General features: G+C 42.4%; 1 protein-coding gene across 1 annotated transcript; it reads right to left on the bottom strand.

Moving 5' to 3' along the window:
* Positions 1-16,307: 16,307 nt before the first annotated feature.
* LOC142108040 (kinesin-like protein KIF18B) lies at positions 16,308-53,655 on the bottom strand. Its single transcript, XM_075191731.1, has 16 exons — positions 53,572-53,655; positions 51,761-52,117; positions 50,417-50,574; positions 48,639-48,743; positions 46,497-46,607; positions 44,162-44,359; positions 42,007-42,183; positions 41,064-41,138; positions 40,858-40,967; positions 35,100-35,226; positions 28,565-28,653; positions 27,849-28,081; positions 22,705-23,317; positions 20,050-20,160; positions 18,583-18,686; positions 16,308-18,162 (listed from the first exon to the last, which is right to left on the bottom strand). The coding sequence occupies exons 2-16, from the start codon at positions 52,080-52,082 to the stop codon at positions 18,035-18,037; spliced, it is 2,661 nt and encodes an 886-aa protein (XP_075047832.1). The 5' UTR covers positions 52,083-52,117; positions 53,572-53,655; the 3' UTR covers positions 16,308-18,034.
* Between the last annotated feature and the right edge of the window lie 18,434 nt (positions 53,656-72,089).

Raw genomic sequence — 72,089 nt, 5'->3', positions numbered from 1 at the left:
GCAGCCAAAATCTACTGTGACTTTGAAGTCTGATTATTATTATTATCAAGATTACATATTCTTTTAAGAGTTGCACAACTTACTTGTGTGATCATGCTACATGCTTTCTCCTCACTCAAGAAATATGTATCACTCTGTTGAATGGCATTCAAGATATGTGAAATATCTGTTGGTGTTGAATGTTACTACATCAGTAGGGATCATGTACCACTCCCTATTAAAGGAGGAGAGATACAAAATGCTGCTTAGATGGGAAGTTTTTTGGTTTCTGTTCAACCCTCCTTTTCAAAAGGAGATTTGAATAGAAAATGTGATTACATTGCATATTTGTGACACTGTCGCTGCTACCATAATATGTTTTAGTATTTTGTTTATTGAAAAATTTGTATCAATTTTATAGCAATTATTATTAAATATTTTAATGTTTTCAAAAGTATTCCTAGTTCTCTCCTCATGCATGAAATATGTATCACTGTTTTGAATGGCATTTAGGATATTTGAAATCCATGCTGATTTGTTTAGACATTGTGTTGCAGATGCTGTCCCCTTTGGGCATGTGTTTGAGTAGTGTGGTAAATATAGAGAGCCCCCAAAAGAGAGTTTTTAGATTGCAAGCTTTTCTGTAAAATGAGGGGCACCTTCCTGGGGCTAACTGGGCTTCATTAAAGATGAACAGGTAAGTTAAATATATATACGTCATCTGTATGTTATTTTTATAGGCTTTTTGTGATCACAGCTGTCAAGCAAGAGGTCTTAAAGGCAAAGGTTACATAAATAAAATATATTAATTAACTATTTGACAGAATAAGAACTGAGATCTGCATAGGAACAAAGGATAATAAAAGCTTTGATGTATCTTTAACTGAGTTATTCTCTGGAGTGTTAATAGTTAACTATTTTGGTACGCCTATCCGGTGTCATAGGGGAGGAGTTCAGAGGCTATAAGTTGGATGGGCGGAGTGTTATTCAGCCTTGCAGATCTGGATGTTGCCCACCCACCGTCCCTGCATCGTTTGGTTCCAGGGAACATGAGGAATCGGCTGGATACTGTTCAGGATGGTTATCAGTTTCTGGCGGCTGGCATGGCGGTCTGCGAAGATGGATGGAGCTTTGGCCGGAAAACGCAGTGCAGTCGACGGCCAGTGGTTGTTTGGGCGCACATTTACGGTATTGGCCACGTTGAACCCGCCTCTCTTTGAGTGAATCGGCTATTAGTCTCGGTTCAGGTCCCGCTGTGCCGCTCGGCGCGTCTGGTTGCCTAGCAACCAAACGCATCACTTCCGCCCCGCTTGGCCAACCGGCTACAGATCCAGTAGCGTCCCCGTTGCTATGCAACGGGGCGCTGTATTGTGGAAGCGCTATGGCGCTAAAATTATGACAAGCGCTGCGGCGCTGAGCCTCATTGGCTAATGGATATATTTAAGCCTCTCTTGGGTCCACCTCCAGTGCCAGAGTTTCAGGTCTACCTGTCCTCCAGCGTTTCCAGTGTACCTGTGATTACTTGTCTCCTGACCTATGCCTACCTCCTGATTATCTGCCGTTTGCCTGTGACCCTTGTGACCCGGATTGCCTTGACTACCGTTTTGGATCTCCCTTCTGTACCACGCTGCCAGAACGCTACCGACCCGGCTTGACTCACCTTCCCTTTGGATTCTCCTTGTGTACCTGCATTGCCCGCACCATTGCCGAACCGGCCTGTCTGACATTTCTCTCGTGCTTCGCTATCTGACTCGTGGAAGGAGCTGAGTCCATACCTCCTTGCGGGGGTCCCTGGTGAGCACCAGGGGCCCGTTAGACTCTGCACCTTCCTTCGAGTAGTGTAAACGATAGCAGGTACGCTATACTCAGTCGTGACATCGTTGTTGAAGGGAAGACCATTTATGGTAGTGAAGATTCTGGACTCTAGAATCCACATATATAGACTACATTTATCTGGTTACATGGAAAAGAGACAATGCAAAAGGACATTCTTGGGAGCCAGCAGAAAACATTCATGCTTCCAAATTAACTAGAGAGTTTCACCTTAAAAAAGACAGCACCGGAATCATCCAGAAGACATTCTGGAAGGGGGGAAATACTGTCAGAATTTCAACCCTGTGTTCCTGCCTCTGGTCTGAATACTGAGCTAGTCTAGCTGTTGGACTATATCAGGTTCCGTGGAGAAAGGGTTAAAACTAGAGCATCAATTTTTGTGGCATAGTCTCATATAGATAGTGATACTGATAGTATAGGGTGATTTTTAATGGAAGGTGACCGTTGATGTTTAGGGAGCCAAAGTAGTGTTGCTCAGGGTGGAAATGATGCACCATTACCTTCAATTAGCCAAACTTTCAAATTAACAAATAAGTGCCATTGGACGCATTGGCACAGATGCAGTACTAAGTAATACCTCCTACAGTCTGGTATAATCCTGGGAAGGTGTTACTAGTATGCTCACTCTAATTCTTGGGCACTTTAAAGCCCAAATAGAGCAGGAGGCATAAGGACAGAGAAGTTTAAAAGCTGTGAGTGGAGCTCTAATAGGAAGTGTCTTAAAGAGATTCCAGGTTTCACCAGACTAGTTCAGTCTTTTATATTTTTTCGTTCTCAGGATTTGTGGAAATGTAAGTCTGAGTTTAAGTTTCCTCCGCTGTACATTATAAATAGGCTAAGCTTTGCCAGAGGCCCCCTGATGAAGGCTGTTGCCGGTGATAGTCTTCATCAGCCGGTGGGCTTTAATAAATAGGAGAAAACCTTGGTGAAAACTCCAGTTTTCTCTGGATTAACGCCTTTTTTTCTCTTTAACAAATATACCTCTTAAAAATGCAGTGCGACATTAAGAAAACACCCGTCTCATGTAAATGACTCAACAGAAATCAATTAGGGGGTATGTAACTTGACCCACAACTACAAATGTTTATTTCCAATATTTACAAAGGTGTCTGTAATCTCACTTATATAAGAGCAATTGTTTTATTTATTTTCACCAGAGACGATCATCAGTATCGCCCTTGAGTGTCCAATTGCGTGGAGGTAAATAGAAAACACCACTTATCCAGGATAATCGAACAACATTGACGTTGACGTCAATTATTTTTCCGCAAGGATTGAAAGTCTAACATGATTTCCCCTCTCATGCGGTAACTGCATCTGACTTTCTCTGAAGACCATGTACCTTGGTTTCTCTTCCGTTGCAGTCTTACTCGTGAAAAATGAGAGCTGTTGTGTATGTAAGTATTTAATATGAGGCTCAGAGACAGGCCGACAGGTTAATAGGTTCACCTGCTTGTAATGTTTGTTTTTTTCCACTTCTGCAGCAACTTAGAAGTCACTGAGCAGAGACGTGGCTTGGCCTGAGAAGGCTTGAGTGGCACAGCCGTGATGGATCTGCTGAGGATCACTGACACTTAGGGCTAGATTTACTAAGCTGCGGGTTTGAAAAAGTGGGGATGTTGCCTATAGCAACCAATCAGATTCTATCTTTCATTTATTTAGTGCATTCTACAAAATGACAGCTAGAATCTGATTGGTTGCTATAGGCAACATTCCCACTTTTTCAAACCCGCAGCTTAGTAAATCTAGCCCTTAGACCTTGTTTAGCTGCCGGGTCTGGCTACTCATTGCTGCGCTCTTCAGCCCCCTCCAGCCAGACACTGGTTAATCAGCAGGGCAGAGAATTCATTATTTAAAAAGCTGTTGTATTATTCATGTTACTGAGCTCTCAGGTACGGAGTCTCTGGTTTCCTTGTACGACTTGCCAGAAAAGGAGAAGTTACATACGTACCTTGGCCTAGCATGCCAAGCCCGCTCTATAATTAATGGCATGTTTCATTTTCGCTTCTCGTAAAAAATCTGCTTTTCTTGGTGCACAGGACGCTGGATACTCAGATGTAGAGCGTGGTGGTGAAGTGCATTACTAGAAGCTCACCCACCTCTCTGTGTCTATCTGCAAGAGACACATCACAGACAAACCAGTTTAAAACTGAGGGAAAGTAGTAGAGTAGTCACAGAATCGGTCTAATGATAATTAATTGTGTACAGCGGAGGAACAAGCACTTTGGTTGTACTCCATATCGCTATCATCAAGCTTAATTACTAAAATGAAGCATGATTTTAAATACAGGTTTTTTTCTTTGTTTTTAGATATATATATATTTTTTTAAACAACTTTATTGTTATTATTACAACTTTATTAAACAGCAAGCAACAAGCATCTTGTAACCTTCAAAATAAGCAGAGGACCCTAGGGTCTGTCACATATAGTGATTGGCTGAGGCCTCTTGGCTAAGATCAAGTACAGTGCTGCACTTGGTCCTGTGGCCAAAAGGTGGGCAAGAGAGCCCGAGACGAAGTCCCCCCAGAGTGGCCAACTGGGGAGGGTGACAGATTAAGGAACATGCACCAGTCTCACCTTTTTTGTCTGTACTTGCTACATTTTTGTTGTGGCGTTCTGGGCAGGAAGTTATTTATATGCCCAGCTAAGGGCTGGAGCTGCATCTCATGACACTTATTTTTTCTCTACGTTTTTTCACTTTCACTTGTGTTTTTTCCAAGTGTGGCAGGGTACAGGTGCCCTTGAGATCTATGGATGGGTGGATGGCCATCTGGTTCCCTCCTCCCTGAACCATATGACATTCCCCTCTTCCGGGAAGGGGGCAGAAGTTGTCGCACCCTGGGTGAAAAATTCCAGTAGATCCCAGGGTAAAGAGATCCCCTCTAGATATGCATTGAATGGGAAGAGGAGGACTGAAAACCGTTGCCCCCTAAGGGATAGAGGGGAGGAGGGGGGTTTCTTCTTTTGAGGTGAGCCTGTAGTTCCACGCCACCTTTTTGAACTTTTACGTGTTTTTCACATTTTTTTGTGTGCATTTTTTAGCTCGTCCCAGGCTTTTAAAAAAAGATTGCCTGAGGTCAAACCGCATGAACGGTGCACTTCTGTGTTGACGTTGGAACAAGCCCTGAGCAGTCAAACTGGCCCTCATGCATATCCCATGTTAGTGCTGCTTTCTGAATGGCCCTGACCACCTCTGTCCTGCACTGCATCCACAGCTGACTTCAGGACTAATATCTAACAAGCCTTTAGAGTACATAGCCATTTGTACAACAGCATTTAGTGTTTGTGCAGCACCAAATGTACTTTACGGTGAACACAGTGTAAACAGAACACAGAATAGTGATCAAATTGCTGTGGAAGTAGCAAAAATGCAATGCACCAAGGATGGCTGAACAGCTGGCATGATACACATCCTTAGGTATCATACACACCCAGTAACCACAGGCAAATGCAGAGAGGCTAATATTTGTATTTCATTCATATTACATGACTGACCTGTCACTCCAACTTACAGGATATTTCAGAAACACCTGCAGGTCATTTATTTTATTAATCTCTGCCAATGTCTTTAGTAACTTTGTGCATATTTTTTGTGAATAGCCACTTACATAATTTTACCTTCCAGCAGTCACAATTTTTATGGACAATCTCAATTTTCAGGAGATGAGCAGCACATAGGCGCGTGTGGTATTGTTTGGGTACATCAGGTGTGAATTATTTTTTTTTAACCGTGAATGGTATGAGGTATACTATTTTTCTGGCAAAGCAGTCGTATTCCTGGCTTTTCAATGTTATAATGTATTTTTATTTTATTATTACTGTGTAAGTTTGTCATCCACAGGAAGGGACAAAAGAAATTCAGGAGCGGATTGGCCATAGGTTACACCAGGAGTTTTCCCAGTAGGTTAGTGGCCCCACTACACCACTGGCTCTAGAGTGATAATAGGCCTGTTTATTGAAAGTGAGTGCTGTTAATTTAATGTTGGAGCTGGGTGAGGGGAAGCATGCCTATTTGTTTAATGTGGGTGCTATACATTTAATGGTGGGGTATTATTAATGAAGGGAGGGGGGCCTAAAGTGTTCACTCGTTGCTCAGCTTTTCAGGAGGTGAATAGTAGATATCCCTTTCCTAACAGGGTACCAACATTCCAGGATCCGGCCAACAGCAACTGAGCTTCAGACACCAGCAGTAACGCGTACTAAAAACTGTAAGAACAGGTAGGGGAGAGACTGTCGACTGTCCTGCTCCTTTTGGGATTGTCTTAACTCCACTCTGATCTGCTCACATAGAGGAAGCACATAACTGTGGTGTGTGCAGTATTCTCAGAGTATTTGAATGTTAAAGGCTTTGGAGGGCAGCCTAACAGTGTCTGAGGGGATAGCCATGACCGTTGCTTGCTGCTCACACCCATCCTGGCAGCATTGGGTGATGCCGCCACTATGCCAGCGGCACATGCATTAATCCGCCAACTCATGATTTGACCTTACATTATAACTCTCAAAAGTCCCTGTTTTGGAGGACTGTCTGAAATGTGAACCCTGAAAGAGGCATAACCTCACAATATGTCTCTAGGTGCATTTTGGGAGGGGCTTGTGTCCCAATTATGTTTTTTGAAATTTTGGGAGGTATGATTTCTGACAATTTGGCGCCATCTACAGGATGATTTTTTTTTTTTTAAGCAGTAAAAATGTAATAAACTTATAGTTAGCATAAAAATACATATAGCGCCATAAACAAGCATATACAGCTCCTGGATATCCAGTGCACTGGGTCTCTAGAGTTGCTTGAATACAGTGTATATCAGGGCAGGCAATCATGGACAATGGCACACTTGACTGGGGTCATGTCAAACCGGCACTTCATTGCGAGTGGATTATGAGACATGTAGTCGATCAGTGCAGAGAGGAGTCACCGAGATAACAATCCACAGATGGCGCATAACAGCACAGGATTCTGGTAATGAAGTTCCTGCTTATTGACCGTCGCCCCCTTTATTTTGCAGGCAGATCCTTCTGACACCATCTTGCATTCTGCACAAGCGTGCCCAATTGTTCAACGTTTTCAAGGTGCACATTATCATCCCTCACTTTGGCTCCTGATTTTGTGTGTTGAGGCATACGCCAGAAAATGTGCAATGGTGGAAACAGAAAAAGCATCACATCAAAGTCCAATCTACTTCACTTTACGATCAACCCTTTCATAAATTACATTTCCTTAAAACACTGGTCGGTTTAGCTTCATTTATGACTTAGATCACTCATGAGATTGAAGAAACATCAGGATTGTGTTTATTATGTGTGTCAATTTTGTGTGTTTTTATGCATGTTTTACTACATTTATCAATGGACAACTAGAAATTTGCTATCCCGCGAAAGTAGAACTGGAAGTTTGAAAGTACTTCTCCTTTAAAGTATAGGAACAAGGCCAGCTCCTCTGAGCAGTCCAAAAATGAAAGCACAGGCTCAGAAAGAAACCTTACTCCAATGAACGCATTTCATGTCTGAACACAAATGAGACCACTGCCAACGACTTGCAGGGTGAAACAAGGGAGAATGAACATAGGCAATGTATACTAACGGAGTACCAAGGATGTTCCAACACAAACGCGGCCGATTCAAATCCTGGTTTTCTCATAAGCACGGTTGTTTTAGCCATATAATTTGCACCAGCTACAGGGCAGGTGTAAGTACTGACTGATAGTGATGGCTGTCACGGCATGGTCTTGTATTAAAAACTACACATATGCGCCTGTGACGATTATGTAGTATATCTAATGACTGATTATCATACATGAATTCAACAGAAAATAGAAATGTATATTGTATGTAACCTTGCAATGTAATCTTAACGTGTGCTTTGCTAGATTACATGGGTTTGAACCTATGCAAGTCTTTCGCAACTAGTCAGACCAAGAATAGATAAGGATCTTGGAGGAGTCTGAAGCTCCAAAGTTGGAAACCATCTAGCCACTTAAGCAGAATGAGCAGAGGTGAGAATTCAAGGTCCTGCGAACATTCCCGATCTTAGGACATCATTAGCTCACTTCGAAAGTCCTGTGACATTTGGAAGATCAATCTCTCCATATTGTCAGCTAAACTCCAAAGGTGGGGGGTGAGAGCTATGTGGAATAAAGGTTGAAAATCTTCTGACTTAGACAATAACGTGTGCATTTTCATGAGGGGGGTCTGTCAAGACAGAAATGTCTCATATTTCTCAATTGTGTTCCCTCACACACCAGGTCTTAACTAGTAAGTAGCGACTCTGATTTGATATCCTATGTTATTTTCTGAAACTTATTTGTGCAATATATTGTATGTCTTATTATTCATTTTTGTAACTAAGCCTTGGAACCATTTTTCAGATTAAATAAATGTAATCTAGTGTGTTCTCCGTGATCTTACGAAGCCCAGGGAGGCTCATGCTACATGTGTATATAATTTAATTGTGAAACATTAATAAGTGGTTTTGGTGAATGTAAGGACACCATAATAAATCCTTAGTGGTGGCAGAAAAGGTGTAGGCATTGTTAATTAACTAAGGTAACACCAGTCATGGCCACCTGCTCAGATTGCTGTATCTGGGACAGGTTGGGCGTTCATGACAGCGCCCCAGTAGCTTGCACAGAACATCTGTATGCAAGACAGACTATAAAAACGAATTATATGTACAGTACACATTAAGAAAATCTTGGTTTACGTACATAATTTAAAAAAATCAATTTGTTTTAACAATCCATATTTTCATTAATGATTATGCTGTTTAGAGTTGTTTATTTATTTTAGAATATAATTTTTTTTTTCTATGCGTTGATGGGACCTTATAGTGGCCATATGCTTGTGCATGTACTGCAGTCTGTTCTGCCTACATCTAGCAAGTAATGTTTAGGGAGAGCGTACTTACACTCAGATTCAATTGGAGATGTATCTTGAGATCTGATTGGATTTGAATAGGGTCAGAACTACACTCAAGTTCGGTGTTCTTCTTTTTTCTACATGCAAGTTGAGCACAGGTTGCGTTCAAAGACGAATCAGGACCTAAATACGCATTCTCTACTCCTGCCAGTTCATATAACCAATTCCATCCAAAAATCAATACGCAGAAAAAATAAAGACCTATTCCATTAATGTCACCTGTCAATAATATACTCATTAATGACAAAACATTAAAAAAGAGTTTTGTTTTTTTTATGAAATACATTAGGATGTAATATCTACTATACATAAAATACTTTTTTAAAGTTGCTCCTGATTGCAAACACATGTTCTCACATACACAGCTGTCATGTCTAGTAATCAGCACTTAAACCAGACCTGTAGCTGGTACAAGTGATACGGCAGAAAATCACGTACCTTTAAGATGCCCAAAGCTTGAATCGGACGCGGCTGAATACTGTCGATTACATTACTGTACATTGACTGCATGCATACACCCGGTCCCCTCACCGTTCTGCCCCTGAAACCGTAGGCTGTAGTAAATGTATAAGTACTCAACGACAAATTCAGTGGTGCTGCGTTCCTGTGGCGTGTGGTCCAGTTCTGATTAATTGTACGCATTATACTCAACGTATCGCCAATTACGTTCCTTATGTCATCAGATTGTTACCATTGCATGCTACTTTAGCAGTTAATAGTTTATTTTGCCTGTAATTGCAAAGGAATGGGTACCAGAAGTAATAATGAAAATAGTGTCAACATACTTCTAAACATTACACATTATGTGCAATATAAATTATATTGTAATTTTGCTGTAGACATCATACATACATAAGTGCTACATGTAACACCTTGTCTAAACCATCTAATGCTTGTTTTACAGCTATGGAACATGCTAATCCAAAAAGCCACAAGGACAGTCTATAAAGCAACATACTCTGCTTTTGTTAGGACTACTGTAGGGCTCACACCTAATACCTCCATAAATCACAGCTAATTCCAGACAATCGTACATAATACCAGTCATTCCTTGTAAATGAGGTAAGAATGCGGCATAGATTACAGATACCACAGTCCAATACAATGATCTTTACTGCGGTTTGGGCTTGGATATAAGAGATGATGGAAAATTTGTTGTCGGTGTTCTCTTCTATGGTTTTGTGTGAGCATTTTCATTGTTAACAAACACAATATCAGTTTAAGTTGCACCTTTCATGGCTACCAGAAATTGTGGAATGTAGTTGGAATGTCAACATGTTGGCATTCACAATGTCTACACCATAAGGTCAACAGTCAACATAAAGTAGTAGATTTAAAAAGGCAATGCGATATAGGTTAAAAAAAATAAATAAATCTGTGAATTCAAGCTGTGGGAAATCCCCATGCTACAAATAGGACCAGTGCCTCTAAAAACTCCTTTTGTGGCAGGGCTCTTAGGAGCTAGTTTTGCGGCGTCGAACAGGGTTTTTTATTTTGCGAAGCATCCATTGATGTTATGGCATTACGGCAGGGGTATCCCACGCTGTGCCCCAATCTTCTCTGGATTTAATCGTACAATCACTTGGTGGCCAGGTTTTAAGAATCTGAAGACTGACGCTTTTTTCTACAACAACATTCGGAAACCAATGCTCCCTACTCCAGTAATACCACCTACTAAAATTGTTGCAGTCAGGACGCGTGAGATTTCTACGTAACTGAAGTCAGCTCAAGGGAAGACTCCTGCTAATACTCCATCTAATCTCGTATGTGTCCCCAAATATCTCAGGCAAGCGGTTCTTAGACACTGTCATGAGAGTATGGTTATCCAGGAGTTGATAAAGCTATTCATATTCTGTCTAATTCAGTGTTGTCGGCTACCTGCATTTTTTCCCCTTAAAATGTCCTTAAGAGGCTACTGAGCCAAGTCTTGCCCCCCAGGCGAAAATTTGCCAGCCAGCGTGTAAAGATTGGTGTTCTCATGAAAGCTACATGATGGAAGCAATGTAGCCGTAAAGCAGGTAGATAGTGGCATCTTACTCCTCCCAGAATGTTTAGCCACTGGAAGGATCAGACACGGTGTATGTGGCTAGGTTGGAACCCTTCAGGTGGATGTGCGAGACCAAGTTTGTTATTTGTACACACTGGTAAGTGGTCAAGTGCCTACAAGACTCAGCTGAGTAAATATAAGCTCACCATTGGTAACCAGCTGGGTGCAGGTAGGGTACAGTTGTTAGGTGGACCTAGTGTATTATGGTATATAACCGAGGGCAGGTATGCCTCACTTGGAACAAAGGGTTGAGCAGCTACAACTAGGCACCTCCAAATCTCTGCCTGTTAGAATAACCTAAAATAATAACTGGAATAATTTAACTAATAAACTGTGGTGTACACCTTACAGGGCTCCACTGTGCACATGCTAGCCTCCGTACATGCTCAGAAGAGCAGGGCCCTCTGGAGCGGTAAAGATAACACATCGCTGATCCACTCGCCCCCAAAATAATTTTGCTATGGGGCCCAACAACTGCTAGCAACACCCCTAGGCCTACACTTTAAGATGGCGCATTTCATTTAAATATCCATTCCTCCCATTCAGTTTTATAAATGTTGGGAGGTACAGTATGAATATCCATGGCTCAATTTTTTTTTTTATATGAACCTATACCTACAACTAGCAAACAAACATTAATCTGCACAAATAGTCCAACCAAAAAAGATTACTTTAGTGCCGCAACCCTGGATTATAACAATAGTTGTAGATCCCATTTAAAGGCATACTACCTTGTTATACACATATTTAATGCAAGGCTAGAAGATATTGCATTTCAGATTTTACAATTTTAGTAATGTGCTACATGTTCAACACAAAAAAATACAAGGAATTATGCCTCAGGACTACATTATGACCAGACCATGAGAACATCTCAGCACAATGAATCAGAAGCTAAATTATTGCACAAGTGTCACTACAGCTCACGCACTAATTGGATAAATAATATGACATAACGGGAGGAAACTTGTGAAATGGCTCATCTCTCCAATAAAAGATCACAAAATCGTATAAACAAATGACTAATTAAAGGGCATTTGTTATCTACACACAGCGGAAGCAGCCAATCTGTGGGCTGGAGCAATATTGCCAAATATGCAGCCTACCCACTCACTAGGAACAGAGGTAGCCGTAAAATAAAAGGCACACTAGGGAGAATGTGCCTCTTGTCTCAGCGATGCCAACAGACTGCTTTATAAATATAAATTGCAGCAACCAAGCGGATGCCTCCCAGGTACATTTTTAAATTTAGGAAAAAAGTTCTTCTCCAACATACAGTATGTGATTTTTCTGAACCATCTCTGAGAGGGACGTTCTTACTGCTTAAAGTACTCAGCAATCCTGCTGGTAAAAAATAAATAAAAAAAAATGCAGATTAATTACAGGTTTAGAAGTGAAGATGCCTTATTACTGCCTCTGGATGACAGCCAGACTTGCTCGCAGGCAGCACTCATTCCTCCCTCGTTCTTCTTTGATTATTAACATTCCAGACTGGCGTAAAGCCCAGTGCAGTAGATTTGCTTTATACAGATGTCAGTGGTGGAAATTTAGGTCGTGGTTGGGCATGCTTGCTCTCGCTTCCCCGTATATGTGGCTGGGAGGTGCATGGTCCAAAGAGAGGGATAGAGAAACGTTCATTAACGCTTATAATGTAAACTGACCCCAAGGTGTCTTTCTTCTGTACCACCATGCTCTGAGAGGTGCTTAGTAAAGGCTGCATGCTAGGACTTTGAAGGACTTTTCAATGAAACCCCCCCCCAAAAAAACACTGCACTTACACATCCCTTAGTAAACAATGTTTGAAGAGGGCAGAGATTTTCTTAGATAATCCTTTCAAGCTAAGCTTACATTTTCATCACTAATCTCTTTGCTACTTGGGGCGCTTAGAACACATTGCTCAGCATGTAAGAGCAAATTTGTAATTGAGAGTGTGAGGTCTGCAGTCCTCACATTTAACAAAACCCCACCTCCTGCTCAGCAGTCTTATTAGACCATTTATAATATACATCACAAAAGCACCTAGTCTTTGCTATTTGTTTAGGAATTGTGCACTGTGGCAAGATGAGCCTCCTACGTCACCCTGTCGCGTTGCTGGAGACCGGCTGGGCCTGTCTTGTCCAAAATGCACCCCCTCTAAACGCTATAGGGGGCACTCTGCTGCCACCTTCACCCGGAACCGCTTCCTTCTGGCTACACACTTGCTGCTAGTGCACCCCCTTGCTGGGCCCTTGGGCTGGTACCCCTGATCTCTTCCTACAGATCAGAGTTGCTGTGGATGGTGCCCCCTGGCAGAACAATGTTATTAGATACTGGGTACCAAACCTTAGATAGCAGGATAACAGATTAGATCGGTCTAATCTGTAGGTGACAAGAATTACAGCAGTAAGCAGTAATGTGTGTTGCTCAGAAAGGGTCCTTATAATTACCGGTACACTTTTTAGAGGTACTAGTGAACATTCAGACAGTGTACATAGTACATAGACAACAGAGCAGTTTTTATACAGTTTAAAGCACATAACCTGGCAGGAGGTAATCCAGCCTGCTGCCCCATTAACCAATCCAGGCTGATTCATGCAGCATGCATGTGGCAAGGAGGAATGCAGCCTTCTCTTCACCCCTGATCTCAATAAGCCGGCACCCTCCTAACTTTATTGAGCTTATTGTTTTAATTCACTGGAATACTTTTTTCCTATCTTACTTGCATGTCCTGTGTACAGAAGTGTTTTTGAAAGCCGCTATTATGAGACTATAGGTCCAACAATAAATCTTTCAGTAAAGGATCTAAAGGAAACATTGCCTATTATACATTACAAGCTGCTTATCCTGTCTCATCGATTCAATGTAACCTTAAAAAATAACCTATAAAACATAAGAAACAAACATAGACATAAATCCTATCCAGCACAGAAGGATCTGTATTGTTACTTCAAATTTGTGATAAGTGTTGTTCAGGAAACATTTAAGCCTCAAAACAAGACCAATGTAATTTCTGTGGTAATGCTACATGTGCAAGATTCGGAGATATGAATTCAGGCAGAACGTCCCACAATAAGAAGCGATGTCTGGGAACAAAGGAGCAGGAACATGGCCCAAAGAAAGTCTCAAAATCATGTTTTTTTAAAACTTTTATTGCAAAAATCATCCACATCTGTTCTGTATTAGAGCCAGAGGAAGGGGCGAGAGACTTACGCAAACATGTTTGGGAAATACAGAAACGTGCACCTTCATATAAACATAAAAAAAGGCCCATGTAGAGTCCTTTATAACATGGGTGTTTGATAAAACAGAAATCACACTTTGGTTATGAACGGATGACAGCTGGTAATGAAGGACATAGGCTGGTTAGTTCCCCCATTATCGCACCACTGGGGGGCTGACGGGGAACTGAGGCCATGTGGACATATTTTCCCACAGAACACAGGGAACAGCGTGAGCTTACCTGCAGTATAAAATCAATTTTCCAGCCTGAACATGAAATAAAAGAGCATATAATGAAGGCAAATACATAACATCTTGTTCCATAGCACATCATGGGATTTTTACTGCCATAGCAATTTACTTCCCAGTTCACATGTTTAACATATTAAAGATTTCACATGCGTAGCAGCACTGTAGAAAACAGCACAACAATATAAAATCAGATCATTTGCACGTGCTTCAAACATGCACCGAGATGGTCTGTCACCAAACACGGCTGCTACTATAGTCTGTCCCACCTCCACTCTCTGACATATAGGCTGAATGATGGTAAAGGAGTTCTATACTACCAGAATGTGCTCCCGTCATCCTCGAAACGCATCATCCTTGAAACTCCCGTTATTTCCAGCATAGTGACCACAAAACGTTCCAGGTTCTACTGCCTGGAGAATTCTGCAGTTGGTTAGATCTTTATCACTACACTAATTCACCAAAAAGGAGGAGAAGTATACACAGCTATCGGCTGCAACGCATCCCAAAGTCCATTCAGGCCCACATATATTTGGGGCGGGAGACAGGGCGCATCCCAGGAACTACATGATTCCTTGGTCTACGTATGGAAGTGTATAACTAAATCCCATGTTCTCCCATGAAGAGATGCAGAAATTTCACAAATACTAATTCTGAGGGTTTGTGAGCTAAGAGCAGGATGCCATGTGTTCACTGGTGTCACAATCAACACATAGGATAGACCTGGCCAACCTGTGGCTCTCCAGGTGTTGTGGAACTACAAGTTCCAGCATGCCCTGCCAGCTGTCAGATGGCTATCTACAGGCAAAGCATGCTGGGGCTTGTAGTTTCACAACACCTGGAGAGCCACAGGTTGGCCAAGCCTGACATAGGGGAATGTTGCAAGTAAAGCACAGTAGTCAGATATGGAGTAGACTAATAATGCATTCGTAAGACCCACAAAACGTGAATTATTCCCTATCGCTCGCTGTGGATTATATCTCCTTTTCCTGTGCGCCAGATTTCATAAATGCCCCCTCGTCCCAACAATATAGACCATCTACTAACATGATGGCAAATGCAGCACAAAAGGATGTGACATAGTACAGAATAAGGATCGTTGCTCCCTATAAAGAACCAGCATGTACTAATCTTTACCACTGCAACCAAGTCTGATTTCAAAAGACTAAAAAGACTGATCAAGATTAATATCTAGCTTTCTTTTTTTGCTTTGCTATGGTTTACTCTGCACTGTTGTGCTTTTTGTGCCAAGTTATTAAACAAGCCTTTGTGTCAGCAATAGGCCGTTCAGTTTTCCTCAGGCTATATAGCAAATATACATCTAGATCTTCTGAAAAGTTGGCGATAGATAACGGTCTCTCGAAATACGACAAACTTCAATTCTACATCAACTGAACTGTGCTCAGAACACAGTAATGAACTGGGATATATGTGTTATACATACAAACACACACACACACAGACATATAAATACATGTTAGGAACATGTTCTGTAAACTCTATCTGCCCCATTGTGCTAGCCGTGGGATAAGAATGGCCGAGGAGAGCTTTATATTAATTTTCAAGTATTCCTATACAGTTTAAGTGATCTACCTCTAGCACCTCTTGATGACTGCGGGATGTACAAAAAACACGTATAATACATATCTGCACAATTATAGACACATGCTCAAACATACTTATACATTCAAAACAGTGGTATTTGCAAGATTAAAGCCATGAACGTTCATTAAGTAAATATTTACAGATATTACAGAATTGACATTTTAAAAATGGAAAAGGTTTACAAATAAATATTATAACCTATAGGAATATAGCACCTTTAGCATAGCGTCCTCTTCGTAAAAATGATACTATAAAACAAACAATAATGTGCATCTGATGCAGAACGAACGCGAGAAAGTGAAACAACAGTATACAAACCGCCTTCATGATAGATACATACTAATATAATATATTGCTAGTATTCTCTTTAAATCCCGTAGCAGTGGTATCTGCTATTGTTATCTGTAGCAGGAGACATATATAATATTCTCTGCCAAGGGGCATTTGTCCAGGTTGGACAAATATGCCGGCTCCCATTATCTCCTAAAACTACGACAAGTAAGCTGCACTGAGTGTTCCCACTTCATCACGTGCCATAAGAACAGCTAATAAGCAATATTCTATGTTTATATAGTGGGAACTGTTTGGAATGTTTATAACTTTCTATGAAATTGTATTTGTAGTGTGCCTCTTTAGTATTCTGCATAGTCCGCATTTATATAATCATGTTCCTCTACCTCGGTATGCTGGGAGGTAACAGTAAGTGGCATGAGTTAGTGGTCTATGTAAAGGTAAAAACAGATATCAATAGCAGAAACCACAGCTTCAGGATACGAACAGTTAATAATCAGCATAATAAAAACAAAAGGACTTACTGCAAAAATAATACTTTTTCATCTGATAAGAATAGTCCTGGGAATATTTAAGTGCAATTATAAAATACAATGTAAAGCAATTTAAAAAATATATAAGAAAATAAAATTTGAAAAATAACTGTTTTGTTAATATAAATCTCATCTGCCAATGTTCTCAGCCTATCCAATCAAATTTGGACTGTACAAAAGATCATCTTGGGGACAAATGAGATGCAATGGGTCTATTGGCAATCCAGATTTGTATGTATGTGGCAGGGTTTAGCCCGGATAGCAACTTGATTTATATTTAAAATAAAACAGATGTTCAAACATCAGTGAAACCACAAGTCAAATGCCAATGTATTGACATTCAGTGATTTCACTTGTGTTTGGGGAAATAGTTGGCGGTCACTCAATTGACCTCAATGGGTGGTATTCAATTGTTCGGAAATCCCGCAGCGTAAAAACTACTACCGTTATTACGGTAGTAGTTAGCTGGATTTCAGCTCGCGGCTCAGGGAGCTGCGAGCTGAAATCCAGCAAGAAAATTACCGTAGTAACGGTTTTTCCGGGTACTATTACCGTAATAACGGTAATAGTGCGCGGACCGCGAGATTTTCTGAGTTTCCGCCGACAATTGAATACCCCCCAATGTGTGTTAAATGCGCAGAATGAAGAAGGCAGCGTTTGGGAAAATACAAAACCGCCTTATCGCTTCCGAGAAGGGGTTATTGGAAACCGTGATTTCCACTTTCAGACCGGTTTCTGTGCATTGGGTCTCCCATTAGCTGGTTCCCTGTGAAAACGCGTTGCAATGTCATATGGATTATAGATGACTATTTACGTTGTAAGTGGCTAAATTCACTTGCTTTGCCCAAAGCACGTGTTGCTATACAAAGCAAAGATTGCTATGAGGATACATCGCTTTTCATATTACCAATAAAGCCCTTCCTACACAAACATAGGTATTGTCACACTACAAAGTTACATTAAAATGCTGGCGGAACGCAAAGAATTTCTATGTAAGCAAAAGAAAAATGTCTAAATAGATATAAAATAAAAAATAGGAGCCTTATGTCCACAAAATAATATATATGTGGCATCTTATGTAAAAAATATAAAATGTATACTTCTGTATACCAGGTGAGATCTAAATAAATACAAAACAATTGTACTTTCAAGCTAAAATTAAAGTCCTTTGAGAGGTAAACACATTAACCCGATTATGGGTATGTCAGGCTGGTTACTGCTGCCTATTTAGGAATGTAATAAGGACATATTGGGGGAACATCAGCATCAATAACACCTATAAAACACTTCCAGTGAGTAATTTAACATGAAGCGGCAGAGATCCTGAGGAGGACGTCTTGTAGAACATTTGAAGTGTCAGAGATAAGTCCGGTCACCGCACCGTCTTTAGGACCTGACTGCAGTAAGCTGCATTAATCGAGTCCCTGGGGCGCCACCTAATGACCGACCAAACGCCACAGTCCTTTTTCCTGTCCTCTTGGTACTTTGCACCCGGGGGCTGCAGGAGACGTTTTCTGAGGGGAAACAAGATTAGAATAGCTATAAATGGATCAAAGCCAGATAAGCCCAAGGTCAAGTGCAATGCTGGGGCTCCACCACCTTCAGATTTTGCTCGAACCACAAATAAAATAAAAATAAAAAAAAAGAGAATGTATTACAAATACCCAACTGTGGCTATAAAAAAATAAAAATAAAAATCCTTTTTGTGCCTATGAGGCAACAAGAAAAGTTGACTAAACTTATCCGACCCTTTATTCACAGCAGCATTACTACATCTGAAGGTCTGGTCTATGGTGAAGTACAGAATATCTTGTTCTGATGATACCATAGATGTCTGGTGATCAACATAAATGTTTACAAGACCAGAATAAAGTCTGCATACACCATTATAAAGTACTGACTGGAAGGTTTTAGCTGTAGATAAAGGAACACACCTCTTATGGTTGGTGGCCGTTGCGGCTTTTTCGCTGTGTTCAGTTGTACCTTGGCAATACGACTTTGGCCGACTGTCCCATTTCCTGCACGTGAAGAGGATGAGCTGGTGAGGGAGAGAGGTGTTAGAGTATTTTATTATTATTAATATTTATTTATAAGGCGCCACAAGGCATCCGCAGCGCCGTACAGAGACAAACAAAATCACAATACAATGGGAGACAGCACAGTACAGTAAACACAGCAACTCAGTACGCTCAATGCACAGCTAGAGAGGGCGGGGAAGGGGGAGGGAGGATTCGCAAACGACGGGGCCCAAGAAGGAGGGCGCGGAAGACAGGGAGACCCCCAGGGGGGAGGAGGGAGCGAGAGTGGACGTGGGGTGGAGGACCCTCGAGGAGGAGGGCTAAGTAGCTGGAGAGCAGAGTTAGAAGTGGTGGAAACAGGAGGAGAGATGGGCCTGCTCAGAGGAGCGTACAATCTAAGGAGTAAAGTCGTTTCCATGACAACAGAACTTTTCTTAGACTGTTAAGTAGATCTATACATTCAATTGTGTTACCACTTTGTCTGTTCGTACCCAGCCTTGTTTTATCACTATGTTTTTTTTACCAATTGTAAAGCTTTGCAGAGTATGCTGGTGCTATATAAACATCTCTAAGTACTTTCTCTATAATGGTACTACAAGAGCCCTGCAGTGATTATATATAAAAGCACACCTGTCACCAGGTCCTTAAATACACAAATTAACTATGTAGAAAGCCAGTAACAAAGTAAAACACACTCACCAGGAAGAGAGCACTTTGAGCTGAGAGTGCACAAAGCAAGCTCAATAATAGATAGCAGAGATGTGACGTGTAGAGACAGCCGTCCCGGAAGCGAGCAGAATCCAGTCTGAAGGTCGCTAGGAAGCAATGTCAGACTAGAGTGCTCATCCCAATGTAGGTTTCTTCTACACGTCACAACTATAGTGCTGTGCGAGATGTAGGCAGCCTGTCTGAGAGTGCGCACCTTCATTAATGCCGTCTTATGGACAGATCACAGGACCAGGTAACTTCCATTTAAAGTGCCACTACTGATTGGTACTGTTCTATTGGGATTTATGGAAGACAGGGGAATGTAGCATCTCTCGGGAGAATGAGACAGACACTTTCACTAATTTGCTGTTAATTCAGTTGCTACAGCGTTTCCATTTGTTGCTGGCCCAGCTCAGTTTACCAAAAAACGTATTAGTCATACCGGAGCTCGAAAGATTTATCCCATTTAATTATACTTTATATATTCGGTGCTGCCCAGACAGCATCCTCACCACATTACTACAGTAGAACTGCAAAATAGGTTAGAGCATTTAGCACCTGAGTTTTCAGACACCTGTACCGTGGATTATTACTAAAGACATTTTTATATAAAACAAGTTTAAAGGACCCCCAATCGATCAATAGCAGACAGTGAGCAAACATCCCATGCCTCACCTCATAGATCGCCTTCTTCTCTGAGAGTAGGATTTTACAGAGGAGGTAACTGGAACAGTGTTTGGGTTCCTTACAGAGAGGCCACTCATGATGAACACAGGAACATCAGAACTGGGGGCAAAACAAATCCACTAACATATTAGTACATGTAACAGCGCACAAGCTGGGCTACGTGGGCTCAGTCAGCAAGAATGGCACACAAGCTGGGCTACGTGGGCGCAGTCAGCGAGAACGGCGCACAAGCTGGGCTACGTGGGCGCAGTCAGCGAGAACGGCGCACAAGCTGGGCTACGTGGGCGCAGTCAGCGAGAACGGCGCACAAGCTGGGCTACGTGGGCGCAGTCAGTGAGAACGGCGCACAAGCTGGGCTACGTGGGCGCAGTCAGTAAGAACGACACACAAGCTGGGCTACGTGGGCGCAGTCAGCGAGAACGGCACACAAGCTGGGCTACGTGGGCGCAGTCAGTGAGAACGACGCACAAGCTGGGCTACGTGGGCTCAGTCAGCAAGAACGACACACAAGCTGGGCTACGTGGGCGCAGTCAGCGAGAACGGCGCACAAGCTGGGCTACGTGGGCGCAGTCAGCGAGAACGGCGCACAAGCTGGGCTACGTGGGCGCAGTCAGCGAGAACGGCGCACAAGCTGGGCTACGTGGGCGCAGTCAGTGAGAACGGCGCACAAGCTGGGCTACGTGGGCGCAGTCAGTAAGAACGACACACAAGCTGGGCTACGTGGGCGCAGTCAGCGAGAACGGCACACAAGCTGGGCTACGTGGGCGCAGTCAGTAAGAACGGCACACAAGCTGGGCCCCGTGGACGCAGTCAGTGAGAACGACACACAAGCTGGGCTACGTGGGCGCAGTCAGTAAGAACAGCGCGCAAGCTGGGCTACGTGGGCGCAGTCAGTGAGAACGACGCACAAGCTGGGCTACGTGGGCGCAGTCAGTGAGAACGGCGCACAAGCTGGGCTACGTGGGCACAGTCAGTGAGAACGGCGCACAAGCTGGGCTACGTGGGCGCAGTCAGTGAGAACGACGCACAAGCTGGGCTACGTGGGCGCAGTCAGTGAGAACGGCGCACAAGCTGGGCTACGTGGGCGCAGTCAGCGAGAACGGCGCACAAGCTGGGCTACGTGGGCGCAGTCAGTAAGAACGACACACAAGCTGGGCTACGTGGGTGCAGTCAGCGAGAACGGCACACAAGCTGGGCTACGTGGGCGCAGTCAGTAAGAACGGCACACAAGCTGGGCCCCGTGGACGCAGTCAGTGAGAACGACACACAAGCTGGGCTACGTGGGCGCAGTCAGTAAGAACAGCGCGCAAGCTGGGCTACGTGGGCGCAGTCAGTGAGAACGACGCACAAGCTGGGCTACGTGGGCGCAGTCAGTGAGAACGGCGCACAAGCTGGGCTACGTGGGCGCAGTCAGTGAGAACGGCGCACAAGCTGGGCTACGTGGGCGCAGTCAGTGAGAACGGCACACAAGCTGGGCTACGTGGGCGCAGTCAGCGAGAACGACGCACAAGCTGGGCTACGTGGGCGCAGTCAGCGAGAACGGCGCACAAGCTGGGCTACGTGGGCGCAGTCAGTAAGAACAGCACGCAAGCTGGGCCCCGTGGACGCAGTCAGTAAGAATGGCGCACAAGCTGGGCCACGTGGACGCAGTCAGTAAGAACAGCGCGCAAGCTGGGCCACGTGGACGCAGTCAGTAAGAACGGCACACAAGCTGGGCCACGTGGATGCAGTCAGTAAGAACGGCACACAAGATGGGCCACGTGGATGCAGTCAGTAAGAACGACACACAAGCTGGGCCACGTGGATGCAGTCAGTAAGAACAGTGCACAAGCTGGGCCACGTGGACGCAGTCAGTAAAAACAGCGCACAAGCTGGGCCACGTGGACGCAGTCAGTAAGAACAGCACACAAGCTGGGCCACGTGGACGCAGTCAGTAAGAATGGCGCACAAGCTGGACCACGTGGACGCAGTCAGTAAGAACAGCACACAAGCTGGGCCACGTGGACGCAGTTAATAAGAATGGCGCACAAGCTGGACCACGTGGACGCAGTCAGTAAGAACAGCACACAAGCTGGGCCACGTGGACGCAGTCAGTAAGAACAGCACACAAGCTGGGCCACGTGGACGCAGTTAATAAGAATGGCGCACAAGCTGGACCACGTGGACGCAGTCAGTAAGAATGGCGCACAAGTTGGGCTAAGTGGATACAATCAGTAACTACTTCTTACCCAGGACCTCCACAGCATACGGTTAATGACATACTTAATCACAGAAGAGATATGAGGGGATGCTGTCACAGTCGCACATAACTCTCATTTACAGCAGAGTATCATAGTAGGTCACACACACAAATACAGGGTGCAGATGACACATTCACACAAGACACAATAGACTGTAGAGTCAGTAGATGGTCATAAAATAGAATAGATTCAGAAACAAGCGAGGCACTCACAGCAGTGTCACAGGAGACTACACACTCAGGGGAGACACAGCACAATCACACTAATGCTTTGGAAATCAATTCATTATTGCAGGATGATGATCCCAAATATATAAAGCTGTTACTGCTGAAATAAAACATGCACCAAGATCTGGCAGCAGTTGCCCATCCGTGACGTAAGAGGGAACCGTGGCATTACCAACCTTTTTGTAAATGTGCAGTCAATCGGTGGTACACCAACATTTTCCCAGCCAGGGAATTTAGAGGTTCCAAAAGTCACCGTTTTGTCCATCTCAGACATCATCCAGTCTTCTTCAGACAGGTCAAAGGTGGCGTTCATATCCTTGAGTGCTAGATCTGGTGCCTGGATCGTGGCATTGTTCTGGAGAGTAGATATTCCCAGTGGCACTCTGCTTTTTGGGACAGTCTGAGGAAGCAGCTTTGACGTCGCTAGCGAGACTTGTTTTGGCGTGCAGTGAGACGACCGTTTTGATGAGTGGGCGAGAGTGGGGTCACAGCCTTTGTTAGAAAACAGATTTGCACTAGATCGGAGAGCTGGTCGGCTAGGAATGGATGATTTTCTTAGTCTCTTAACAAGGACCTCCGGGGTGCTGGGAACAACTTCCCTGGATTTAGATGGGGTGTTTGCTTCTGCTTTTCTTCTTCTTTTCACTGGTACAACTGGGCTACAGAGTGTAGGGCTGGTGTCTGGAAGAAGCTCTCGCCGGAGGCGCTTCATCGGTTGCCTTTTCCTGGTGGAGTGCGCTGGTACAATGGGTTTAACAGGTTCCTCCTCTTTAATAACTGGAATAACGTCTAAATAAATAAAGAGAAAAGAAGAAAGTTGTTGGTCAAATTAGAATTCTCCAGACACTACTGAACCACAGGTCCTATGAAAATTACTTGGTTAAATAATGGACTCTCTCATGCATCAGACATGGAGCTTACATCCACAAGTTTCTGCTATTATAAAAAGGGTGGTATAAAGAGAGCACTGTATAACACAACGTCACTTTTGACACACACATCGAGTTAGTTGTCACAGAAACTAGCTTTGTTTTCATAGTCCTAAAAAAAAAAAAGAAAAAAAAAAAAAGAATACTCAGGGGGGGGGGGGGGGGGGGGGACAAACAGAGATTAATTATCAAATTATCAGCAAGAGGTGACCAAACATTTGTATTAGAAAGAATCTGATCTTCTAACTAATGTTGGCAGAAACTCTGGGGTGACAAATACTGCACCGCTACAAATGGCACAAAGTTGTGCCAAAACTTACAGCTCAATGAATTTAATTTACCTGAAAGAAAAAGTGACTATCTAATTTGGAGAGAAACCTGCCCTTTCCTTTAGAACTGCGCTCTCAGTGTACCATTTCCATCTAAGTCCTTCCACAGAACCACTTTTACCTGAGAAATGGGAGCGCAGAGAGCTTTCAGCACTGGAGAAAAGAACTGTGAGTGCAATTCAAATCTCCTGGTATGGAAAGTCTGTTCTTAATAAATCACATAATTGGACAGGAGTGTTGGCCATCCAATCACGTGCCACATTCAGTACACGCCTCCCTGTCTAGTTGATCGAATCAGTAGGATGGCTCCAGTCCTACGTCTCGGAAAACATCTCTGCTGCGCAATTCCATCTCAGGTATTGGGAGTCCCAGGGGAAAGTTTCAGCCTACAAGCTGTATTGGAGGTTGTCTCCCATTTAGGAGACAACTATTAATATCATATGTACAGATTAACTGATGACCCAGTCTTTGGTATTTTCGTCTGTTATAATTGACATGAACAATTACTTCAAGATGACTTACAGCAAATATCTGACTTCATCTAGACCTAATCTTACACGGGCCATAGACTTTGTTTCGTTATTTTCCATAGGGGAACTACATGGACTGTTTTACAGCTCTCCAGTTATCACTGTAAATTGAGCGTTGGAAAAACAAAACAAAAAACTCCAAATAAAAGTTTAATCAGAAGAGCTCATTACTCAGGGAGAAACCTTGGGATTGACATTTATAGAATAGAACTATGCATATTATCTCAATGCTATGGATGCCAAGGGAATGGATACTTTTAATCTCCAACTATATATCCATCATCTCCCCACGTCACTGCATGGATACCCAAACAGATTATTTCCTCATCTATCAGCAGCGGATTATCTCTTGCGCCAAACACCATAGCAGCATTGCTCTTACACCAACATAAAAGATATTATTTTCAAAACATGGTTGTCTCTATTGCTTACAACAAAGGTAATTCCATGTTAGAGATACGGCCATATCAAAGTGACATTGTAAGTCACTGCAGGCATAGTTCCAATCTATTCAATAAAAATGAATTATACCCAAGAACAAAATGCCTCTGCCAACATAAGTGTGCAAAGAAAAGGCAAGCCCAAAAGGTCTAATTAAGGCCCGACGTACAGCCAGCACGAAATCCTCTATATCCCGACTCCTGGAAGGTTCCTCCAGGTCCCCCAACTGAGAGGAGTCAGAATCCTAAAGGAGTTCACCCTCCTCCTCAGACAATACTTCCGAGCCTGCGACTGAAAAGAGGGGATGAGCGGACCTATGACGCTTGCGTGGCACCTGAGGTCTAGACGAGTTTAGGAACCTACTTCCTGCTCTAGGCCTGTAACCAATGACACGGACCAAGAGGGTTCCCCTTGAGGCAGACCCTGGAGAGTGGGAGAAGAGGTGCCATGGACCACAGAAGCAACTGGTATCAGGACCGCAAGAGAAGGGACTATTGGAACGGGAGCAGGAGGGATAGCTGCATCTGGCGCTGGGGGTCTCCGCTGGGCGGGCTAGCAGCTGAACAAGTGCCGATACAGAAGGAGAGGCGATGCCTAAGGGCAGCACCGGTGTTCCTGACTGCGCAGCGGTGATTGACAGCAGCTGAAAACCGCTGTCATTAAGTATCATATGTCAGTATCATGTACAGCTAGGAAGAGCAGATCGGCTCTTATCCAGCAGAATGTGGGGGTCAGTCAGTGTAAAAACAGACAGCAGACCCAGACTAAACGAGTGTGTTGGCAAACAGCACACTTACCTATTAGTAGAGTAAAACAAGTAAAATTATAAAATAAAAAGGAAAATATATGATTAATAAAAAGAAAAAACTGCAGCAGTTTTCAATTAAGACCAACTCCTTGGACACTTAAAACAAATAAACAGTGAGGAGCTATAGAGGGGAGGCGATCGGTCAGCAAGTACATTAAACAATTAACGATTTAAGTGCCAACTCTATCGGTCCTCTCATGCAACCCCATAGTAGCAGTGTCCCCCGGATTGGATGAAACAGAAAAAAAAATGTCAAAGCCATCAATATATCAAGTTCCTAAGCTGTTGGTAACATTTGCATTATTTTAAGTCCCCGTGATCTATTTTTTGCAATACCCACTAGCCTAAAACCTTATGTAACACATAATAGATGTGGTAAAGATTGATATTATCATTGCTAATTCCTTATCTGTGTCGAGTTTGTATGTTCTACTAGTGTTTGCGTGGTTTTCCTCCAGGTGCTCCGGTTTCCTCCCACACTTCACAAATATACTGATAGTGAGTGAGTTCTCTGTACAGCACTACGGAATTCGTTGCGCTATATAAATAGCTGATAATAATAGAAAACCAAGTGTTAACTTGCATCTCCAGCCAGCAATAACCTTCCGTTATCATCAGAGACATGTCCCAAATGTAATGATGACATCAGTCATGGAATTATAATTTCAAATAGGCTTTAGCCCTTGGGCTTGAATCTCCCATTAATGAGGTCTAGAAGTACTGAACAGAAACAACAACACATACAATACTAGCTCTACTACACACAACAAGAAATGTTCATTAGATGAGAACCCTCATATCTAGAGGTGCTATGACTCAAGTCTCTTTTATACATTCCACCACAATTGTTTGCCGGTATTCAATTAGAGGCCTCACCCATGTACAGAAAAACAAAGGCGGATAAGTCGGTACATTTATTGAAGTGTTTGTATATAATTAAATATTTTAAGAACAGTACAAAAATTCTCACCTTATCTATATTTTTAAATGAGTTGGCGGCACACAAAAATGTCACAAGTCTCTCACAGGGCAGCAATTACCTCCAGGGACTTGAAGCACAGGTTCCACAGAAGCCTTTTAATACAGTCACCAGAGGAACAATATTTTTTCCCCTATCCTAAGGCTGCAACATTTCTGTGTAAGTAGAGTAAATGTCACGATTGTTCCTGCACACCTATAACATCAGAATTTACATCATTCTTCCAGGGAGTAGATCAGACGATATAAAACATCAAAGGGTGGCCAGTAAACAGGGTGCTAAAGAACAACTAAAGAAAACACTTCACACCAAATGCACCTGAATTAAAGGGATTGTCGAAACAGGCCGGTTTGCTGTGCAAATGGAATACATGGGAGAAATCCACTGCAGACTAGAGGGGAACTGTACCAAGCTGAGAGTTTCCGGTGGGTTTGCAAAGCGGAGATGTTGCTATAGCAACCAGATTCTAGTTGTCATTTAGTGCATTCTACAAATTAATAGCTAGAATCTGATTGGTTGCTATAGGCAACATCTCCACTTTTCAAACCCGCCAGGTACATTTGGCCCTAGAGATCTATTGTAGACATTGATTTTCTGTGTTCCCTGTGTGCCATGGATGTCAATGATAGTACAGATATCAACAGATCCTAAACTGGCTGTATTTTACAGGTTACATTCTATAAGGAATTCAGTAAAATAACCAGCTTGTGCGGACTATCCCTTGAAGCTATACAAACAGGTAATATACGCTCTGTTCGGAGAAAATTACAATTATTTGCACAATACACAAGTACAACATGATAAAACACTACACATGTCAGCAGAGCTCTGTGATTCTCTTCTCTGTCTCGGAAAACCGCTTTAAAATTTGTTATTTTTTCATTTTATTTTGATTTGGTTTCATCTACCAAGAACCAACAAGTAGACAACATGTGGAGTGGGTTAGGGAAATAATCTCAGATCTGTCAAACCTCCATTGTACTATTAATAACCTATGCCCGAGTTCATGTAGAGCGACTGACACCAAACACTGAGGATTCCACGGGGATACTAGACAAGATGGAAATTGCACACATAGTGAAGGGCTTCAGAAGGGACATGAAACTTAAAATTCCATAAAGCCTTTGTTTGTAGAATTCTAAACCTTTATGTAACTGAATAAATGTGACATTGCAGTGGTCACATGACTCAGTGAGCCAGAGCTATGTGACTGCAGTTGTTTCTGCATCTCCCAGCATGCACTGCTTGCCAACAACTGAGGAGCCACATGTTCCTTTCCCTGGTCAGTTGGGACGCAGACTCACCCTCCATTGCAGGCAGATGAATGTCCTCTTCTTTGAGGGTCTTACTGGTGACTGCTCCAGAAACATAGTTTTTTTCCACATTATCAGCCTGCGTTACATCGGTTAGGGTCTGACCGCCCGCTGCCAAAAGCTCCAGGGCTTGCAGCTCAGCATCCATTTCTGGCGTCTGAAGATTGGCCCGTTTCAGAATCGCGCACTGTTTCCGGACCACATGCAGAAGAGCATTAACCAGCCTGGAACAAAAAATGGCTCATTTGAGATAGTCTGTATGCAGGGTGCCATCATGCACAGGCAAAATCCTTTGTTATATTTGAATCTTCCACTATCCAACTTTAACCAGTTGGACTCTCAAGTGATTATTCTGATTATTTATTATAATAATAACCGTGGCACCTTACAAAATCTACGATAATTATATTTATTAAAAAAATAAAATAAAAATCTCCTGCCTCCTACACCTAGCACAGGCGGCCAGGTTGGCAGCTGCACCAATATTCATGAGCAAGCAGCATAAGAACTCCCTCTGTGTTGTCACCGTGGTGAACGGATTGGCTGCAATCTTATGAATATTGTGTCAGTCGACCTAACGGCTGCCGGGACGGTGTCTAGGTTAGGCGACCGGTTGCTAGTGAATGGGTAGGCCGCTAAAGCAAGGTCTTTTAGTGAAGGAGGAATGTATTTATATGTCTTACACCCAGCCTTAGTAAAACACTTACTTGTCAGTGCTATTGTTTTGTGGGTCCAGCAGGAAACCAAGACTGGACTCTACTCCTGCTCCTCTTTCATAGCGGTCAGAAATACGATTCTAAAACAGAAAGAGAGATAGAGGTATTACAACATTTGTTTATACCATAGTCAGGCATGCCACGGTCACAGATGGTATCTCCGATCATTGCCATAGAAAATTTCAGTTTCTTTTTCATTGTGCAATAATGTCACTTACCTTGTCTCTTTTATACCCCCTGGTGCCTTCCGCTATGTTCACAACCTGCCCCACCCAGCCACCACGTATTGATAAAGACCAAAAGTGCAGCACAGAAACGCATTAAAAAGGACCTGTCACATCGGAACTACTAAATATATAGAACATATCTATAACTATATCTCTCTATAGACATATATAGATCTACATCCATCTCTCTACATCTATATTTATATATATCTATATATATCCGACGGTCCTTCGCACAAGGCATCTCCACTGGATGTTTCAAGTAGAACACATTGCTCATCGAGATGCTAGCAAAGATGAGCGATGTTTCCTGTATCATAATTGCGGTATTTCTGCACAGGAACATATTGTGTTAGCTTCCTACAGGACCTCCAAGCTAAAAGAATCAGCATCTAAAAAGTATTCCTAAATAATAAAACATATACAATACTAAATCAGAATGGGTATTTCATAGTAAACATGTAAATGAAATTTATTATCACGTGGGGGAATGCATGTTAAATAAAAAAAAAAAAAAGGAAAAAAAAAAGAGAAACTCTAGTCTACGCGACGGGTGCTCTTAAAACACATAGAGAGCACATATGGAATCACATTATGAATACATAAAACCACACACCTCTTTACACTTAAATATTCACACTGTTGCTCCCAACCAAGGTTGGTCGAAATCCACTCAACAGTTTTGTTTTTTTAAACAAACAAATCCCGACACCTATTTCAGCTCTGCTAAGCTCTTGGAATGTTTACATATACGTATTTATAAATGTTACTAGCAACTCATTTCATATAAAGCAATTTATGGTTTCATTATTTATTTTTTTTAACCAAAATAACTGTAAATATTTTATGTTACAATTGGGAAACCTAGTGCACATTACATTCCCATCATAAACGTCAAAGGACTTTTCAAAGCTTATGTAATAGAAAACATGCTCAGAACTGTGCTGGTCCATTGGTAAGTGGCACCACAGATTGTTATTCCCCATCTGCATCACAGAAATAACCACTAGAACATTGAAAAATTCAAACATTATTGCCGTTTGTCAAAACAGACTAAATTACATGCAAATTTCCAACCTTCAGGACATTGTGCAATTAAAAGCTTTAGTTGCATTCTCATTAAAAGAAAAAAAAAAAAAAAAAAAAAAAAAAAAAAAAAGAAGACGTTCGAATAAATGTTCGGGAAAAAAAATAATAATAAAGAAAAAAGGTATAAATCAGATATTTATTGTTTTTAAAGTTCCAGAAAAGAAGATTTATGTACTTACATTGAATCTCTTTCTCTGCTACCATGGAGTTGGCACTTAAATAGTTAACAACTAAACTTGCTGCCAAGTGCTCCCCTCTGCAATCCCCACAAGCCTCAGTATAATACTAAAGCCCCAAAGACAAAAGCCAAACAACCAAGACCACACAGCAGAAGGGAAGGAACCCAGTGCCCCCAGATGGTTTCAGAGAAAGAGATTTAACGCAAGTACACAAATCTTCTCAATCATCCGCTCTGGGGTACACCGCTACCACGGGGACTTTCTAAAGCAGCCCCCCTTAGGCAGGGACCGCTCTGACAGACCGGCCCACAAGACAGCGTCCGAAGACGCAAAAACATTAAACTGATAGGATTTGGTAAATGTATGTACAGAGCACCAGGTGGCCGCCCGGCAAAGCTGATCTGCAGAAACACAGTGACTCGCAGCCCAAGAGGCCCTCGCCAAACGAGTGGAGTCAGCACTGAGTGACTGGCACAGGTCGGTTCGAACTAACATAAGCATGTTTTACCATAGACGTAATCCAACGAGCAATAGTTTGCTTGGAGCCTGGTCAGACACTTTTCTGGGAATCAGAGGACAAAAAGGGAATCTGTCTTTCAACAAGACGAAGTCCTATTCACATAGATCTGCAGAGCCCTAACTACATCCAAGCTGAGGGGAAGTTCCCACTGAGGACGCCCCTTCCCTAAAGGCCGGAACCATAATTTCTTGATTTATGTGGAAACCGGCGACCACCTTTGGAAGGAAAGAAGGGACCATCTGGAGGACCGGCCTATCTTCATGAAACACCAGGTACAATATCTGGGGAAGGGGGGGGGGGGGGTTAATTTGGTAACCTCGCTCCCAGTACACTTTTTCCTCTGGAGCACCTCTTTACTCGACCCTTCCAGGTCACACTGCAGCTGCCCACCCTGTCTCTCCATGCTACACGCTGTCCCACAGCTCCTCCTTTTCCTCTGTATGGCGGTTCTCACTGTAAGCTAACAGATACTTTTTGTCAGCCCATGCTGAGTCCTTGTAAGAAGAGAATGGCATGCTGTCTGTTTTGCCTGTAGATCTAAGTTCTGCCAGCAGCACTATATCTCCTATACTAACTACAGCAAGTACTGCAGAGCAGTATCTATACAGCCCAACTCCTTGGGCACTTAAACTAAACTGATGTTTGTAGGAGTTGCAGAGGGGAGGAGTTAGCAGCAATTATTTAAGTGCCAACTCCATGTACCCTCATACAACCCCATGGAAGCAGTGTCCCCCAGAGTGGATGATTGAGAAATAAAACATTTTTCCCCCAAATATAACTTCGATACATTAACATTTCCTGAAGCTATTTAAAAAGGACCTAAATGTAAATGTTCAGGTATGAAAAAGGACAAGAGGGTAAAATCAAATGTTCAGCATTAACCTGACATTTCGCAGCAGCTGTTAAACATGATTACTTCCAAAACCCAATATAGACAGCAGAAGCTCCTCCAACATCATTAGGACAGTGTCTTGATTTAACGTAAATGGCCATTACTAGAGTCTGTATTCTCATACCGACTGTCGCCTGGCGGTTGATACAGTATCGGGGGTGATCACGTATACAGTATCCCCCCCTCACCCTGAATCTTCAGTTACAGGTTGCTTTACATGCTGTCTCTAGCAGGATGTATCTAACCAATGGCAAGAGGCCAGACTTATATTTACAAAATAGACCCTTTGGATCTAATCGGTCTATTTCAATAAAGAAAGAGAAATCCACAAAAGTGGACCAATCAGTCAAAGCATTTCTCCTGCAAACATGCTCAGTGATCAATTGCACTTCAGCATGAAGCCATCAGCCGAGAAGACGGCCGGCACGTTCCAGGGCGAAAAGAATATTACAAACACACATGGTCTGCAATGATTCCAGGCACAAGTCACCAGTGTGTGACCTTGCTCAAAATAGGAAAAAGACCTCCATTAAAACAGATGAGCCCTCCGGAAGCTGGGAATTCAATCAGCCAAAACAAACCGCAGATGCTGAAGACATCAGGAGAAAGTAAACAAGTGGCCAAGACATCAACTTTGGGCCTTCGGCGCGATGAATTATTTGCTGGATGGGAAAAAATAAAGTTATTATTGTGTCACGGGATTTTTTTTTGCACTTACAGTTGGATGCAATTGTGAACACAGTATTTTTCATGGAGCGTTTCCAGGTCAACGGTTATGATATTTGGTGTCTTGGGGAGACAACATGACTTCTACCAACACGTTAGCCAAATAACTGTATTTGTGAAACTGGCCCGTGAGCCTGGATCACGAGGGACTCAAGTAGTGAGTCATTTGATGACCACACAAACACCTCCCACACACACACACACACACACACTATTGTCCGACAAAGTTTTCCACCAAATCTATGATATTTGATCTATCCCGAACAACTGGATCTGTGTCTGGTTTGGTGGACAAAATATTGGGCCCAATTAGTGTAGATGGCCGATGACTGCACACTCACAAAAAACGGCGGTCACCGGCTACTAGCATTTTCCTACAAGAACGATTAAAATCTGAATGCGTTTTAAAGTATGTGATCTTAATGTTGGAGGCGCACACATGTTGCAATTTTGAGCCAACCGGGCTGACAAAACTCACCCCATATGACCAGCTTTAGTTATTAAAGTTGTCTGTTACGTACATATTACAACAGGACAGACAGGTTCCATTTACTGTGAGTTGTAGCCAAATAGTTTCTTCTAAACTCAACTTCCCATGTATGTATGGGCATTTAGAAATATTCTTGCGTGTCATTGAGAGCGTGACCAGCCCATTTACTGGCAGAACTGTAGGAAGCATGTGCTCATTCATAGCCAATCTATTGAAAGCCGGCAGGAGATTTGCAATATGGGTGTTTCAGGTAATTTAATAAATGTCTAAAGCATTATCGCAGGACAGGGCAGCACGGTGGCTCAGTGGTTAGCACTTCTACCTCACAGCACTGGGGTCACAAGTTTGATTCCCAATCAGGGCCTTATCTGTGTGGAGTTTGTATGTTCTCCCCGTTTTTGCGTCAATTTCCTCCAGGTGCTCTGGTTTCCTCTCACACTCCAAAAACATACCAGTAGGTTAATTGCCGTTATCAAATTCACCCTAGTCTCTGTGTGTGTGTGTGTGTGTTAGGGAATTTAGACTAAGCCCCAATGGGCCAGGTACTAATGTGCGTGTGTTCTCTGTACAGTGCTGCGTAATTAGTGGCGCTATATAAATAGCTGATGATGACATACAAGACAGAAGGGATTAGGACAAATAACTTATTTAATGAAGAATGATGTGTGGGTTAATACTGGAACAAAGCAAGCACACTGTGTTACTCATGTTATATTTGTAACAAAAAAAAACCCCAAACAAAAACACCATGACAGGTACACTTTAAAAATGAAACCTAAAAAAGAAACTCTCCTCCTAAAATACAGAATTGTAGCTAACCGAGATCTCATTTTACATTCTAGTAACATTGGGATTTTTTCCTTGTGAGCCACATGCTAAAATTGCCAGGAAAATGCAGTGATTTATATCCACACTTGCAACCTGTCGCATTGTAATATTTAGGCTCCACTAGAGGTTAGGAAGAGTCCAGAGAGATTTGCCAAGGCCAAAACAAGTTGCATTTATTTATGAATTAGATATTCTACATGCCATTTAATATTTGGCAGGCTACAGGCACATGAAGTAGAGTAGTTTTTCCATTCTCATCACATGAAGCACATTAACTTCTGTCTGAAATAATTAGTGTTTTAGACAGGCGATACAAGGACTGGCACTCTGAACAACCTGAGGGATTCTGCTGCCCTATAAATCAGTGAAGATTTTACAGTGCCGAATAGGCCAATACTCCCACACTCAACATAAATGTATCCACACATTAGGAAGAATTCCGAGATGTCTGAAACCTTTCTCATAGTAATTTGTGTAGAGAGCCTGTGGAGCAGGCATGTACGTATAACAGGCTGTACACGGACCGGGCAGCCAACTTCTTTCCACGGGCCATAAACATTTTAGCATTACTTCCTGTCCTGCCCTTTCTCCGTTTGTAGGCCACAAGTAATGCAGATGAAAGTGACAGGGATATTACTAAACCAGATATTAGGAAGAGGGGTTTTCAAGATGCAAATATTAGTTTGTAAAATTATTCTGTAAGTAGAGAAACATATTGGATGAGTGAACTTTGTTAACCTGTTGATGCACTGAATACGAAAAACCTTCTCGCACCAGTTTGAAAGTAGAATCACATCCTTAGACTGAGCTCTTTGCCTAACCCCACTCACTCCAAACTTATACATGGAACCAAAGCTGAAATAGTGGTGTGAACACTGATGCTACATCGTGTTCTAGCCCCTCCCAATTCATCTCCTGCTTGTCTGTGTGTAACCGGTGTTGAACAATGAATACATTTAGTGCCCTGAACTCCAGTCAAATGCAACAAAAAGTTTATACTTTCAAGGTTCTTATTTATGAAGCATGTGGTTAACCTGTAGATCTTGTAGGAACTTAAACTATTCCAATAAATACCAAGTGATTTATGGAGGGTGAAATTCACACCTATGCATGTTTTGCCTTGTGCTAATATCAATAGCATTGGTTCTGTAATAAGTCAAATGTTGCCATTTGTTGTGCAAATGAATGACATGGTCCTCTGCAAGTAATAACAGTGAAAAGCCCTTATAAAAAAAGGTAGCTGTTTGCCACATGTCAGTGATTCAATGACCGGCGAAGCAGCGCGCAGACATCTTTGCGATGTCCGGTTGCGCACATTGCCAGCAGTTACGGCAGGAATCTCAGCTAATTTTTCCTTGCATCTCTACAGGGTGTGAGAAACAATGAGCGGAAATTCCAGGCACAACATCGGCGCGAGGTGTCTCAGCTGAAGTTCCAGAGACACCGTGCGAAGAAATGAATCTCCCCTTAATAGTTTTGAGAACTCCCCCTGAAACATAACACACAGTGCTGGGAAGAGCCTGTCATAAACAATCTACTCCTGATCTACATTAAACATACAGAAATAAACTATACCTTTTCTTCCGTATTCCTCTTGTGACAACGCTTGTGATGTAAACGCTCAGAAGACAGCCTGCCCAGTGCTTGCAGATGGGTCTTGCATCCGTGCTCTGGACATGATGTGTCCAAGGGCTGTTCCAGCCTGTGGTAAAGCAGACAGCACAGTGATAGTCAATGAACAGCAACATATACAACTTATTGGTCAGTACGGTGGCTCAGTGGTTAGCACTTCTGCCTCACAGCACTGGGGTCATGAGTTCGATTCCCGACCATGGCCTTATCTGTGTGGAGTTTGTATGGTCTCCCAGTGTTTGTGTGGGTTTCCTCCCACACTCCAAAAAATACTAGTAGCTGCTAATTGGCTGCTATCAAAATTTACCATAGTCAGTGGGGCAGGGACTGATGTGAGCGAGTTCACTGTACAGCGCTGCAGAATTAGTGGCGCTATATAAATAGATGATGATTATTCCTGCCACTTTCCCGAGCTATGTCATCCACAGCACTGGAAAAATTAAGCACTAGGGTGTCGGAGGCTATTATAGCCATTTTTAGGTCTGTGATGTCTATGTCCCCACTTTTGAATTGTACAGGTGCAATATAGGGTTAAGCATCATCATCATCATCAGGTATTTATATAGCGCCACTGATTCCGCAGCGCTGTACAGAGAACTCATTCACATCAGTCCCTGCCCCATTGGAGCTTACAGTCTAAATTCCCAGACAGACAGACAGACAGACAGACAGACAGACAGACAGACAGACAGACAGACAGACAGACAGACAGAGAGAGACTAGGGTCAATTTGTTAGCAGCCAATTAACCTACCAGTATGTTTTTGGAGTGTGGGAGGAAACCCACGCAAAACACAGGGAGAACATACAAACTCCACACAGATAAGGCCATGGTTGGGAACTGAACTCATGGCCCCAGTGCTGTAAGGCAGAAGTGCTAACCACTTAGCCACCGTGATGCCCAGGACTTCAAGTTCAATAAAAAGCAATCCATTTCAGTATACGAAGGGGAGATTTAATTAGGAGCACCTAGATGTACAGATGTGCACAATTCCGTCCCATTACGGAATCTCCGCTCATTTTTATGTGCACCTCTACAGGAAGCAAGGAAAAGTGAGCGGACATTCCATTCTCAAAATAGTGTCAAAGGGGGAAATTCCATTGGCCGCGTTACTGGTAAAGGTAACCAGACCTCCACATTATTACCGTTATTACGGTAGTTTCAACGCCGGATTTTTGCTTTCCGCGCTAATTCAGTGGGGAATTGAATTCCCCCAATGTGTTACCGTGGACCGTGCAAAAGACACATCTCACTGAATTGAATCTCTCCTGAAAAGCGCATAGGTTATGTGATTTTAATGCGCTGAAGAGGGATCCATTCATTAACATACTTGCCTCCATGTCTTAACTCTGTTTATGAACTCTGTTGGCAATAAAAGTAAACTTATATAACCTGCCTCTAAATGAAACAAAGCTCATACAAGTCATTTTAAGAATAATTTGTATTTTGCGCAGTTACAGGAGCAAGCAGCACTGGAAGGATAAATTGACAAAGTTGTAGTAGTTCAGGCATTGGACAGTAACATTCCCAGAGGAACTCGCCATAAACGGGAACATTGAACTTGAGACCCTTTTTCTAATCTCTGCAGATGTCATCTGGCAGTGGAGAGAGATACATTATATCAGAAACATAAGGGAAAACATCATGCACTTGATAAAATTGTGTCAGTATTTCTGCTCCATAAACAGATTCCAGAGTAAAACATCTGGAAAGACGAGGGATTTAAATCATATACCAGTCGTTTACATGCAGATATCAAAATCAAAAGCTGCACTCCAGTATAAAACTACTTGCCTAGAACAAAAATAGAATAAATCGGAACGAGCAGAATATAACGACAACTCACTCATATTACTTAAGACATAGAAAATGCTAAAAGCGAAACACTTCTATAACAAGACTACAAATAGGAATGACGACTTCAATAACAAGATCCGAGCAAGTACAACCGTTGCCGCGGGCGATGTTTTATCTTGCCACATTATTAAGTAGTTTAATAACTTCCAAACAACAGCATAAACAACTCAATGTGTGGACACTGTTGTAAAAGAAACTTAAAAAAAAGAAAGTAAGAGGGGGAGAAAATAGATTAACCTTGGCAAAAACATTTTGAGGGTATGAAAGGGGGAGAGACATATTACTTAGCTGGGAATCCACTTTCCATGTGGCAAACGCAATAATAGAAATGAAATAAGCCAAACTAAAATGAAACTTTTAAAAAGAACAAAGCAAAATGTTAAGCACCCTCAGCTTACCCTATGATTTTTATTTTATAGGGTTTTTTTTGTCTTTTACTTGTTCCAGACCGAAATCTTAATGGTGAAACATAAAAGGGGGAAGGGAACGCGAGTTAAAGGAGAAATGTTTCCTACGCCCTACAGCCGGGGCATATGCAACGCATTTCAGCTAAATGGTCCCAGATTCCCTGGGTGAACTGTTATTGTCATTGAGGGGAACAATGGATTGGAGTGGAGTGCAGTGCTAAGCACAAACATGTGACCAGCAGACAAGATAATGCTTAAAGAGGACTTAACTACTGTGAACAGGGAAACGATTGGATAACAGATGGGAAGACATAAGTAAATGTTAGTTATAACTCTGTATAATGCCAACGACAGGATTTACAAACCCTTTAAGTTGCCCCTACACAACCCCCCTACTTCAATTCAATTATTCTAGATCGAAAAAAGCCCCAAAACAAGTAATGCATCTAGGTAACAATTAATCCAATATTGTACAATGTGAAGCAATCTGATCAATTAGATTGCGACATGTGTACCTCAGTTGTAGAACGATACAGTTAAGAGTTCTCCTACATAAACCAGGTTGGCTTACAAAGTAGACCTTTTAATAAAGGTAGTTATGAAGAGGTGGATTGTGTGATGTAACCAAATTTCTACTAGTTTGCTGGCCAAAACATAACAAAATAACAAAAAGTGAGAAATAAACAAGTCCAATTGTTAATAAAAGAAATGTAATTTAATGCAAATATAAGGCCATGCAAATGGCTGTTCAAGATAGTAAATATCTACCAGTAGCATTCATGGTGGAAAGACACATTAAAAGGAATGCAATTTATAATATTTCTGAAGAAACCATAATTATGGGAGAAACTCATCTAGTTTTTCTAGTCACTGGGGACCTTGTTAGATAGTGGTTATTATTGCCACTATCTTCACTGCTTTTGACTACATATATATTGGATTCACATTATTATTTTAAAGAGGTTACTGCTGTACCTGGGACTCTCAATCACTCGCTTATTCACCGTATTCTGTGTTGGATTGTGTGGCAGCTGCCAGGGACACTGAACATACCTATCAGAATTCCGCTACCAACCTCTTGAATGGGGAGCTTGGTTTAACGCTACTGTTGGTCTATGCAATTGAAACAAGTGCTTTGATTGGTGCTTCTCCCAGAACCCATTATCACTATTGAACACGGTCAGAGACGGGAACAACTGTGGACTGGCAATGGTGGGATCAGACTTGATGACATTTGGGATATTTATGCTCATCATTGACACACGCTTACATTTCTGAACTTTGGTTCAGTTTTTAATCTCTCTGCTATTTTGGGACTGTAAAGAAGTGCACTGTTCCTGTCCCCAGCACAATAAATTTCAGGAGGCCGCAGAATGCTCCTGTCCCCTGCCTAGAGTGTGTGAGCGCACCAATGTGCTCTATGCATCCATCTGTGTGTGTGTGTTTGAAGTCAGAGGATCATGGGAGCACTGGCCTTTGTACATCCAGAAAGTGGCAAGTACTTTTTCCTCTTACCCTCTTTTTCCCTACTTTCCTCTCCCATTCTGCTCTACGTGGATGAGAAAGGAATTTAGGGGTATATTTACTAAACTGTGGGTTTGAAAAAGTGGAGATGTTGCCTATAGCAATCAATCAGATTCTAGTTATTTTGTAGAATGTACTAAATAAATAACTAGAATCTGATTGGTTGCTATAGGCAACAACTCCATTTTTTCAAACCCACAGTTTAGTAAATATACCCCCTAAGTATGCATAGGAGTTAACTGGCTGCAAAATAGGTTAAAATGCCTGAAAGGGGTTAAACGGCTGCAGTGGTGCTATATGGCTGCATATGTGTAGATTAATGGATGACAATGTGCTTAATGAAGACGTGTGCTGTGATAGAGATAGAAACAGATATATCTATATGAGATTTGTGATGGATACGTATAAGACACTATCGTGCATATGCGATGATAGGAGATGTATACTGGCAGCGGTAATATTGTACTGAACAAGATATATACAGTAACAATGGTGTTTGCACTGTACGTTGTTATATGTATTGTAACAGCAGTGATATTGTTTTGGGCGAAAACTATGAAATTGAACAGGATTACAGAATCAATATTATCTGTAAGGCCTCCGGGCTAGATCGTGGCACTAGGATATTTCTGCGATATACAGAAATACTGAACTAATGCTGCAGACAGTAGAATGGTAATAGAATCTGGGATACTCACCCACAGAGAATTTAATGTGTCTACACAGATATTCTATCTAATCGCATTAACTGGGATTTATAGCTCCTAGTAACAGATTATTTTTTGGGTCATTATTATGTTCTTAATATGGGATATCCTATATTATGTAGATTTGTATTCATATGAAATGAGGCTTCTTCTTACTCACTTTTTAGTTTTTGTAATAAAGTATATTACAACCATTGATTTTACTTCATTCATAACCCTTAGAATTTAGAGGAGATATGACAATTTGTTTTGCATTTGTTTTGCAAAAATGCTTAGCTAAAACTGGAAATGTAAAGAGATATCGTGTTTACTTGTGTGCTCCTCAAAAACAGTTCTTGCAGTGCAAATTGTTTTATACAAAACAAACAAACCACACAGAAAAAAAACAAGAGGCTGCACTAAATGTATCTATAACAATATATTGAAAAATCATTGGAATGTGACCAGTAACTATAGTAGAGATCCATATACAATCTTTTCATGCTTGTCCGTTGTATGCAGCTTTAAGAAGATTAATATAAATGCACTTTATCTGTTACCCTAAACGGAGTGCCTCTGTCCACCTTTACAGACTGTGAACAAAATACCTACTGTACACAGACTTCACTATACCAGTATTTACATAACTGCTACGGTCAGATTTATCTATGGGGGCAGCACGGTGGCTAAGTGGTTAGCACTTCTGCCTCACAGTGCTGGGATCATGAGTTCAATTCCCAACCATGGCCTTATCTGTGTGGAGTTTGTATGTTCTCCCCGTGTTTCCTCCGGGTGCTCCCACACTCCAAAAACATACTGGTAGGTTAATTGGCGGCTAACAAATTGACCTTAGCCTGTGGGGCATATTCAATTGTTGGCGTTACATGTAAAAGTAACACGACGTGCGCACCATTACCGTCATTACGGTAATTGTGCGCGTAAATACCGTTATTACGGTACCTTTAATGCTGGATTTCAGCTTGTAGCTCAGGGAGCTGCGAGCTGAAATCTGGCTTAGAATTACCGTAATACCGGTAATATATTTAACGCCGCGAGAAACGGCAACAATTGAATGTGTGTGTGTGTGTGTGTTAGGGAATTTAGACTGTAAGCCCCAATGGGGCAGGGACTGATGTGAGCGAGTTCTCTGTACAGCTCTGTGTAATTAGTGGCGCTATATAAATAAATGATGATGATCTATGCTGGAGACAGGAGTAAGGACAGTACCTGAAGGATTTCCTCTTTTCAGGGCTTTTGAGCAGAGACGGGGCTTCCGATGGTTTTGGGTCAGGGTCCTTCGTTTCATAGGCACGGAGTTTAGCTTTTAGTTCAGCTACCTGTATAAGAAAATAAATATTGTTTGTATATAGATTTATATTACACACACCAACAGTACTAAAAGTGAGACAGTCACTGCAATCCAATCACCTCACCTCAGCTTTCAGCTCCTCGCACACTGCAGCATACTTGCTGATATGACAGTCCAAGTTGATCACATTGCTCTTCAGCTATAGACAACAGTGGAGATATATAGGATAACATTAACGTTAACATTTAAAGGGATACACGTGACTTTACTGGGGGACAGGATAGGGCATCCTTGGAGTGTGGCCTGGCCCAGAAATAAGACAGAGGCAATAGGTCAACCTCCCGTCGTTTTCTGCTATACCGTTTTGCGATATGTCCAGCATATAGATTCCGCTGAGCCGGGCATGTTTAAGCAAAGAACATTTTTGAGGTTACCTTCCCTTTAAATTCCCAGGGCTACCAGGCGGCTGGTTAACAAGTTGCCTGACATTATATTAGGAAACAAATGTGATGTCATGACCTAACTCACGGGTTTAGTATAAACTGCTGCACACAGGGCAGTCTTTGTATTTAGTCTACTGAAGACGGTTCTCCTGTTTATATACACACACACACACACACACACACACACATCACATTTTAATTTACAATCAGAACGGTTCCGTGAACAAGGAATTTGTTTTCCTTCCAGCGTACACATCACAGGAAATCTGGTGAGATCAAGGTGGCAGCTCCTAAACTGTAAATGGTGACATCAAGTGACCAAGAGGTACGTATAATACCCAAATAAGTAGATGCATCTTAAATTGGTCTTCAATATAAGTAAAAGGAATAAAGCACAGAAATGGAACAAAGCTGAAACTACAGATAGATTTGGCCTTAACAGTCATCTACAGTATTGCCATCAGGTACCTTTTATTGTCATCAATGTATTAATAAGCCAAGATCTAATAATAAAGGGGGCACGGCACAACGTGACAGGCACATCAGCTAGCCTACATGACTGATAACGCCAAGCTCATCTCATACAGAATAAGACAAGGACACATAGGTACAATAGCTACTTACGGACAGCTTTATCTCCTTGGCACGATTGGCATACTTAAGAGTGTTATAGGTGTCATCGTAACTTAAAAACGATGGGCTGATAGCTGCGATCATGACCGTCCTACAGTTCCCTCCGATGGAGTCTTTCAGGAGTCGGGTCAGTTTGCTGTCTCGATAGGGAATGTGAGCCTTCTTATTCTACAGCAAAGAAAGACTGCGACTTACATATAGCAACACAGAGGAGTCAACTTGATGTGACAAGAGTCCATAATTGCGCATAGTTTATGTGTGACTTCACTTTACCTTAAGACAAACTAACGTACCAGTATGCAAAGCTTCAATATTTCCAGCAAACTCAAACTAAAACCGCAATACTTCGCTAATTGCACAAAGAGAGGTGACAATAATAGTAATACAATAAAGACCATTTAGAAAGTCCTTGTTTCCTGACGCTGCTTCATAAACGCTGCAATTTTTCAGGCAGATTAGGTTGTATTATTCTGATTAGATGTTGATTGTAACTTGCATCCAATGCAGCTGGAAAACAACGACACCTTTGTGTGCTCGGTCATCGTCCGACAGCACTAATCCTGCCCCATGGGCCTTATCCATAACATCCAGTGACTCAAAGCAAGGATTCAGATTCTCCTGTATACGGGAACCTTTAATGCTACATTACTAGGGCAGACCTGTTCTTACATTTGCTAAAGCTAAAATGTTGCATCTAAAAACAGAAGAAGCAACTTTAAAACACTGTCTGTAATTAGACTGTTGTGGGCGTGTGTACACATATTTAAATAGGGAGTTAAGCTTTAATTATTTTATAATACCCTTTAAATATATGTACAAATAGGATGTGAAAATTATAGCAATTTACATTGGATTCTTTTTCAGTAAGAGGCTTCCACTATTGTCAATCAGTAACAGTTAGTCCTGCCCACGGGTACCATAGGGAAAAATCTTCCATATGCAGACCACTTAAACGGCTGTATAAACGGGTTATTGCTATCAATACTGCCAATAGGGCAGCATGGTGGCTCAGTGGTCAGCAATTCTGCCTTACAGCACTGGGGTCATGAGTTCAACTCCCGATCATGGCCTTATCTGTGTGGAATTTGTATGTTCTCCCCATGTTTGCGTTGGTTTCCTTCCACACTCCAAAAACATACTAGTAGGTTAATTGGCTGCTATCAAATTGACCTTAGTCTCTGTCTGTGTGTGTGTATGTTAGTATATTCCTGGGTGAGCGCTCTCTACCCCTGACTGGGAACAGTTAGTAATATCTAAGGCAGGCTTTACTGATCCTCAATAAGGCAGCTGCATGTTAATTTAATTCAAATAAGTGTTTTGGCAGCACGGTGGCTTAGTGGTTAGCACTTCTGCCTCACAGCACTGGGGTCATGAGTTCAATTCCTGACCATGGCCTTATCTGTGTGTGGTTTGCATCTTCTCCCCGTGTTTGCGTGGGTTTCCTCCGGTTTCCTCCCACACTCCAAAAACATACTGGTAGGTTAATTGGCTGCTATCAAAAATTGACCCTTGTCTCTGTCTCTCAGTGTGTGTGTGTGTGTGTGTGTGTTAGCGAAGTTAGACTGTAAGCCCCAATGGGGCAGGGACTGATGGGAGAGAGTTCTCTGTACAGCGCTGCGGAATCTGTGGCGCTATATAAATAAATGGTGATTATGAATATTTAAATTGTTGATAGTAATAAGAATTAATCTGTGTCTGGAGAGAATGGGAGGACTTTCAGTGAAAGGGAAACCAAAAGATAGATCTAGGATACATGTAGTTCATCTAGGAGGTTTCCATGCATTACAATTTTCCAAAAGTTCTATTCTCTTGTAAAAACAAAACAAGAAAACCAGAAACACGTGCGTCCTACAACTGATGTTATGTTGTCTCTGGAGCCATCTGTTGTGGAACATCCCAATACTGTAAACTATTGTGGAACATAAACACAATTAATCTGTGCCAAGGGTGCAAGTGACCTAAACAAGGAAAGGATTATTCCGATTTGCTTGGTGTCCTGGAACTGCAGATTAAATTAATACACAACAGACACTGGAGGCTTTTTTGAGGCCCAAGGACAAGAAGATACCAATCAAACGTTCTGCTCACATGAAAAGCATCAGAGCCGAGCAGCAAATGCCGCACAAGCTCAAGGGACAGTGGGTACCTTGGCATCAGCCAGCGCGTTAATGACGTTTATGAGAGCCAGGAGAGAGCGATTGATGTTGGCGCCCTCTCGCAGGCGCTCGCCTTTGGCATTTGTGGAAGAAGCTCGTTCTGAACCAGCCAGATCAATGAGGCTCATCTTAGCCACGCGGACGTCCTGGCTGATGCTAGCCGTGCGGTCTTGTTGCTTTATGTAGATCTGGAAGAGACGAACACAAGGGAAGTAATCATTGGTTAGATCAGTTTCAAGGCAGCACGAGTGAGAGTATCCTGAATTGTGGCCCTGAAATGCTGGTTGTAGCCAGTAAGTAAACAATCAAAAACCCTCAATACAAAGGACACAGTCCCACTCCATCACAGAGCTATCGCCCCTTTCCATATACTGGATTCCCTAGAACTCAAAATTTCAGTTCTTCAAACATGTGACCTCCACAGCAATGTTGATATGCTTAATATATAACCCATAGAAGCTATGCTAATATTCTTCATGATAGTCAACTGCCTTAAAGATGAATAAAATGTTAACTAATTGCAATAGACTTCTGTACTACGGCTGGGTACACACTACAGGCTTTTCAGCCAATTATCGGGCCAATCACAGGATAAACGACTGTTTAGCCAGTATTGTGCTGTCAAATGCACCTCCATAAATAAACCAAGTTTGTACATCCAACTTGTTTCGTTTGACTTTATTAAAAACAGGTGTAAAAAACCTGCAGTAGCCAAACTTGCTATTCCCGGCTGAATGGATTATAAAGATGCGCTGGCCTTAGCCAACATCACAGGTGAATATTGGGATACAGACACTTCTGTCTTCTCATGCTCCTTCCATCATCATCATCACCATTTATTTATATAGCACCACTGATTCCGCAGCGCTGGACAGAGAACTCATTCACATCAGTCCCTGCCCCATTGGAGCTTACAGTCTAACTTCGCTAACACACACACACACACACACACACACACACACACACACACACACACACACACACACACACACACACACACACACTCTGAGAGACAGAGACAAGGGTCAATTTTAGATAGCAGCCAATTAACCTACCAGTATGTTTTTGGAGTGTGGGAGGAAACCGGAGCACCCGGAGGAAACCCACGCAAACACGGGGAGAAGATGCAAACCACACACAGATAAGGCCATGGTCAGGAATTGAACTCATGACCCCAGTGCTGTGAGGCAGAAGTGCTATCCACTAAGCCACCGTGCTGCCAAAACACTTATTTGAATTAAATTAACATGCAGCTGCCTTATTGAGGATCAGTAAAGCCTGCCTTAGATATTACTAACTGTTCCCAGTCAGGGGTAGTGAGCGCTCACCCAGGAATAATAGGATACAAAGTCAGACTTAAGAAACTGCAGCTGGACGTTTCACACTTAGGAATCGGATCCCAAGCAATCCTGCCACACCAATGGGTTTAATGACAGGTTTATTGGAGAGCACTAGAGAATGGAGTAATAGGCACTAAGAAGGAAGGACCCCGAAACACAGACCCTGGTTAAGGGCTATTCTGATTGTCACTGTATTATTGCTGATAAAACTACTTGGTTGACGTACTTGCAATTTACTTTATTCCCATAATACAAAACTGTACATAATCTACATGTCTACTATTACTTTGTCTGGCACTCTCCAATTAAAAAGCCTCTTACATCTTCCCAAGAACATTCATAAATAAATATGTTCACGTTCACACATTTAGAGAACTTGAGTTATATGACACGATATTTACACTTGTTCAGAATTTGAGCTGTTATCCGTCATTATCCCTTTCGCTTAACAAAAGGTGTCTACAATAAGCTGGGAAGAGTGTCTGAAATGGAATTACTAACAGAAGTCAGCTGTATGAATCCTCTCCCAGACAGAACTTTATTTCAAATATCTTCATTGATGTTTGTACACATGATTCATTAAGGAAAGTTAAGCAAAAGCAAGTAAGGCAAAACCATGTTGCTTTGGAGGGGGAGGTAAAATTTAAAATGTGATGGCAGCTTTATAGTTGGGGTAGAGCATGTCCTAGATCAATATTAAATTTCAGTGTACAAATAAGCTATTAAGTATTGGTGTGCTAGATAGGAAAAGAGGCAGTATTTTCCCTATGTGCAAAATAATAAACTAAGGTGCACCCCTTGCATTGCAACATGGTTTAGTCCAGAAAACTTGAGTTAAAAAAAAAAAAAAAAAGGTACTCAATTTTTGGCTTAACTTGCCTTAATGAATCAGGCCCATCATCCTCAGGGAACAGACTAAAAAAAATATTGAACAAAATCCCACAGAGCAGGAAGAGTAAGAAAAAAAACAACATATCCGCATTACCTGGAAAACAGCATGTGATCGGGAAGAGGATGCGTTGGCGTCTGTTGGATGCTGGGTGCGGTTCAGGTTACCATTAGCCAACATTTGCAGTAACTGCTCCGCAGATTTGGGCTTAGAATTTGAAAACAAGAAATTCAAATAAATAAAAGGAAACAAAGATAACATAATTACTCTACTACATGGGTAGTAACTGTCAGTTTGCATTGTATAGTTCACTTCCCATATTATTACTCCTGGTATAGTATCTTATGTGCTGTGTCTAGGCACTGCTGTCTATGATTCCAGATTGTAGTACATTATGTTAGGCCCCTCTCATGTCTAAGTACTGTAGTGGTCTTAAAAGGGGTTTTCCACATTATTACTTAAGCTCCTCCCTTGGTGCAGTCCCTACAGTCGCTATATTTAGAAGGGTCAATGAACTTATATATAGACAGGGCCTCTGTTATCTTCAGCACAGCTCAGTTCTCTCCATACTTGGGGAGATCAGACACAGCAGCTCTTTGACTGTCAGCTAGAGCAGTGTTTCTCAAACCCAGTCCTCAGGACCCCTAACAGTGCAGGTTTTCCAGGTGTCAAGGGAAATAATTATACCACCTGTGGATCTGTTACAATGTGTCAGTCAGTAATGAATACACCTGTGCTAAAGCAAGGAGATATGGAAAACATGCACTGCTAAGGGTCCTGAGGACCAGGTTTAAGAAACACTGAGCTAGAGATCTCTCTTACTTCTAATAGATACCATGTCCTGCCTATCATCATCATTTATTTATATAGCGCCACTAATTCCGCAGCGCTGTACAGAGAACTCATTTACATCAGTCCCTGCCCCATTGGAGCTTACAGTCTACATTTCCTAACATACACACACAGACAGACAGACCGAGAGAGACTAGGGTCAATTTTGATAGCTGCCAATTAACCTACCAGTATGTTTTTGGAGTGTGGGAGGAAACCGGAGCAACCGGAGGAAACCCACGCAAACACGGGGAGAACATACAAACACCTCACAGATAAGGCCATGGTCGGGAATTGAACTCGTGACCCCAGTGCTGTGAGGCAGAAGTGCTAACCACTAAGCCACTGTGCTGCCTATATTTAAATAACCTGCTAACTAAAGCAAAACGCGTGTGTTCTAGTGGAGGGACCTGCTCCAAAGTACTATTATTGGGAATGGAGAACATCTAGTAAAATGCATATTTAAAAGGGAAAACCTCTTTTAAAAGCAAATGTAAAGAATTAGAACTTGATAGAACCGGACTGTTTATAGGTCTCTGAGGGGATATTATACAAAGTGTTTACAGTTATGAAAAACATGGCCGGGGGGGGCACACAAGTTTTCCTTAATACAATGTTTCCATGAATCCTTCATAGATGTATATCTCACCAGAACCAATCATGATTGGAAGATAACTACAGTGTGACTCATTGATACAATACTGTGTATAACTGCCATGGAAGAACTTAAGCTCTTGCAGATGATTTAGAAAATAAAACACAGAACGGCACTTGTTTGTTAAGGAAAAACGCCTGAATACCAAAATCATTTCCCATATAGAAGGTAAATGTGTAAGTTGGTGTATTTGGGGTAATATTGTTCATTGTGTGCTGCACAAAGGCTCTACTGATGAGTGTGATAAGCACCATGTGGAGTGAAAGCTTATTATGTTCACAACCAGAACTAAAAACAGACCTGGTCCTACTATTGATCAAGAGCGTTTGTATTTTACACTTCATATAAATACAAATGTAAATATCATCATCAGTTATTTATATAGCGCCACTAATTCCGCAGTGCTGTACAGAGAACTCACACACATCAGTCCCTGCCCTATTGGAGCTTACAGTCTAAATTCCCTAACACACACAGACAGACTAGGGTCAATTTAGATAGCAGTCAATTAACCTACCAGTATATTTTTTTGGAGTGTTGCAGGAAACCGGAGCACCCGGAGGGAACCCACACAAACACATGGAGAACATACAAACTCCACACAGATAAGACCATGGTCGGGAATCAAACTCATGACCCCAATGTTGTGAGGCAGAAGTGCTAACCACTAGGCCACTGTGCTGTCCAAAAAAATGTAAAATAAAATATATATATATATATATATATATATATAATATATATATTACACTTACCTGATGAAAAGAGAGACTTTGCACTACAACCCCTTTCACTGGATCTTCTCGGATTGCCAAAGGGCCCTTGGGTTCCAGCAAGTCCTGGATCTGCTCGTTGTACACCTGTGAAAACAGAAAGTGAGCTATATGGAATATCGCTTCACTCAGATAAGTGCAGGACATGGCCGGCCGAGACAACCACTCCAAAGGAAGGCGTGCCATCAGCTGTACCACAATGGCTGACATCAAGGGGCAGCTTAGATGGAAATAGAAAGGTCTACAGCAAGACAGAGCTAGATGGTGCAGCAGGAATGTCTGAACTGCATCTGTTGCCAAAAGTGAAAGTTAGTTGCGTGGGGAAAGCGACTTCTGATCGTACAGGTGACTCAGATATTTAAATCAATCAGAATTCACAGCTTCATTTGACAGTTTCAAATGTTCCTGAAATTAGTAGGTGGGAGAAGTACAAAAGTGGTTTGTTTATTGCTTCAGCAAGGGGATAACATTAAACTGGGTCTATCGCACATATCGCCCTGTGATTGGCACAATTAAGTAAAGAATATATTTGAGATTGCAATCCCTTTAACTGGTGGCATTGACAGAGATAGCCTGAGCCCAAAAAAAAAAACCAATCAAAATTAAAAGGAAAAACAATTGAATATTAATAATAATTTTATTTTTTTTTTAATTATTTTTAGATTAATAAAACAACATCTCACATACCTGCTCTCCCCAAATGTGGCTGGTCTCTGACCCAGAAGATTCGCCTTATTGGCTGGATGCTGTAGCGTTGTCACCAACACAGAACCAATTTAAGAAAAACGCATCCCGAGCTGATGACCGCCTACTCACTCCGTTATACCGCTTTCATACTGCCGCCCCGGCAATATCCCGGGTTTATCAAGCCGGGTTTTTGCCGGGGCTCGGAGCGTCCCAGCTCAGAAACACCATTCATACTGCACCTCGGACCCGGGAATTTCCCGGGTTGACCCCATTCAAACTGCACAAGTCTGTGCCCTGGCAATTTGTGCACTCCACCATCTCTCCTAAACTCCTTCTCGAGTCTTCCACGGGCTCCCACCGATGACATCTTCCTCCAAAGACAGGCAGACAGCCAATCAGCTTGTTTTCTGTGCAACCCGGGTTGCACCATTAATAGTGCAGGCAACCCGGGTCCGACCCGGGAATTACCCCTCGATAAATCCCGGGTTGAAGACCCAGGATTTTTGACTTGTACCATTCATACTGCACCAAGACCCGGGTCGTTTGAGCTCGCCCCGGCAAAAACCCGGGATTTTGGTGCAGTATGAATGGGGTATTAGAGACATGAGACCAGCCAGAGGATTGGAGAATAGTAGGAAAGTAAGATTGTGTTATTTTATTGATCACACCTAACACCACCCAAAGCAAAATGTTCAATTTGGGGTGAAGCAACCCTTTAACTGAGAGAAAGAAGCAAGAGATATTGTAAAGAGATGTGACTGCTGTTCAAGGCTCCTGTAGAGATACAATGTAATACACAGACAGGGATTCCAATTCAACAATAGAATAAAGCAGTAATCCAATCAGAATACACATTCAGTGTTGAATCCATTATATAGTTACAGCCCCTCAGCGCTAATAACTCTTGTCGCACTCTAATCTGAACACAGTGCAATCTGACGGCCTTTCTAGTTAACAGAAGGGCCCAGAGGAGATCCCATTAAAGGGTTACACTTTTATGACAAATCCCTCATCTTCAAGGTTAATGAAAGTTCCATGATTGTTTCCCGGGAAATGAACACAGCAGCACAAACCTCCAGGTAGGAGATGAGCACCTCGCACGACTTCTCCTCTTTGATTGCCTCAATTGCCTGATATAATTCCACCATAGTGAGATACATGACTCCAGGGTCTGCCTCCGCTCCCAACATGGTGTGCGTCTTCCCTGCTCCAGTTGCTCCATAAGCAAAAACTAAAAGGAATAAGGAGAGAATAGAGTCATGGTAAAAGATCTAATGTTTGTAGTAGGATTAACATAGAGGCCTACACAGGCTTAAGGTCATTTACCAACCACAGGGTAATAACATACCTACCTGTGCACTCAAGTGTGTCAGCAGCTACAAATCACATACTCCACCCTGAACCAAAATGATAACGCAACAACTCCCCTCCAACTAGAATAACGGTAGGGGGCTAGACACCGGTCATTCATCGGATACTCGCCCCACTTGGCGGGAGAGGCTGGAGAATTGTGAATTTCAGTTCACCAAAATTTCTTCTGCTAAGAGTTCTGATTGGACGGCTGTTGCAGGATCCACTCAATGCTCTTGGCACAACAGAGCCCTGAGGTTTCGGGCGTTAAAAATTCTCCTGTAGTTTGCAGCACCCCTACGTGGGGTCCGGAGTTCAGACTATATGACAGGTCACCCAGACATATTATGCTCACCTGCTACTGACATTGTAGTAAACACCTAGTAACATTTTGATTATTTAGCCTCCTTCACAGACAAGGAAATCCAGTGGTTATGCTAATGGTAGGGAGGAGGGTTGATCCGTACAACAAAAGGTCTTATGTAGAGTTCTTCTTTAAGTGTCTATTTTAATCTTATATATAAAAATTATTGGTCTGTTTGTCTGTCCAGTTATGTATTTGGACACCCTTGCACAGATTGGGATGCAAATAATGCAAGGTGGTCCAGTTGGATCCTGGCCAGATTTTAGGGTGGTTAGGGTCCTGGTCAGACCTCCTGTACGCTGGGCAGAACTTTGAACCGGGGAGTCTTTTTTGGGCCTTCCACTGGATGGATTTGGATGACATTTAATATAAAAACAAAAATGACACTGGGCAGCCACCTCATGGGTGTGTTGGAAGAGCTGCTAAGTTGCTAATTATTTTTAAAAGGTTAATAGTTACATCTAATTCATTCATAACTTAATAATTTGAAGACTTATACCCGGGCAATGCCGGGTACTTCAGCTAGTACCTTCATAAAACAAGTCAAGAACATCTTGTTGGGTTATAGGCCCATTATAGTAACATATTACTATTTTGTTCAAATTTAACTGAGAAATATATATTAAAATCAGTTAAGATAGAAATGTTCCATTATTTTTTTTTTTAAAATGACAACAAACTTAAATAATATATGGATTCCTACCAGAGCAGTTGTAGCCATTTAAGACACCGTCAAGGACCTGCTTAGTCGTATACTCAAAGACTTCCTGTTGGCTGCTTTGTTCCCCGAAAACACGGTCAAATATGAATTTCAGATCTTTCCCCTTGCGCTTTGTTCCCTCATTACCTCTTAGGCTGGAGAAGACACCTGATGTCTCAGACTCCTCTGGGTCAAACAGCAGAACACTGTGGTCCAATACTTGTACCACCGAGTGCTGGTTCCCTTCTTGCTCACGTGAATTAGGTGGACGGACACGAACCACAACGGACACATTGCCCTCCTCAGGGGCCAGCGAAGCAGTCATAGTACTGAGAACTGGCAGTCAGTCTCAGATGTCCCCTGGGGAGAAAAATAAAGTGTTACTGACATTCTTCAAAATAAAACTGGCTACTTGTCTACATTGGACACTTTTTAATTAAAATTAACCAATAAACTGTGAGGCTGTGGATTTTCAATTAGAGCTATGCTTTTCAGCATCCATTGGCATTTAGAGTTGAACTTGCACGGAATCTATTATATGGACAAGGCCTACTGTGTATATGTCTTAAAAGTGGCAGAAAGTGGCATGAAGGAAGAATGCTAGTGTCTCAGGTGGCATAGCCTTTAGTCATTTCCGGTATTCTAGTTATGAAGCTGCTCAGAATAAAGAGGCAGAACATCATTTCAGGAGATTATCAGAATGGGAAATAGCTCAGATGAAGTATTTATAATTGAAAATAAAAATGTTTTTATAAACACAGCAGACTTTGTTTCACTAGTCCCATTGAAGAACATTGCAGTCAGGCACTTTTATACACTTTTTGCAGAAAATTTCAACCCAGTGAACACTAGATTGTACTCAGCTACAGAGAAAATGTAAATCAAATATGTCATGTATCTCAAGTTCTTCTCAGATTTCAAGCTTAATTCACCTTCAACATGTGACACATGTTATGGATCTTCAAAACAAAAAATACTTCCATAACAGAACACAGGATCCACTGATCATTTTCAGTTAGTATGAAACTAAACAAGTGGTTAAACCAACACTACAAGCAAAGTGGAACACTGATTTATACTCTGATGTCCATGCCAGTGGAATGGGTCCGATTCCGACCAATGCATTATTTGTGTGGAGTTTAGATGCCCTCCCGGTGTTTGTATGGGTTTTACTGTGAGCGCTCTGGTTTCTTCCCACAGACCAAAAACATAGGGCTAGGTTAAATGTGGTAGAGAAATTAGACTGTAAACCCCACTGGGACACAGGCTGATGCCAATGATTAAATATTCTCTGCAAAGGCAAAACTAGCGAGCAGTGGAGCCCCATTATCTCCATGGGCCCCGATGCACAGCACCTGCTGCACCAATGGTAGTTCCACAACTGATTCTCTGGAAAGTGCTGTGTAATATGGTGGCACTATGTAAACTGTGATGATAATAATACTAATAATAATAATATAATGTACACTGCTACAATTTCACAACAAAGCACAAGAACACATTACAATATACATGGTGTCATAAATGTTGGAGTAAATCAGAGACTTTTGGGAGACAATAGTTATACATGATGATTATAACAGAGGGACAATTGGAAAGGAAACAAGTGAGATTTGGGCTCTTAAGTCATTTCTCTGCAGCACCTTGTGCAATGAGAATATAGAATATTACTATAGATGTGGTTCAATATACTAAATAATATGATCATTAACACACTGCTTAACTGCCTGCAGTGGGTCAGACTGGTCATATCTCTGCACAACATCCATCTCACCCCCCTCAGGTGCTATAAGGTGTAATCAGACCACACTTACCGATGATCACTGGAGGGCAGGACACGATTCTCCAATTACAATAAATCTTCTATATTATTATCCCCCTTATCCCGGTTGGCCCCGCCCACATCCCCCGAGCTGTCCAGTTTTACATTTCCGCCAACCTCAGTTCAAATCGCGCGGTCTCTTGACGCTGATTGGCTAGCTGTCTGCGCTGTGTGTGACGTAGAGACGCTGCGCGGTGTGTGCCGGGAGTTGTAGTTCTAAGCTTGTGAAGCTGCATGACCCGGGTATCCTATTGCCAAATTACAGCAGCTTGAGACACAGGTAATTTTTAGTGTCTGTGTATTCATTGCTAGAGAAGTGCTGGAGGGTGAGCTATCAAATGTATACAATCCATATTACTAGTTAAACGCGAAAACTGCTTCCAGCATGTGTTACTTTAGATTTACATTTAAGTTAACAGAACAGTGTAATTAGCTCTAAACTTTCTAAATGAGCTAACCCTGTGATGTCTTAATATTCTGATAATATTCTGATTTTACGATAGTATTATACCATCTTTTGCTTCATCCTGTGATTTTAAAATTAGAATTCACACCTGTCATCCCGCCCTCACACCTCACCCCCCATTTGCTCCCCACCATCTTAATGACTCCCCAACTCATTCATTATGAACCTGCCGTTTGCATCACTAATGTAGTTGCCAAATGTCTCTAATTTCTAGAAACAGTCCAAGGTTTTAATCATGTGTCCCTGAAAATGTTCCACATTTTTCAACATTGACCTACTGCACAATATAATACATTGTTGTCTGCATGGTGAATGCAGTGCATCCATTCTTATTCTGCGAGCATGACAAGTAAATATGCAAATAAGCATACCTCCAAACTTTTGGAGATTTTTGGGACAGTGCATTTTGCAGCAATGCAAGCAAGAGAAGGGGGTGCAGTCATACACTGAGGCAATGCCATGTCACATTGGGGCACCCCTTTGCCTTAGAAGCACTGGACCGCCCGTAACCCCCCTTCGCCTCCCCTTACTTAGGGAAAATCTCTCAACTATCTTAGAATTGGGAAAAAAGTCCCGATCAGTGGTCATATTATGGTCAGGATTGTACTGCTCCAAGGTACGCTAAGTAGGTTTCATGCATAACTTGCTTAATGCAGCTGATTAGCAGGAAAGTGTCCTGGAATTTATTTATTTTTTTAAAAAGAAATGTTGACGTATGGGGTATAGTTGGGGGATAGCCTACTGTGTTGGGCTTTTTTGTTGTTTAAAGGAAAAAATGCAATAAAATTTTACTTGAATTTAAAAAAAAAAAAAAAAAAGAAATGTTGACACCTTTTCACTAATCTTACATGCACAAGTCTCCATTTTTTTAAGTATGTGAGCAGGAAAGGAATACAGAGAGAATCTTCTGAAGCCTGCAGCTACAAATAGAAAAAAATACATACTTAATACATTCTTGCTTCTACATGGTGATTCCCATTGTAATTGGTCTATATTGTGAGATATATAAATGAATGTGCTGAAGATGAAGAGAAGACATATACCCTAAGGTGATTTACATGACAAGTATTGAATAAAGATATAAGTCTAGTATGCACAAGCACAATAGGCTGCAAGCTGGTAATAACACTTGGGCTGGGTGCAAACTGCAGAATTTTCCCACCAATGTTTATCTACGACGATTGTACCAGCAACTGAAAGAAAGTCCCAATCAGCATGCCGATTCATGTGTACACACACTATACATGTTTTAAAAGATTTACCCTCAGATCTGTGCTCTTCAGTTGTCATAACTATCGGCTGAAAAGATTGTGGGGTATATTTACTAAACTGCGTGTTTGAAAAAGTGGAGATGTTGCCTATAGCAACCAATCAGATTCTAGCTATCAATTATGTAGTACATGCTACAAAATGACAGCTAGAATCTGATTGGTTGCTATAGGCAACATCTCCACTTTTTCAAACCCGCAGTTTAGTAAATATAGCCTCCCATGGCTCCTTTGCTACACCATAAAAACGACACCAAAATATTAAAGAATTACATTCTTTGTTTAAACCACTGACAGGTTTGTAATAATTGAAAACTTCTGATGAACTGTACGTGAGCCTCTGGTATGTATTGTTGGGTTTGTTTCAAGAGAATAACTTGTTGACATTTGGATTTTTTTTTTTTTTTTTCTCCAAATCTATTGACGTCCCAGAGAAGACTTTTGTGCTTTTAATTATTTTTACTATGATTTACTTCAATTGCTATTCCCATGAAACTTGTTTTATGGTACCTTATGCCAGGTAGAAGCCACTTTGTATAAACTTATCGTCATATTTAACGGTCCACATATTCAATGTGGACCCTTTTTGCACGCTTGGACATAAGGGATATATTTTGTAAATATTTTTGGATTTCCTTCCTCCTTATCAGTGTTATGTAATGTGCACATATTTTGTACATTTGTTTATCAATAAGGTCTCTAGGATATATATATAAGATAACAGTAACAGCCTGTAGGAGGGAGTCCATAATTCTGTTTATCAGAGTAAGAGAGGGTAATATTAAACATGCATCCAATATTTGAGGGGAAAGTATCCAGACTGTTACTTTTATTTAGTGGTCTAATATTTTTACTGGACCAATCACAAGGGTTAGTCGGCACACAAGAATTATTTGGATCTATCTTCAATTCAGTTTATGACTGGTGAATGGAGAAGAGAGGGAAGCAGTAATCTTTTCGGGGAGATGTTGATACAATGCATACAGCTGACTTAATAAAACTGGCAACAGAGCACAGAGGAGTAAATTAGAACACGTTCTACAGTACGTGTCTCTGCCTTGTCCTTCGGCTTAGTAAGAAAGTCTATAGACATTGATCGTCTATAGACATTGACGATCTTTATGTGAGCTTTCATGTTTTATGTGAGCTTCCAGGTTTGTGAAGCTGTATGACTCCGGGAACCCATTGTTTCACAACTGGAGAGACACAGGTTGCTAAACGTGATTTTTAGTGTCTGTGTATTCATTGCAAGAGAAGTGGTAGAGAGTGAGCTATCAAATGTATACAATCCATATGTAACACCCCCTTGTGTATTAAGCGTTGTAAGGGTATATATAGATATTGAACCACGCAGATGCTTCTCACCTTGGTACTTGGTTTTCAGTGCCTCCACCCGAATCTCTGCTTTCTCTTCTGGGGGGTGTTCAAAAGATACACCAGGGGGAGATTCGGGAAACCCCCTGCCCAGTATTAACACTCTGTGACAAAATGTGTGCTGCAAAAGCCAGCCAGGCACATTTATTTAAATGGAAATCCTAAATGCAGCTTTGTAATTTTATAGAAAAATATACTTTGGTATAATTTGAAATAATAGTGCAAACAATACAATACAGTAATAAAACAAGTGTGGATGAAAGTGGCGCACCACTTCTTACTATGCACACCAAGTTAACACAAAAACTCGCAATAAATCAATAACAGCATACAATATAATATAATATATAACAATATAACCATTAACTGTCACAGCTTTATACACATGAAAAAAAATATATGAGATATCTTACTTGCTCCTGATACTGTGAATATCTTGCAGGGTGAATTTATATATTTTCCCTTATAGCCCTACAATGTACTGCCAAACACACACAGCAGTATTCAAACACACCACACAAATAGAGCAGTGCACTGCAAGTTGGGGCCCTTCTGTATGTATGCAGCATGGCATGGAAACATCATGTGTCCAGTTTGCAGATTTTGGAGATCTTTAAATCACTTGCAGTGAGGTACAGCAGTCACAGTATGCAGACCCTCCTCTAGCAACAACTGTAAAATCCTTTCTAATTTGTATCCTGGGACTTGTAGTTCCACAAGTGCTGATTAGACACACACTTGGTGCATATTTACCTGCCCACCCATCTATCCCTAACTCTTCAGCCCTTGTGGCCAGATATAGTCCAAACCCCACTTGAACAACAACAGATAGATAAAAATAACCAGTAACTTATCTGCACCAGTGTGTCACAGGTCTGAACTTGATTATCTCCAAAATGGCTGACTTGTAAAATGTCCTTCTTCAGAGATGCATGCAAACCTCCTCCTACAGCTTCAAACTGTGGCTTCCAACAGGTTCTGTTCAGAACTGCACCGAGCTTTGATATCTCTGCAGACTGCTCTCTCTGCTCAGATCACTCATCCAGTGCCCTTCTGCCTAGGGTCACCTATCTGAACTGGTCACACAGCTCAGTCTCTCCCAGGATGCTCCTCTCTCCCTCTCTCTCTCCGCCCTCTGGTTTCTCAGTCTTCTTAGGCTCCGCCCCCTCTTCATAACAGCTTTCTGGGAGATGTAGTTCCTTCTCCTTGACTGGTAAATAGCTATATGCATCTCTTTTCTTACTGATGCAATTGTGATTATTAGCCCCTGGGTGCTCAAGTCCAACTGCAGCATCCCCAGGGGTTACACATATTACTAGCCAAACGCGAAAATTGCTTCCAGTATGTGGCTATTTACATCACTTTAGATTTACAGTCAAGTTAACAGAACAGTTTGATTAGCTCTGAACTTTCTAAATGAGCTAACCCTGTAATGTCTTAATATTCTGATAATATCCTGATTTTATGATCGTACTATACCATTATTTGCTTCATCCTGTGATTTTAAATTGAGAATTCACACCTGTTAACTCACCTGTCTCCCACCTTCACACCTTGATCCCCATTAGCTCCCTACCATCTTAATGGCACCCCAAATCATTCATTATGCACCTGCCTCTTGCACCACTAACGTAGTTGCCAAATGTCCCTAATTTCTAGGGCCAGTCCAAGGTTATAAACGTTTGCCCCCGGAAATGTGCAGCACAGTGGCCTAGTTGTTAGCACTTCTGCCTCACAGCACTGGGGTCTAGAGTTCAATTCCCGACCATCGCCTTATCTGTGTGGAGTTTGTATGTTCTCCCTGTGTTTGTGTGGGTTTCCTCCAGGTGCTCCGGTTTCCTCCCACACTCTAAAAACATACTGGTAGGTTAATTGGCTGCTAACAAATTGACCCTAGTCTGTGTGTGTGTGTGTGTGTGTTAGGGAATTTACACTGTAAGCCCCAATGGAGCAGGCATCGATGTGAGTGAGTTCTCTGAGCAGCGCTGCGGAATCAGTGGCGCTATATAAATAAATGGTGGTGATGATGGTGATGATTTTTCAGTTTCGACCAACTGCACAATATAATACCTTGTTGTCTGCATGGTGAATGCAGTGTTTAGCCTCCATTCTTATTCTCCGAGCATGACAAGTAAATATTTCTTGAATAAACAAAATGCAAATAAACATACCTCCAAACTTTTGGAGATTTTGAGACAATGAAGTTTGCAGCGGTGCCTGCAAGAAAAGGGGGTGCAGTCATACTACACTAAGGCATAGCTACGTCACATTGGGGCACCCCTAATGCATCAGCATCTCTCTATAGACATTGACGATCTTTATGTGAGCTCCCATCTCCTGCATTTATCTGTAAAAACTGAATGGAGCAGAGACGGATTTAAATTCTGTGCACAAACCCTTGGTCAGTCAACGCAACATAAATTTATTACAGTATTTAAATTGTGATTAACAGAAAAAAAATCTTGCTTTAATACGAGGGCACTTGTTGATAAGGTGTAAATATAGGTTAACACAAGTATGTTGCTGCCCTTTTTACGATATATACCACTGGATTATGTTCTCAAATGATCCCATAATTAATAGTCTCATTCAGGAGCTAAACTACTCACAGCGCAGGTATTGTGCCTGCACTGGGGCCCTAGGGATGAATGGGGCCCTTTGCCAGGACTTTTACTTTTCTGGAGTAAGAGAGGTGCTCTATGACCACTCGGCAGATAAATGGTTTTAGTGCTGCTCCATCTTCAGATGTGAGCGTTATGCTGCCAGCTTCTAACTGGCACTTGTAACCTGTTGTACGCACCCCTCTCACGTTGTACTGGGAGCAGGTGTCAGCGGCAGTGTAAGACTAAATACGTCCTCCATTTTTATTAGTGATGGTATAGTAAAGACATATTACTACTGATGGACATTGTACTGAGACTTACTAATAATAATCAGTATACTGTTAGTCAGTGGTGGGACTGCCGCTGTTACAGGGCATGAGGTGGCTATGGAGCCCGTAGGTGAGGAGGACCTATCAATGCCAACCCATCGGCCACCGCTCTCCTCATCTCGGCACGCACGGGGGCCACAACATTCGCAGTAAAGCATAATCACAACCCCCTCAAACCACTAGTTTTCCAATGGCCTGGAAATACAGGGTTATTCTCCTGCTGGCATTATATTACTGCCTTTATACAGATGATGAGCTTATGGGCAGCACAGTGGCCTACTGGTTAGCACATCTGCCTCACAACACGGGGGTCATGAGTTCGATTCCCGGCCATGGTCTTATCTGTGTGTATGTTCTCCCTGTGTGTGCGTGGGTTTCCTCCGGGTGCTCTGGTTTCCTCCTACATCCAAAACATACTGGTAGGTTAATTGGCTGCTATCAAATTGACCTTAGTCTGTCTGTGTCTGTGTGTGAGTGTCTGTCTATATTAGGGAATTTAGACTGTAAGCTCCAATGGGGCAGGGACTGATGTGAATGAGTTCTCTGTACAGCGCTGCAGAATTAGTGGTGCTATATAAATAAATGATGATGATTGTTGTCTCAAATGCTGCCCTGACAGGTACTCTGCTGCTGAGTCACCTGGCCAATCACAGAAAATGGTTTCGTCCAATATGCAAATAAGCCTTGATCTAAATACCCAATGGGCAAGGCATCAACCCAAAGGACTGGCAGACGTCTATTACCCAGTGTCACGAACAGCACTCACCTGAGTCTGCGTGACGCTTACGTGACACAGGGTTAACCACACAACAACCACTTGGTATGTCTAAAATGATTAAATACTTCCCTATCTATACCACACACTAGCTTTGCGATACTAATTACCACCACCAAGGTTTTTTCGGATAAGAGCTGACACTCTTATTTAGGAAGCCTTCGGTTCTCCCTAGCATTAATCCAACACAATTTACTTTAATCAGAGTTCACTTAAACCACAAGGTTTGCACAGTTTCAATTAGGTAGCGTCTGGACCAAACTGTAGCGTGAATTCATAAGAACACAGAGACTAGAACTTATTAAGTGTAATTTAATATGGAAGACACATCCACAATGCTTAAGATAAAAAGATAATAAAATGACATACAAATATAGTGCAATTGTTTCTTATAAAATAAAAAGGATAAAACACAGAATTGATACCTCACTTAGAATCAAGTTTGTGGTGCCGGGAGGAGCAGGAAAAAAATGGAACCTCTTCAATTACTCCCTCAGAAGAAGAACCAGGAGTTACATTTTCAGTACAGTTTTAAAACCCAGCTACAGGGCCCACAGCCCCCCCCCCCCCCCTTCCTGTGACCTTATTCAGCTTGAATCTGTCATTTACATACAACCCAGTCTCTGCAGTCGGCATGTCTGGGGCCTCCCAAACATGTGTGAGATTTCATTGTCTCGCAAGAGATTTCTTCAAAGGCTTTCCCATTTGCGTCCTGCCATAAATGACATAAGGTGCTACCCTTATCTACCAGCTTCTAAGAGAACCATGTCCCACTATTTCTAGGAAGTAATTCACAAACATATATTTGCAGATTTATGCCTAAAAATTAGCTTGCACATGACACCTCCCCGTTCTAGAGGGTGGAAGGGAAATTGTTACCTACAAGACGATTTTCCCTGCTCACCTGACACAAGGCTTTCGTTCTGACGGGATAATCCATCTGCATTACCATGGTGGCTCCCTTTTCGGTGCTGAACAGTGAAAGTGTATTGCTGGAGGGTCAAACTCCACCGGAGCAACTTCCCATTGTCCCCAGCCACCCTGTGCAACCAGCTGAGAGGGTTGTGATCTGTGATTACCGTAAAGTCCCGTCCATACAGGTAGGACTGCAACTTTTGCAAGGCCCACACTATAGCTAAACACTCTTTTTCCACAACTGCGTAGGCCACCTCCCTGGGAAGCAGCTTCCGACTAAGGTATAGGATGGGGTGCTCTTCCCCTTGTTGATTCACTTGGCTGAGTACAGCTCCCAGCATATAGTTGGAGGCATCCGTTTGCACTGTAAACCTCCTGTCAAAATCAGGAGCCTGCAATACTGGGGATTGGGTAAGTGCAGACTTCAATGCAGTGAATGCCTCTTCACAGTCTGGGGTCCAAGTCACCACTTGGGGCAACCTCTTTTTTGTAAGGTCAGTTAGGGGCTTAGCTAAGGAGCTATATTGGGGCACGAATTTTCGGTAATATCCAGCGGTCCCCAAAAAGGACATAACCTGTTTCTTGGTCTTAGGGGTGGGCCATGCAGCAATAGCATCTACCTTAGTTGGCTCAGGACGCAGGGTACCTCCTCCTACTCGGTGCCCCAAGTACTGCACCTCATTCATACCAATCTGACATTTCTCAGGTTTTATTGTTAAACCCGCCCCCGCTATTTTAGCTAGCACACTGCTCAAGTGGATCAAATGTTCTTCCCAGGTCTGGCTAAACACAGCAATGTCATCTAGGTAGGCTACCGCATACCCCTCTTGGCCCTCTAGCAGGCTATCAACAAGTCGCTGGAAGGAGGCAGGGGCATTTTTCATCCCAAAGGGCATGACCAGGAACTCATACAGACCAAACGGGGTGATAAATGCGGACCGCTCCTGAGCCTCAGGCGTCAGAGGGATCTGCCAATAACCCCTACTCAGATCCATAATGGTTATATAGCGAGCATGGGCTAACCGTTCTAGCAATTCATCTATCCTGGGCATGGGATAGGCATCAAACACAGTAGCCTCATTTAACCTTCTATAATCCACACAGAACCGGGTTCCACCACATTTTTTGGGGATCAGCACTACTGGTGCAGCCCAGGAGCTGTGGGACTTTCTAATTACCCCTAACTCCAACATTTCTTCAATTTCCCTTTTCATATCTGTCTGCACTTCCAGGGAAACTCGATAAGCTGTCTGTCTGAGGGGAGGCTGATCGCCTGTGTTTACATGATGAACAACTAGATGTGTTTGTCCTGGCTTCCCTGTAAAATGATTCTGATAGGGCTTCAATGTCACAAACAGCTGATCTATCTGTACTTCTGTCAAGCTCTCACTACGCTGGGTGGTCTCTAATGATCTCCCACTCTTGGCAGAGGCTACTAAGTCTAACAAGGGGTCTGGCTCCTGGTCCTCTTCAGGTAAGCTACATACAGCTAATACAGAGACCCCCCTTTCGTGGTAGGCCTTGATCATGTTCACATGATATACCTTGTGCCTCTTCCGTCCCTCATCCCTGGCTACCACATAATTGACATCATTGATGCGTTGAACTATCAAGAAGGGGCCCTCCCAAGCAGCCTGTAACTTATTCTGCCGCATAGGAACCAATACCAGAACTTTCTGACCCACTTCAAAGATACGCTCCCTAGCACTGCGGTCATACCATTGCTTCTGCTTAGTCTGGGCAGCCTTCAGATTACTATGCACCATCCCCATTAGGGATTGCATCCTCTCCCTGAACTGCACCACATAGTGGACCACGGAGGTTTCGGGGGTGATTAATTTCCCTTCCCAATCCTCTTTGATCAGATCTAAGGGACCGCGCACCCTGCGCCCATACAGGAGTTCAAAGGGGGAGAAGCCAGTGGATTCCTGCGGCACCTCCCTGTATGCAAACAGGAGGTGCGGCAGAAACCTCTCCCAGTCTCTCCCCTGGGACTCCACAAAGGTTCTGAGCATCTGTTTGAGAGTACCATTAAAACGCTCACACAGGCCATTAGTCTGTGGGTGGTAGGTGCTGGCTATGAGGTGTTCCACGTGCATCTTTTTGCAAAGGCTTTGCATTAAATTAGACATAAACTGTGTGCCCTGATCAGTTAACATTTCCTTGGGGAATCCTACCCTGGAGAAAATGGATATGAGGGCATCGGCCACCTTGTCAGCCCGTATGGAGGAGAGGGCCACCGCTTCGGGGTACCGTGTGGCATAGTCCACCACAGTGAGAATAAATTGTTTTCCAGAGCTGCTGGGAATGGCAAGGGGTCCTATAATGTCCACAGCTACCCGCTCAAAGGGTTCTGCTATTATTGGCAGGGGCACTAGAGGGGCGTGTCCCACATCACCAGGCTTCCCCACCATCTGACAGGCATGACAAGATCGACAATAATTGGCAATATCTTTGCCCATTTCTGGCCAGTAAAACTTTTGCTTTAAGCGAGACTTAGTTTTCTTTATGCCTAAATGCCCTGCCAGCGGGACCTCATGAGCTACCCTGAGTAACCCTTCCCGATACATAAGGGGTACCACTAGCCGTTTCTCCATCACCCCCGCCTCAGGTACATCTCTGGCTACACTTTCCTTATACAACCTTCCCTGTTGCCAAAACACTCTTTCTTTATCAGACTCAGTGGGAGGACTGCCTGCTAGGCACCTCAGTGTTTCCAGTGTAGTGTCAGTGTGCTGTGCTTGTTGAAAAGCCTGTCTTCTCACTTGCTGCTCAGTGTCTGGTGATAAAGGTAAGGCGTCTGTAACTGCAGGTGCTGGAGGGAGGGGGGTTAGAGGGGGAGTTTCTGGGTCAGAGGGACTTTCTACCTCTCTCTCAGGAGTTAATTGTGAGGACCTATCCTTCTCTGCTTGCCTGCGTGTGACCACTGACACTGAGGAAATAGTTACATCCCCTACCTCCTTGGATACAGACAGTTGACCTAGGTCGGATACAATTGAGCAATCATTTTCCTTCTCACATCCTAGTTTACAGACTTCAGATACAACTGAACAAACATTTTCCCTGTCACATCCTGATACCTGGGAAAAAACATGGTTAAGTTCAGAGTCCACAACATCACTACTAGCAACATAACGAGATAACATCCTGCCTAAATCAGTTCCAAGCAAAACATTTGTAGGAATATTGTCCGATACCCCGACTTCCCTTAGACCTCTTCCAGCACCCCAGTCCAGATAGACCTGGGCCATAGGCACAGCAGGGTGTATTCCTCCCACCCCGCGCACAGCAATAGTTTTCCCTGGAATTATATCCGATGACCCCACCAACTCTGAACGCACCAGGGTAACATCAGCACCCGTGTCTCTTAACCCCACAGTTACCTTGTCACCGACAGTGACTGTTTGCAGATTGTCATTCCGGCTCACTTGGGATCCCGCAACACACAGGACAGCTGGAGCAGACCGGGGAGGAGGTGGCCCCACAGTGGAGGCTGTAGATGTCTTTCGGTCTGGACAGGCGGCACTGAGGTGCCCTGTCCTGTTGCAAATAAAACAACGGCGGGTATCTCCCTGAACAGGCTTGGCCCCCACCCTCCCAAAAGATGAAGAAACAACAGCAGGTGAAGGTGCTCCTCCGGGCCGCTCCCCTTTCCAGGCAGACTGTCCTGGCACAAAAGTTCCTCTTTTAGCTGCAGGGGCCCGGGTGACAGTGTACTTGTCAGCCAGTCTAGCTGCTTCCGCAGATGATGCAGGGTCACGATCCACTACCCATTCCTTCACTTCAGCTGGGCACAAAGTCAGAAACTGCTCCTGGATCATCAAATCTTGCAGAGCATCAAAGGTGGTGATCTGTAGCCCTCCAACCCACTGTTTGAATGAAGCACACAGCTGGGCCACAAGTCCTGAATATGTGTCAGAGGCACTGCGTTTTAAATCTCTGAATTTCTGCCTATGCGCCTCTGGGGTGATGTTAAAGCGTTGCAACAGGGCACTTTTGATTGCCTCATAATTTCCGTCCATCTCAGGTGGAAGATCTGCAAAGGCTTCTAATGCTTTACCTCGCAAACCAGGGGTTAAATATTGTGCCCACTGATCTTTGGCCAGTCCATACTGTCTGCATGTCTTTTCAAAACCTCGCAAAAAAGTATCCAAATCCCCATCTTTTTCCAATACAGGGAAATTCTCAGGACGGGGTCTGCTAATACCAGCATCTCTGGTCTCTGGCTGGCGTTTGAGCTTCGCAAGCTCCAGCTCATATCTCCTCTCTGCCTCTCGCTCGGCAGATTCTCTTTCTGCCTGTCGCTCTGCTTGGCGCTCCGCTGCCTCCATAGCAGCGCGCCTCTCTGCTGCCTCCATAGCAGCGTGCCTCTCTGCTGCCTCCATAGCAGCACGCCTCTTCTGACGGTCAGCAGCTTCCTTCTCCTGGAACTGCTGTATGAGTTGCATTTTAGTTGTAATGTCCGCTGGGCCCAAATATTTTAGGGCAGTTTGCAAATAAACATCCATAGCAGTGTCCACACATGAACCATTAGAATCATCCGAAATTAACAGTCCCTGGTTTTGAGGAATACCCACAGTCAGGTCTACTTCTGAGTTCTGGCTATTCTCTTCCTCGGACACAGCTGTGAGTTGCTGATCCCTCTGCACAAGAGCTTCAATCAATTGCTCCTTGCTTTTGCCACTGGTGGGAATTCCTCCATCCTCAGTCTGAAATCAGCGCCTCCTTTGTCAAGCGTTTATATGCAGCCGCCATCTCCTCCGCTTAATGCCAAATAAAAAAAGATAAGAAAAAAAAGAGAAGGGGAGGGAAAGAAACAATTGCTGTATGTCTTATAATGTTTTAAGCATTGAGTTCAGCCTCTGGTGAATTAGTCTGTATTTCCTCTCTCAGGGATCACACAACCCTAATTCACTTAAGTTCTTAAAAAAAAATTAAAAATATATCCCACAAGCTTGCCACCAATTTGTCACGAACAGCACTCACCTGAGTCTGCGTGACGCTTACGTGACACAGGGTTAACCACACAACAACCACTTGGTATGTCTAAAATGATTAAATACTTCCCTATCTATGCCACACACTAGCTTTGCGATACTAATTACCACCACCAAGGTTTTTTCGGATAAGAGCTGACACTCTTATTTAGGAAGCCTTCGGTTCTCCCTAGCATTAATCCAACACAATTTACTTTAATCAGAGTTCACTTAAACCACAAGGTTTGCACAGTTTCAATTAGGTAGCGTCTGGACCAAACTGTAGCGTGAATTCATAAGAACACAGAGACTAGAACTTATTAAGTGTAATTTAATATGGAAGACACATCCACAATGCTTAAGATAAAAAGATAATAAAATGACATACAAATATAGTGCAATTGTTTCTTATAAAATAAAAAGGATAAAACACAGAATTGATACCTCACTTAGAATCAAGTTTGTGGTGCCGGGAGGAGCAGGAAAAAATGGAACCTCTTCAATTACTCCCTCAGAAGAAGAACCAGGAGTTACATTTTCAGTACAGTTTTAAAACCCAGCTACAGGGCCCACAGCCCCCCCCCCCTTCCTGTGACCTTATTCAGCTTGAATCTGTCATTTACATACAACCCAGTCTCTGCAGTCGGCATGTCTGGGGCCTCCCAAACATGTGTGAGATTTCATTGTCTCGCAAGAGATTTCTTCAAAGGCTTTCCCATTTGCGTCCTGCCATAAATGACATAAGGTGCTACCCTTATCTACCAGCTTCTAAGAGAACCATGTCCCACTATTTCTAGGAAGTAATTCACAAACATATATTTGCAGATTTATGCCTAAAAATTAGCTTGCACATGACACCCAGACATCTATTATCTTTAAATAGAGCATTGTATTGTAAGTTATGTAACTAATGGAATGGAAGCTTGTAGAAAAAGCTGTGTGTGCCATTCTATATATACGTATGGAATGAACCTGCTGTTGATATCTTATGATCAGAAAAGTGATGACAGCCCTACTTAGGAACAAAATCTTGAACAACAATATGAGAATTGCTTACATGCCTTCCAACGGGAATGCCTGTCAGCATGCAAAATAATTGTTTGATTATTGTTTCCCTTATATTTATTTTTTTATCTTTGTTTTGTTTTTATCAAACATGATTTTTCCATCCTTGATGTCATGATACACTTATCTGCACACTTTTCATATGGGACACTTCACTGTTTAATCTCCGTAGTAAATAAACGAACCATGAGAAACCAAGCACTTTGTAATATCTTTTAAATTAAATATATTTACCATACCCGTCAAGTTTGTGTCCCCCCAATTTCCCTTCTTTGCTACTTCTGTAGTCATCCAACCTTCTTTGTGGTTAGATGACTACACTCATGGTCAAGTTGTTATTGGCAGAATTGTGGGCTCTTACAACAAGCCAATTCAATCCTTAATTGACTGTTAGAATCACTCAGATTATAAACAATTTTAGAGTCCTCTTTACCTTATGCCTGTCTTAAATGAAAATAAACAGATTAAAAAAGAAGCCCCATTAAAGCTGGCTACACATGGTGAGATCTGATCTTCCAATTTGAATTTTTGTTTTTACTTCTTTTACATCAAAACTGTCCCTGTCTGGAGAGTGTGGGTGAATGTATTGGAGTATGTATGTGGTAGATGGTCAACAACAATGTATGGGGCCCCCTTAATTATTCATCTGTTCAGTTGAATCACTGAACAACCAGATCCGCACAAAGTGGCCATTTAAATGTGTCGCCAAAGAAGTATTTATCATCAATTTCATAAGTAAAAAAAAAAAAACATATTTGGCTTTTTATATAGAATCGGGGCCATTGATAAGAGTTATGGACCTCTTGATCATTATTGATCCTGAGGCCGTTTGTTCGCGAGAGATGAGTTTCAAAATGTTTCAGGCCTACTGTCGGGTCCTGAGTCTATTGTGGGCATTGGCATAATCTCTATCCTGTTGGTGTGTCTGCTTAGAGACGGTGGTTATATAGGCCTCTCATTAACATGTACTATAATAGAAACTCTTGTAAGTTTATGTAGTTGAAGAATGTTTACTTCCAAATGCGAATGGTAAATGCCATTAAATGGAATATAGGAAGTTATTGATTTAAAAAATCATGTGTCAGAAGAGAGGCATCTTCACAGCAGGGGACTGGGAGGGCAGAGTAACTTTACTGTTCAAGGAAATTACATATTCTGCTTTCTGTGCACCCAAGGCAGTATTCATCTATGGCGTTTCTGTGATTAACAATTCATTGCCAGAGAGCTCTGGAACACATTAGGAGCTCTGCAATGCTATGACACTGGACAGCTTTAAAAGATTATTATTTTAATATGATGGGATTTATATGTGTCTGAAAACATGTTGTAAGAGAGATATTTGGAGTGTATTAAATGGAAATAATTGTGCGAAACATTGTCTATGGTATGTAGATGTTAATGAGCCAGAAACTAACATCAGGAGGCCATATTTTCTTGTTTAGGCTTTCCGTTTGATACTTTTGCCCATTATGAAAGAGATAAATTAATCTATTCCTCAAAGTTGTTTTTTCCCCAATTATTTTTTTAGCTTGTACACAATTTATTCATAGGGGCTCATGGGATCCGATCGTTCTGCTTGCCCACAGTCATAGGCACGTGCAGTATGGTACAGAGGGAAGTGCTCAGGGTTTTCTATGGATAAATCTGACACCCAGATGTTTTAACTATATTCAATATATATCGGTAGCATAGATAGACATGACATTGATAAGTAGGTCACACCCTAATGTCAGGCCCCACGCGTTTCTCCTAGACTTTGTTTTTATAACATTGCAGTGGGTAGTGTTCGATGTGCTACACACTACAGAATTTTTCGACCTATGTGTTATCTATAACGATTGTACCAACGACTGAAAACAAAGCCCCGATCAGCATGTCGATCCATACCTACACACTATACATGTTTTAAAATATTTACCTTTAGATCTTTGCTCTTCAACTGTCATAACCCTGGGCTGAAAAGATTGTGACACTAAACTCTATGGAAATTCTAATCCTGATCGTGAGTGCATACACACTGCAGGGTTGGAACGAGATTTATAGTTTTGCTGAACAACCAAACAAAACGACGTTCGGTACTTTGGAACGACTATCGTTCATCGTTTTAAGTATGCACACTAATGTAATTTTAGCCCAAATGGTCGTTTATCGTGTGATTGACCCAATAGTCGGCTGTAGTGTATACCCAGCCTTACTTAAGACCACTGTTACAGTCATCTAATTGATACCCCAGAATGCTGTTCACACGGGCGGGTACTCTGGAGCGCTAGATATAAACCTGCTCAGGGTTCTGACCAATCAGGAGTGGGCGCGGGGCTCTGCACAGAAGTGACCTTATATGTTATCAGTTCCCCTGTGGAGCATATTGGCGGCCCGGGTGTATGAGATTGAGCATGATGAGGTGTAGGATGATATGAGGATGAGGGCGTAAAGAAGAATGATGATATGGAGAGTCAATTAAGGATGATGATGAAAGTGGTTAGTGAGGGTTTAATAATGAATGATGGGAATTGATGAGGGGGTTAATGATAGATGGATGAATGTTCACCTTTTAAAAAGAAAAAATAACACATTTCTTGGGTAAACAGTCTAATGAAATGTGCTGCACACACTTATGAGATAGATAGATCAGAAGACAGCCTGCCCAGTGCTTGCAGATGGGTCTTGCATCTGTGCTCTGGACTTGATGTGTCCAAAGGCTCTTCCAACCTGTGGCAAAGCAGACAGCACAGTGATAATCAATGAACAGCAACATATAGAACTTATAGCACGGTGGCTCAGTGGTTAGCACTTCTGCCTCCTAGCACTGGGGTCATGAGTTTGATTCCCGACCATGGCCTTATCTGTGTGGAGGTTGTATGTTCTCCCTGTGTTTGCGTGGGTTTCCCCCTGGTTTTCCGGATTCCAAAAAACATACTTGTAGGTTAATTGGCTGCTATCAAATTGACCCTAGTCTCTCTCGCTCTCTCTCTGTCTGTGTGTGTGTATGTTAGGGAATTTAGACTGTAAGCTCCAATGGGACAGGGACTGATGTAAGTGAGTTCTCTATACAGCGCTGCGGAATTAGTGGCGCTTGGCGCTATATAAATAGTTGATGATCTGTCATATGATGCTTGATATCATATGATGTCATGTGACATCATAGCTTGGTGACACACTCCCAGTCCATTGCCTACATGAAGGTACGCCATACCGCCACTTCTCCTACTGTTTTAACTATCACATTTCATTGACTTAGATTTTCCATGCCTTTGCTTCTAAATTTCCGTACCACCACTTCTAAATACCTACTTTCACCGTTTGTTACTAGAGAAAAAGTCATACTGATAATTTCCTATCGGCTAACAATCTGTGAGATATATATATATTGTTACCATCTCCTGTTCTCTTTGGGGGTGTGAAACAAGTCAGTATGTAGCAGTAAAACCTTTCTTTTCATGCATCTGTTGATGAACGTACAATAAAATGATTTTACTTTTTGAAATTGTGTTTAGCTTTCACTGTGTGGTGCAGAATAAATAAAAATGCATTTAAGTGAGAGTAAAAGCAAAATTATTTGGATAATTCACTATTTGCTGTCAGCACGTCCAAATCCTGTTCATTTGAGCATTTGTGGTAGTCCCAGTTTACACTCCTATTACTAGAAGACAATGAGTGTGAGGTGAGCAGCAGGTGTAGAACATGACGTATCTCTATTCTGCTCACTAGAACCCTTTGTGTGTCTTTCAGAATTTCTCATTCACCTCTTTGAAGTTCTTCTTTCATAATGTGGTAATCCACAGAGTCTTACAGGGGCTTGTCCCTTCATGTCACTGTGCTTGTTGTGTGGGACAGAATGTTTTAAGAAGCCAACTGTAACAGTTTTTACAGGACAAAGATTAGGGGTGAAAACTGGGTAAGCGATGTTAGAACTGAAGACACAAAAATGTCAATACAAACTGTACAATATTTGGCTTCACAATAAGAATTAAAGTTATATACATTGTGTGAAAAGATGAAAAAGGTTCTTTCTTTTGTCATATGTGTTCTTGTTTTTTTTTTCTTACTTTTAGAATTCTTTATTTTTGAGTGGTCAAAAAGATTACAGATAACAGTGCAATGAGATAATAACACAGAAAGCCCCAAGTAACATACAGAATATCACAATATACCCTCCACCTGTCCTCTCGATCCCATCCTCTCTAACCTCCTTCGCTCTCTCTCTCCCACTGCCTGCTCCTACCCGGCACACCTTTTTAACCTATCACTCTCCTCTGGTGTAGTACCTTCCTCATTTAAACATGCTCTTATCTCTCCTATCCTCAAAAAACCTAATCTTGACCCCACCTCGGTCGCCAACTATCGCCCCATCTCTCTTCTCCCCTACGCCTCCAAACTTCTTGAGCGAATTGTCTGCTGTCGCCTCACCAGATATCTCTCGGACAATTCCCTCCTTGACCCTCTCCAATCTGGATACCGCCCCCTCCACTCTACTGAAACTGCCCTGGCCAAAGTGACCAATGACCTCCTATCGGCCAAATCTAAGGGTCACTTCTCCATACTCCTCCTTCTTGACCTCTCGGTGGCCTTTGATACTGTGGACCACCCCCTCCTTCTGCAAACTCTTCTCTCTCTCAGCCTCTCTGGTTCCGTCCACGCCTGGTTCTGCTCCTACCTTGCTAACCGCTCCTTCTCTGTCTCCATGTCTGGCTCTTCCTCCACCCCCTCCCCTCTCTCGGTAGGAGTCCCCCAGGGCTCTG

Source organism: Mixophyes fleayi, chromosome 11 (assembly GCF_038048845.1).
Source record: "Mixophyes fleayi isolate aMixFle1 chromosome 11, aMixFle1.hap1, whole genome shotgun sequence".
NCBI classification, from domain to species: domain Eukaryota; kingdom Metazoa; phylum Chordata; class Amphibia; order Anura; family Limnodynastidae; genus Mixophyes; species Mixophyes fleayi.
The sequence above is the reverse complement of the archived record's forward strand: the minus strand, read 5'-3'. Positions and strand labels throughout refer to the sequence as shown.

What these genes read in the sequence shown, in the direction of transcription:
- LOC142108040 (XM_075191731.1), bottom strand. Translation starts at nt 52,082, where the DNA reads ATGACTGCTTCGCTGGCCCCTGAGGAGGGCAATGTGTCCGTTGTGGTT. An exon ending in ACGCGCTGGCTGATGCCAAG is followed by an intron (nt 42,184 to 44,161) that starts GTACCCACTGTC and finishes TCTTTGCTGTAG; the next exon opens with AATAAGAAGGCTCACATTCC. An exon ending in GAAAAGAGGAAATCCTTCAG is followed by an intron (nt 35,227 to 40,857) that starts GTACTGTCCTTA and finishes GCTTTACCACAG; the next exon opens with GCTGGAACAGCCCTTGGACA.